Source organism: Lytechinus variegatus, chromosome 7 (genome assembly GCF_018143015.1).
Source record: "Lytechinus variegatus isolate NC3 chromosome 7, Lvar_3.0, whole genome shotgun sequence".
NCBI classification, from domain to species: Eukaryota; Metazoa; Echinodermata; class Echinoidea; order Temnopleuroida; family Toxopneustidae; genus Lytechinus; species Lytechinus variegatus.
The window spans coordinates 14,527,960-14,600,048 of record NC_054746.1 but is presented as its reverse complement, the minus strand read 5'-3'; the positions used below and the strand labels follow the sequence as shown (position 1 = coordinate 14,600,048).

Here is a 72,089-nt window from a genome sequence, read left to right as displayed (position 1 = left end):
ATACTGTGCATTGAGAGTCAGTCAAAACTCACCACTAACATAGACAGGTCTCACCAGGTTGGAAAAATAGTTTCTCATAATCGCAATGTGCAGAACAGAATCTCCCATGGTGTAATAGACATATTCTACTAGGAGAACATTCTGTTACAATCTAAGACACCTTCAGGTCTCTCATGCACTTGGAATGAGAGTAATCCCTGACATAAAGCACACTGTGCTCTTGGAGTCAGACAAAATCCACTAGGCTACTGGCAAACATTACATTGGTGTGCATTGGATGGGCTATCTGTCAAGGCTACACTACATTCTCTGGAAAGGAATTCCAAAGGAATACTCATCAAAGACAAAGGATTTGATTAACAAAGTACCAAAAGAAGAGAACATGTGCATGGGAAGAGCTTTATCATCATCTTTCTCTTCCTGAAATGGACACAAATGAAATAGACCTAACAAACCCTTTACCTTGCAGTAATCTCTACACCAATCTATGTCAATGTTCCCTTTACAAATGCTGTCTCAATTGTAAAGACAAATGTGAATGACCAAAGGCAATTAAGTTGATATATGCATGTACAGAAAATGTAACTCCTTTATCTGATTTCAAGTGAAATTCACTACCCAGACTTCAAAAGAGAATCATACAGTAGCCAACAACACAACAATGTGATATATCGCATACTTTCTTGACAAAATGTTTTCATTAACACAATACTCCTGCGAGACTGGTCAAAAGTACCAAGAAATCTGAACACATAACCACAATCACAGTCACTTCAAGGATCAATAATACAGGTATAGATTTAAAATCATGGTCGCAGTTACCATAGAATTACCGGTACACTCTCTCCATTTTCTCTCAAAGTTTACTCTTTTTTTCTTCAATGTTCAATCGATTTAGAATCTTAAAAACAATTAGTCAGTAATTGATCCAAAAGAGGTGGACTAAAAGGGACTCTCATGTTTAGGACATGATTTATGAGTGAAAAGATTGTTCTATGTATGGGCTATGTACTTGAATTGGTGCACTTCCAGGAAATAGCCCCTTCACTCTCTGCAACATGCAGATATCAGTATGTGAAGCACAGATATAGGCTTTTTAATATTGTATGAATTACATGTATCTTAACTACATGCACCACATGTTAAAGATTGTCACATATGAAATAATTATGAGTTTCTCTGTTAATTTCATGGAAAATAGTTGATTTGCATACTTTTGTTTCCACTAGTAAATTTGCGTATGTACTATTCACATTGAGTAGCAATCACACTGATTAACCTTAATTTAGATAATTAAAATGTAGGGGGGGCTGTTTTTCCTGTATTGTAATGCTGATTGAAATCTAGATGAATTAATGTTACTTCCCTACATGGTACCTATGTACCATCATCTTTTTTCCATGTATTCACTTCTGATTATTTTGCATGTTCTGTTTGTTTTTCCTTTTGTAATTTGCTTGTTTGTTATATTGTAAACATTTGTTTACAGGGCCCCCTGGAAAACAGTACATGACTACTGATGGGGCTACCCTGTATAAATAAAACGAAATAAATAAATAAAATAAATAAATGTATTGATTTTTAAGTTGTAGGCCTAACTATACACCATTTGAACTGCTGGTAGACAGGTGGACCTAGATCTGTCCTAAAGTTTAATTTTTCATGTTCTTAAAAGATCTAGTAATTCTTTGTGGCTCTGCTAGTGCGTGAATTTTCATAATGTAGAAAATTACCAGAGTCATTCAATGAGAGAACACATTTAACTTACCGGAAACTAAGTATTTCTCTGAGAGCATCACTTTAGTGATAGGATTTCGATGAACGGTGAAGGTCTGGAAGAGCTGAGGTCCTTGACCGACTGTTTCTGGGTGCTGGACTATGACTCGGACCTTGCCAGAGCTAGTCCCATATGCTATCTCAATCCAGTTTCCACTCAAACCTACATAAAAAATATAAGTAAACGTCATTGAATTGTTAATTTCATTCTTTTATTTTCAGAGGGTGAGATAGATCTATTGACCCAATGGCTATGTCTTCAAGCTGCACAATAATGGATGATTGAATAATGAACAAAACAAATCAAATAAGAATATTTCATATTGGTTTTGTACAGCACCATAAAAAACATGTTTCAAACATATAATTGAAAAATCTATTTTAAAAAACTTTTGGAGTAGATATATGCATGGGTGGAAATCTGTCCCCAAAGATAGGGGGACCAGGGCCTGGAGAAAAAAGAGTTTTTAACCAAAATGGAAGGTCATTTAGTCCAAAATCATGTTCTTTCGTTAATAAAAGTCTGTTTATTATCATGATGATCATATTGATCTGCATTGACATAGTTATAATGATCAAAAATTAGATCGTGACCATGAGAATGACAGACACCTAATTTGTCCTCAAGACAAATTAAAATCTAGTTATTCATTTAAAGGGGACATATGAAACTCTCCCTGACTTTCCCTTGAGTAATGATGAAGGAAACATGACTTACTGCTTTTTGGTGTCAGGTACACACTGAGAGCTGTGACGGCATCATTGGCAGGGTCCTTGTATAACTCGGTAACCAGTAGATCCTTGTCCTTTATTCTCAATGGAAACTTTTGCATATCTTTATTACGAAAACAAAACATGAAGCAATATCAGTTCAATGCACAATGTTTAACCAAGGACCTAGTCCTGACGAAACAAGAAAAATTATAGTTCCCATTCTATGAAATGCTGGTGTTGATTGTAGAGGAAAACCATCTATTAATCAGTGCTAAAACTGTACAAGGAAAAGGTGGGCTCAGTCACTCATCACACATAGAATCAGAAAAATGGAAAAGATAAGGAAGATGGGATAAATTAGGGAGAAATAATGCAAATGTTGTCTTTATATACACAGGTTCAAAGAGTCAAGCAACAAATACACATGGACACAAGAAAATATATGTTATGGCTCTTTATTAAATCAGATACTGGAATACAAGTGATAATACATTGCTGATGAGGTTATTACTAGACTGGCCACATGTGGCTGCAACTGTGACACATAACATAAAAAAAGATATATTCCATGAAACTAATCTTATCTTTTTGGCAAAGTGGTAGTGGAAGTGTGTGGAAATGTGTAAAATGTTGATTTAAAACTGTCAAATTCTGGGAATCATTCACATTTTGAAACTGTCATCATATATGAGTTACATGACACAGTTAGGCTTTGATACGTATTTCATGTGCTTAAAGGTAAATGCTAGTTTTGGTAACGATATCAAAATGAGTCTGTACAGAATCCAATGAAATGACCACCAAAGTGTCTGTTTGTATAAATAAAACGCATGTGCCAAAGGATTCTGGAAGAAATTGTGTAATTGCTGAGAAATCAGCAAATAAGCACAGGATTCGGGTAGAGCGTCGGGCCCGACGCTCTAAGCAATAATTATACATTGTCCCACGTGCGCTTATCTGTGTTGGGGATCTTCGGTGTGAACATTTTTCAGCGTAGATTTCAAGATTTCACAAAGTTCAGTTAATGTAACTATACCAGATCTAGATCCTCGATGATATACTGACAATTAAGCCTTGTTTTACAGACTTTCTCATGAAATCAGTGTTTACTGCAACTACTGGAATTTCTCTTTAATATCCACATTTTGTGATCAAATAAAACTGGTACATGTAATATTCCTAATTATCTATTTTAAACACATCACTTTTCAGTTTTCCTGTGAAAACGGCAGCCTGTAATGCTGCCATTTTCACAGGAAAACTGAAAAGTGATGTGCACCTGTAGAGTGCACCTGTATATTCTTTTGTACTCCTTTAGAAATTGAAAACTACATAAATTTCATTGTCACTCCATCAGTCTATGAAATAACAAATGTAAGAGATGAATAACATGTTGGAGTGATTACAAAGTAAGAATGTTGAACAAAAGATTCGGATATGAAAATGTAATGGATGAACACATCTGAATGGGAAAGAAATGAATAGAGAAGCAGGTTGAAAGTCAACTGGAAATGATGAAAAGCTAAACATGAAAAATAAGAACAAACTGGAAATGAATAATTGAACTGAATACTGTAAACGCTGTTATTTTCACAGGATTAAATTTCTCGTGCTTGGCATCTTCAAAACATACTCGCAGGTTCTTGAATTCGCATGGCACACTCCATAATCACAAATTCACTTCCTGATTCCCCATGTGTGAATAGTTTTAATTAACATTTATGCAATGAAATTGTATTTTCTGATCATAATTCTAGCTCTAAAGCGGTGTAATTCAGCATTGTTTTGATCCAGTCATGAGCTTTTGTGACATTTAGTGCAACTTTTCTTTGCGGGGAGGACATCGGGGAAGGCAAAACGGAGGCGCTGCTGCGTGCTGGTCTAGTATGGACGTTGTCGTGCTTGTTGGATTTTTCTCTTTTTATTCGAACCAACATTTTGTTGGGGTGGACCTGTCCTTTAAAACATAACTGATTTTCCCCACCTCTCTCGATACACAGACACATAACATATACATACATTCAGTGCACTGATCCCTACCACTCCTCTCTTTATGACACACTCCATATATATGTATACACAGATCAATGCAGTGAATACCTTGAATATTCTTACAGACAAAGTAGTAAATCCTATTTTCACTGGATAAATATACTGTCTGTGTCTCTATTTTGCTTGGACACTTCTAATCAAGTATTTTACACTATGAACTCTCACATCTATACCATTTTTAAGAATCAACATGAAATTAAAAAGAAAAAAATCCCAGAGTTAGTATTTTTCTTTAACTTTGATTACAAAGATTAAAAGGATTAACAAAGTTTCAAGAATATTGAACAGAAAATCTATAACCTCCACCTCTTTCTCACTAACATACAAACGTAAGAAAACAATTACATGTAGAGAAGACACTTAGGAACTAAGTGCGTAGAGACGTAATAATCGTAACATGATATGCACTATAAAAGAAATGTTTATTATTATTATTAAAGAATAAGATATTGTAAAATTGAAAAATGCTCACCTATGTAGTATATAGATCCATTTGTACATCCAAGTAACAGAAAAGACCCTGCTGTGTCATAGCTGGCTATGGGATTGACATCTTGAACCTGCCATGTCTGTGTCAGGGCATGCCACACCCCGACCTTGCCAACGTGACTGGTTGCTACGAGCTGACTACCAATGAAGAATAAGCTATCCACCTTCACACCAAGGTTAAAGGTCCCTATCAAGCAAAACAAAGGCAGTAGATATATTTCATTTGATCAACAAAAGGGGACAGTTTCATAAAGCTCTTTGTAAGTTATGCAGGAAATCTACGCATGTCTGGTGACTATTTCTTGTAAAGAAAGACATATCCCTATGTAGCTGACTTCGCACGCCGAGCGAACACTCACTCCTGAAGACGGACAGTCAACCTGTCCGAACGTCAAGTCTCTCTACTACTTATCATCTCTACTCGCCGACTTAAGCCAGCATCTCCTCATCAGCTCTACTACTCAAGCTGTTCTCACTTACCATTCCTTCTGGTTTACAGTCCTTTTCAGGACTACTTTCAAGACAGAATACTCTACTCTCAAATCTCCACTTTCTCGCCTATCCATTTCTTCTCTTCTTCTATCCACTGTTTCTAGAACACTCCACATGGTGTACCATAAACCACATCACAAATTGGTTTGACATTGTATGAGAAATAATTGGCCGATAATTATGATCTATCCAAAATTTATTGAAGTTTACTGTCATTTTATTTTTCATTTTTAAAACAACCACTTGCCTGATTGGGCAATTGACTTTGAGAAACGCTTGCCCACATGTCATTTCTACTTGCCCTGGACAAGCGGGTTTGTCGCGCCTGCCTTACAAAGAGCTTTAAAAAAAACACTATCCAAAAGGAGCTTCACAGAGATTGCCCAAAAATGGAACTATCAAGAAAACATAACCACAATAAAATTCCTCAATCTGCCAGTCAAGAACATAAATCTACAAATATATCCTGGAAGAAAAAAAAACAGGGTTACCGATTTCCACTTTCTCCTCTCCTTCGTTACTGCTCCACATCCTGATCTGGCTGCCAAACGCCACGGCAACCATCTTCTCCCTGTTCTCAGTATGGGCTGCCCCACCCACCTTGGGGTTAAGAGCGACCCTGTGCACTGTCTGCTCCAGGTGGGGAGACTGGAAGACGAGATGCCATCCCGTGGACTCCTTGATGCGGTAGCAACAGACGAAGTGAGCATAGCCCAGCACGATCCAGTTGTGGTGGCCGCTGACGATGAGCACTCGGCGCGGATCAATGCTTGCATCTATAGTAAAATATAGATAAAGAAACATACATCACAAAAAAAATTCTACTTCAGGTGTATCAGCATATCATTGCTGAGGACATAAAATCTCAAAATTAAAAAGGTTTTAAGGACGGTTTAGAAAAAGCTTTACTTATGTTATTATGAAATTTGTAGCGACATTTGTTGCTTATGAAGATTTAGACTGTTTTAAGCCACTAAGAAGGTGCCATCATTGGTATATTAAAAAATACAGCATTTTCTGAGCTGCCCTCAGAGTTTAAAATTTTGAGATAAGTTCCAGGATTAAACATCCAGGGATAATATCTAAATGAAATTGATCCAAAAAAAATCAGATTTCCATTGACATATCATCTCTCAGTCAATCAGTAGGGACAGTGATTTTCCGTTTCTAAAAATTGCCTTTTCCGTTTCAGAAAATCTCAAATTCCGTTTCAGCATGTCTGGAAACGGAAATTCCGTTTCCCCATAGACTTTGTGTACAAGAAAAATTGACAATTCCGTTTACATAGAAAACCAATACGCAACGAGTAGCGATGTCAAAATGCTAGCGCTGCTCAAAATTTGCATCTACCAATGTACTAACATCGCTTTAAAATCCATTTTAATCGAAGAGATTCGAGCTAAAATAAAAATTAGGGAAACATAATCAACATTAATATATTCTCACCTTTCATATTATTAGCATTATTTTATTGTTAAATGGGATTTTATTGCTGATTTGGGGACTTTTCGGACATCGTTTTGAGCAGTCGACGACTTCCGACTATCCGCCATTTTGGATTTGATGAATCACCGTGATCATTATATTATGACCGAACGCAGAGGGCAGCAACACACGGCCGGATTCTGCCTTCTATGTGGACGTAAGTGTAAACTAATTTGGATACGATCGAGTGATGGAGAGGCTCGAGTGTAGTTACGATGTGTTGATTGTCATGATTGTTGTTGCAAAGTGAGATTGTGTTTTTTCAGTTGATATTAGTATTTTGTAGAGGATTTGAGATTGATTTCTGTTGCTTTTTTGAGAAAAAACGTGTTTTCCGTATTTTCCATTTGAAAAGCCACTTTCCGTTTCAAACAGCCGATTCCGTGAATTCCGTCCGTTTTCCGCGATCGCGGAAAATCACTGTCCCTAAATCAGATTCCATAATTTCAGTAGTTTATAACAATTATTAGTGTAAATCACCCACTAATCAATTCATGAACTATTCCCCTGGAGAGCGTTTCATTCAAAGGTTTGTCAGTGACTTTCACCTACTAATTTACCCTCAGCGAATCAGATGCAAGGATGTGCAATAGTCTGTATGTCTCAAGAAATGCTCTCCTTGGGACCCGATTCATAAAAACTTGTTTTAATAACAAATTTGTTATAACAGTTAAAAGCTACTGAAATCCTCCAATCTGATTGGCTTATAGCAAATTTGTTACACAAATTGTGCATGTGCTATCATACAAGTCATCATGAAATGCTCCCCTGTCCTACCTAGTGGTATATCTAGATCATGCTTGGAATGTCTGATATCAATCGCCGAGGCTGGCCGTTGATCCCGTCCTGAACCCCCTCTGGAGCCGGGTCTTGTTCTGAGCTCCGCCTCGCTAGCGAAGCTATACCTCTGTTGATCTATCAAGTCATGTCTGACAGGGAAAGCTGCATGTCAAAAGAGAAAACAAAATGAAAAATAGACAAAATGGAACATTATAAAGGCCATAATTATAATTTCTTGCTTCAAACAGTCCCAGATAGATTGGGTAAGTCTGTAGGAATATAAGATGAAAACAAGCAAGAACTAGCATTTCAAAGATAATGAACAGTATTTTACTTGTAAAAATCTCTTGATACATAGAAAATGTCTCTAGATGCTTCCCTAGACATCCCATAAAACTGGTAATCAGATTCTGGCTTGCCTGTAAAATTTGATTTTCAGAGAGCTAATTATACATGATAAAGGGAATTGTACATTATCCCAATCCTAGACTCGAATGCCTACTATTTCTGAGAATTTTTTCTCTCCACCACAAAAACAATAATCATCCTGGGTATCATAATTTACCATTTGATTCTGCAATAGAGACTTGGATGGAAACAATTTAATCATAATTTTCAAGAATAAATATTGTTACAGTGGTTGGTGCTGTTATTGTAATCATCTTTTTCTTCTTCTTTGCGTCGTCATCTTAATCATCACCATCATCATCAACATCATATTCATTGTCATTGTCATCCCTATCATCATCATCATCACCTCCGCCACCATCAACATAATCACCACCATCATCATCATCATCATCATCATCATCATCACCACCACCATAATCATCACCACCACCACCACCACCACCATCATCATAATCACCACCATCATCATTATAATCACCACCATCATTATAATCACCACCATCATCATCATCACCATCCCTATCATCATCATTATCATCACCACCACCACCATCACCATAATCACCATTACCATCATCATCACCACCACCACCAACATAATCACCACCATCATCATCATCACCACCATCATCATCACCATCATCATCATCATCACTTACGAGATGGGGGAAGAAAGCCATGAAACAGTACACTGCCGCAAGACGACCGGTCAAGTTCCTCGCATAATGTCAGCTTTTTTACTGTTTGGAATGAGAAAAAAAAATGAAATTAATAATGCTCATATTCAATGAAAATATTGTACCAGTACCAGATGCCCATTCTTCAAAAAATGAGAAGTCTAAGTCCCAATTTATATTTAATGTCCATGTAAAAGATTTATGACTCTTTTGAAAACAAAAATGATCCTTTGAAGATTTTTGCTAAATAGAAAAATAAGGCTATCATTAATATTATGTTGCTTACAAGAGCCTAAGAGAAGAAAGTGGTAACATGAATTAAATAAAACAATCTTGTCACATTCAAGAAATAAGTCTTGCATCTCATTTTATTTATTCATATATTTGAATTAGATTCATTCATTTTACTTTATTGTAATCTTAAAACAAACTCGATTAAAATCCTTAATATATGTAATAACCCTAGAGAAAATCTTATGATTCAGATTAAATGTTAAATTTTTTTTATTAATAACAATGACATAATTTATGGACTACATAAAAAAAGTTATATATATCCATTTAAAAAAGTATTCATCTTTTGTGCACCCTTACAAGTAAATATACAATAAAGATATTCTCTTACCCAATGGTGATATGCCATAGAATTCAGCCTCGTGTTTGAGTGCCTGTATATCAAAGCCTTTGATATTGAGCTCCTTGGTCCTCAAATAATTCAAGATAGGCACAAAGAAGCTGGGGTCTCTATCAATGAATATCTGAAATAAGTAAAATTTAAAAAGGAGGGATAAATAGAGTAATGAAGACAAGGGAGAAGGGGGAAATAGATGGAAGTCATGATTTAATATACTGCACATTCTAATGATGCTACATAAATGTTTAAACTTGTACCTTTATATATCAATCATACTTGTTTTCTTAATTAAAAGTCAAATGCCACAATTCTGCAACCCTTGATAAATGATTCAAAACTTTCAATTCATGGCATGTTACCACAAATGATCAATTCAACCAAAGATCTTATTTTTTTTTAATTCAGAAATACACCATATTTACTATAATGAGATTTAAAAATAATGCTTCCATCTAGATTCTATATCGAAACTACATGTACATTGTAGGCCCAATGATCCCTGACAAGATTTCTTTTTAATTTCTGAGGATAGATTCATGCCGACTTTCACTTCACGGAATGATTAATTTTATTTTCACAAGCATTTTTCACACATATGCAGATTCCAAGTAAAACATTTATTTGCAACTGAAAATGCAACTCTTTTGGAGATCTAAAGAATGTACACATGAATAATGATTTTTTCCTTTAAATTTGTCAAATGAAAATTCTTCAAAAAAAAAGAGATAATTTTGAGACTAATCACTGATGGATTACTTACTGCTCCGGTTTCATCTTTGACTGATGATATTCTTCCACTAAGTAGGCTAAAAATAACAACAAACAAAGACATTAAATTGTAATGACTGACATAAAACATGTTACATAGCAACCCAGTGATTGAAAATGGGGCTCCCTGTAAATAAGAGAGTACATTCACTTCAACCTGAAAAACTACTATTTTGGGGAACTATTTGCACAAATATCTAATTCAAAAATAGACAACAGTCTTTCAACACAGCTGGCAGTACACTAAAATTCGTATTTTTCCTTTACATAATGTCCATGAAACTTAAGGGAATTTGTCATTTTAAGCAAATTATTATTTAGAGCAAGAAGTAGAGTGTATCATTCAAGTTTAATCATGAAGAAGGACAAAAAGAAAAGAAGATGGGAAGCAGATGATGATGAAGAAAGGATAATAACCATGAAAACAAAGGAAGAGTAAGAGGAGAATGGGAGAGAGACAAAATAATTTTAAAAAAGAAGAAAAGGGGAAGAGGAGAAGGAGAAGAAATTAATAAACTACTTATTTAATTAATTAAACAAATCTTGAGACTACTTTCCTTTAACAAAATCCATTTAACAATTCAGTAGTCTCCATTCTCAGGCTGATAATTTACAAACATTTTTACTGTAACCAAGTAAACTTACCTAGAAAAAAATGAATCTGGGATCCAAGTCAAGGTCTGTCGAGATGTAGAGAACCTGTCAAAGACATAAAGGGATTCGATTTTACGGCATTGATTTCTACAGATAACAACATTTGACATTTACATACAAAAACGGAAACTAGTCACCAACATTTTGGGGGATGAAAGAAATTACCTTGATTGCTGAAGCTGGTGATTTTAAAAGCTTGTGTTATTAAAATCCTCTTTCATAGAAATGTGATATCCTTTTGCAATTGTACACTAAAATCACATATACTGACACATGCACACAAAACCTTTGTCTGCTGAAATAAGAATGGCAATATTTGGAACAAAATTTTTGTGTTATTTCTCTTGATCTAAATGATAAATGCTTGATTTTTTTCTGGCACAGTCAGTTTATGATGACAGTTTTTCATCATATGAATTGGGGCAAAACAAAATTTGATTTCTTTCAATTATTATATTCATTCCAAGAATAGAGGGCCTTACAACTTATGTCAAGTAAAAATAATAGTTTTTTAGCATTCTGAACATAGTGTGGAGCGTTGTGGCCCAGTGGATTAGCCTCCGGACTTTGAAACAGAGGGTCGTGGGTTCAAATCCCAGCCATGGCGTAGTTTCCTTCAGCAAGAAATTTATCCACATTGTGCTGCACTCAACCCAGGTGAGTTGAATGGGTACCTGGCAGGAATTTGTTCCTTGAAATGCCACAGCGCTGTAAAAGGCTGCGGGGCTAAAGCCAGGGTAATAATATCCAAGTCCTTTGGAAGCGCATAGAGACGTTATTTATAATGTGTTATGCGCTATACAAGAACTGTCTATTATTATTCTATTATTAGCATTCTGCTGAACACAAATATAATCAAGATTATAATGAAAGACAAATAATAAGTGTTTTTAATCATTTTTAGAGTAATGTGCCGATATTCAACATGGCAAAAATAATTCTCAAGCCAGCAGTCAATTACCCAAAACACACACAAAACCTCTTGTTACCGGTATATACAAGGGCACTATCACTCACCACATGTAAGTCCAAATATCAACTCCAAAGTCCCCTATAAAAAGTAAAATTAAAATGTGGATTCTGTGCCATATTTCCAGAGCACAAGGCGGCTTAGCTCAAATTTAAAAAGCAGGATTGCCGAAAAATGTGCTAAAAATTAAGAAATCTGTGGTTTTGTTCTAAGCTCTAAGGATATAAGGAAACACTTCTTTAGCCAAAGGATTGTCAATCAATGGAGTAAACTCCCACAGTCCACAGTTGAGGCACCAACACTCCTGCAATTTAAGACACAATTATCAAAAGTTGGTTTTTAAATGGGCTCTAAGAGCCTCCTTAACCCTGCCACACTCATCTGTACACCCTCGTTGTGAAGACAGTGAGATGTGGCCATCAAGGTAATTTCAAGGTAATTTCACAGTCAGCAAAATACAAGGGTTGGCACATCACGCTAATTTAGGATCCTCTCTTCAATCAATAAAGAAACTGAAAAAATCTACATTGAATTTGCACAGAAATCAAGTTGACGACATGCTTGCTGCATGCTTTCATTCGACATGGGGTCCGAGTGTGATGTGAATGGCCCCTGCAACTTCTGGGTTGCATATATTGCATGCGGTGTGGCCCAATTCAGCGGCGCTCGCACGCATCGACTTTTGAACAAGCGACGCGCTATGTCAAATGAAGGGTGGGGGCTGTTGCATTGTGGTTGCAAAACATGGCGATACATTTCAAGATTTTATGAAATATTAAGATATGTGAAAATAAACATTGCAATTAAAATAGAAAAATTTATCCAACAAATATTGATGGCTTTATGATACTAATTTCATTTTGTGAAAAGACATTTTAGACTTAACAAAAAATATTGGCTTTGCAGAAAAGCTAATAAAAAATTAAAATATAGCATGCCAAATTGTGGGCAGATTATTATATATAATTTTATGATTTTGCATATACTCTACACAGAGAATGTTACCGATTTAGGCACTTAAGTTAGTTTAAAATTAAAGTAACCTTAGCCCCGAAAAAATGGATTGTCTGGTGCAAGACAATAATTCATTTATTTTTTTCAGGAATCAGGGGCTAGTTTAATAAACTATTGCCTAAAAATCGTTATCATTCTCTGTAAGAGTCTATGCAACATCCTAAAATTATTCGTGATAACCTGCCCACAAGTTGGCGTGTTATTTGGCCCACATTGACATCCACTTCACTTGTGTTGGGATTGTATAAATTTTAACTTTACATGCTTTAACTTAAACTTAACGACATGTAATACATACATGTGGGACCGAAGCAAAAATAAGTAGATACTCACCGCGTACCACCAACATTCAATTTGATGAGATCACCCGACCCCAACATCCCATTCATGGCTGCTCGATCTCGTCTGGGAATGTCGAAGTTTCGTCCCGAATCGACTTTTATCTCAAACTTATTTTTGTTTTGTACACTAAATTACGTCAGTTTCCAATCTGATTCATAATGACAACTTCACTTGTCTTTCTTGGGCGTGGATCACTAACGTAGATGGCAGCATAAACCAAAAGATTCGGTCTTTGTTATGTTGGTTGTTCAGCTGAACTCTGTTGTCTTTACTCACCAAATACTTATTAAAAAAATAAAAATAAAAAATACAAAATCCTCGAAACAGACGGCTGCCAGCTGTCTAATGGCAGCATAGCAGCTAGCACAACCAGAGTTCAGAGAAGAGTAGTTCAACCATAGAGATATGTAAAAAACAACAAAAGAAAATGGATAAACTTTTTTAAAATAAGGGGCCCATAGAGGTACATGCCGTATAGAGCCCCTTAAGGAGCAAAGTTTCTATTTAAAAAAAAAAAATAGCTGCAAGTGAGCAAAAATGATACTTTTTCAAATTCAAATATCTAAGTTTGTGATAGATTTTTACATAATCAAATAATATTCCGAAACTCGTATATCTTAGTCCTTTTTCCTTTCCTTTCCGTTTTCCTGAAACTTTTGGGATGTCCGTGGGCCTTACTGGCCCATCTGTAGGCCAGTGGTGATAGACCGAGTTGATTGATACTAAACCAAATATAGCTTCACGTGAAAATAGATAAAATTGTAAATGGGCTAACTGGTGATAAGATCAAATGGTGAGTAGATGAACTGGTTGTAGATGATAATTATATAGGATTAGAATGAGAACCTAAAAGACGAAGTGGAGTAGTAAAAAATGCAATTTTTTATGCTGGTTCTTCTCAATGACTAGTAAGAAATCTGGTATCGATTGATTTGGTTTAATCCGTCTAAAGAGAGGTCAAAGTAACAGTAAATGCTGAATTCGTAAATTGCCAATTCGTCTACTCCCACTCGTCCACTCAGCGCATGGCCTACTTTCATTCAGTCTAATGTCACATTCCGTCCATCAACATTTCGTCTAACAAACATTTGGTCCAATAACCATTTGATGCAATCATCACTTCGTCTAATCACAATTTCGTCTGTGACCATTTCGTCTCATAACCAGTTTGATAATGATACTACATGTATAACGACCTATACCCCTTCCATGTTCCTCTTTTCACTTTTTACTTGCAGTTACACCATCCCTCCCTCTTTCATTTGCCTCTACTTTTTCCTTATTTGTTTTTATTATAATTTTATTTCAGTATTATTGTTATTATTATGATTATTATTATTAGGCCTATTATCATTGCAATTATTATTAAATTTACTCAGTCTCTCAATTTTGTAGTTGCTTAATCGCTTTACTCTGATATTCTGTAGATTACTTGTTTCAATCCCGATTCCATTCGTCTGCAATATTGTATAAATAAGTGTTAAAAGTCAGTGAACCCCACTAAAAACGCATTCCTTCATGCCGAGTGTTGAATGGAGAGAGCAACACTAAAATTTTCAGCGAGCGAAGAGAAACCAACTTGATTGAATGTAATATTTTATCACCTGACTTAAATATCTTAAACAAAGCAAAACTTATAAACACTGTTCATTTTCTGGTGGGTTCACTAACTTTTTAGAACCACGGTATATAGTTTTGTAAGTCAGGTTATAGGGGCTTGCCTTTCAGTGCCGCAGCTTTTCTTGGCAAGTTCCTTCGTTCTGTTCCATGCATTTACTTTTTATATCTAAAATAATTGAAGCTCACTTCAGTTCCTGTTTACTATTTCTTTGATATTTTTATGTAATATCATTGAACTGTTTGTGTTATTTTGAATAAATTTTGTATTGTTCATTAGATTGTATTTGGTTTATTTTGTTGAACGGAAAAGAATGAAATGCAGTTTAAATCTAATCTAATCTAATCACTGTTGGGAAAGATGGGGGTATTTGAAGCAGAGATGAGAAAGAGAGAGAGAAAAGAAAAACTCTTAAGAGTTTTAAAAGAGTTGTGACAAAGCCGAAGCAAAGCTGCAGGGAAGTAGGGAGAGGGGGCGACCACCTCTTGTGATTTTGTCAAGAGTAAAAAAAGGAAACGCCGGGTGGGGGTAATATAAATCAATAAGTGGAGTGATGCATGGGGTATATGTTTCAAATTATCTGGTGGATTATTAAACATGTTACAAATACCTTTTTTCCTTTCCATGATGATCTCGAAAATACAAAAGCTTACCTAACTTAACAGACATCACCCGAATTTTGATAAAAGCAATTGTTTAAACCTTAAATAATAAGTGTATCTTAATCTATAGGCAGTTCCATTTGTATCACGTCAGCGCTACAGAGGGTGGGGGCAGAGACGAACGCCCCATATTTGTTTTTAAGTGCTGAAACATACAGCGAGGAAAGAAACAATTCGAGAGGAACAAAATAAGGGGAAACGTAAACGAGCTAAATGCTTAGCCTGATTGGGTGGTTACACTTCGTAATTCCGAAGCTTCGTAATTCCGAAGGTTCTTTATTCCGAAGGTTCGTAATTCCGAAACACGTAAACTGCCTATACCTCGATGTTCGTTAATCCGAAAACGAAAAAGGGTTCGTTAATCCGAACATTTGTGGCGTTATTCCGACGGTTCGTTATTCCGAAGGTTCGATAATCCGAAAACGAAATAAGGTTCGTTGTTCCGAAGGTTCGATAATCCGAAAACGAAATAGGGTTCGTTGTTCCGAAGGTTCGTTAATCCGAAAACGAAATAAGGTTCGTAATTCCGAAGGTTCGTTAATCCGAAAACGAAATAAGGTTCGTAATTCCGAAGGTTCGTTAATCCGAAAAAGAAATAAGGTTCGTAATTCCGAAGGTTCGTTAATCCGAAAATAAAATAAGGTTCGTAATTCCGAAGGTTCGTTAATCCGAAAACGAAATAAGGTTCGTTAATCCGAAAACAAAATAAGGTTCGTTAATCCGAAAACAAAATAAGGTTCGTTAATCCGAAAAATGAAAACCGGGAAAGCAGAGGCAGAGGCAAGGGGGGGGGGGGGTGGTGGACACTTGCCGTTCAATTGTTATGAGGATGGGAAGGCAAGGGCGGCCAAACGAATTTTCGTTTGGGGGTAAAGCCAAAAAATGAAACTCATACGTCAAAATGGGCACTTTGGTGATATTTTCACCTTAAGACTATCAACAAAAAAAAATTTGAAATGACTTCTTATTATGGCAAAATGTATATTTAGCCTTTATTTTTCAGGAGAGAGTATAATGAGCGAGCGGCTTGGTGAAAAAAAAATCAAAGGTGAAGTTATAAAACTCGTTTTGGGGGTCAATTATTCTTTAAATGGCATTATTGCGAGGTGTTGCGAGCGTGAATCACAAGCTAAAACTTTAGGGAATTTCAATCAAAATGGAAATAAGTTTTTAAAAATCCGAGCAGATTTCTGCTGTCACTAAAAAGATGTACATCTAACTAAAGAATTAACACGAGCGCAAAACGCGAGCTTAAACATACTGACCAGAAAAGGAATCTTAAAGAAAGAATTTAGTGACCTCTTTAGGATACATATTTCACCAATCGAATAACTGAGAGTGCGAAGCGCAAGCTGAAAATTTGCAATATTCCAGCCTGAAAACTTTACTTTAAAAAAAGTATTTTATTTCGAAAACATGAAAAACAGCATATTTATTTTTGAAAAAGGATCTTTCCCATTTTTGGAAAAATATGCATTTCCCTGTTTTTTATTTCATTTTTGGGGTGCAAGTGCGCCCTGCCTCCCTCCCGGCGGATCCAACTTTTGTCATATGGGGGGGGGGCAATTTTTTTTTCAGCCATATTTTCCTCGATCGGCAGCTTAAAGTTGATTTTTGTTTGTTTTTTGAAAGGGTAGTCCTAACAGTCAATAATTAGCTTTTTACTTATAAAATAAAGTAAATATGTAATAACATGATAAACCTTTTTAAATAATGCGAGCGCGAGCTATATTTTTTTTTTAATGATGGGCAATATGTTTGTGATCTTCAAAACGAGATGCCTATGTAACTAGATAATAACTGCGAGCAAGAAGCGCGAACAGAAATTTTAAATATAAGCTCTGACCTGATTTAAAGAGGACATTTTAAGAACCTTTTGCAGTTAGCCATGAAGACGATGCGTGTTTCAATCAGTGGCGGCGGAACGTATAAGTTGAGAAAAAAATTTCAAGTGATCTCTGTTTGGTTATATATTTACGTTTCATTTCTGCGAGCGTAGCGAGCAAGCGGTTTGGGGGAAAATGTAGAATTCGCCTATTTGGTCAATTGCTGTTAAAAGGGCATTACGTGCTCAAACTTTTGGAAATTTCATGTAGGCCTAAAATTATAAAAATGATATTATTTACCCAGGGAAGCCACTTCAGTTCTGAAAACTGTTCTCCCAGCTATTATTATTATTATCCGTGTTTGTTACCAAAATGAATAATTTTCATTTTCGGAAATACGAACCTTATTCAATTTTCGGATTAACGAACCTTATTCAATTTTCGGATTAACGAACCTTATTTCGTTTTCGGATTAACGAACCTTCGGAATTACGAACCTTATTTTATTTTCGGATTAACGAACCTTCGGAATTACGAACCTTATTTCGTTTTCGGATTAACGAACCTTCGGAATTACGAACCTTATTTCGTTTTCGGATTAACGAACCTTCGGAATTACGAACCTTATTTCGTTTTCGGATTGACGAACCTTCGGAATTACGAACCTTATTTCGTTTTCGGATTGACGAACCTTCGGAATTACGAACCTTCGGAAATACGAACCTTCGGAAATACGAACCTTCGGAATAACCGAACCTTCGGAATTACGAAGCTTCGGAATTACGAATGTATGCTGATTGGGTTACTATAAAATTACAATGCCGGAATACTTTTTAAATTCGTATCATAGTATCCTATATTGTGCAAACGTGTGGTAAGAGATGGGGATAGTAAACAGGGCCCCATGGGAACGATTTTTTTTACTGGGGGTTCTGAAGGAAATTTGACAAGCAAAAAATAAAAAATAAAATAAAAACTACTAAAAAAATAATAGGTTGCACTACAAAATTAGGGTGGTTTCGATCCCGAGAAATTTGACAAAAATTAATGTCGTTACATTACATTTTGTTACATTTCTGCCATTTATCATACATACCAGATTTTCAGGGAGTGTTGTCCTTGGAAAATTACACACAAGCACCCCCGCTTCGTGGGGCCCTGCATGATGAATAAATCATGGTGATTCAAGTTAAATACTAGACACTGGCGTAAATCCGTGTTGATGGGTGGGGGGATGACTGAAATATTTTGGCATTTTTTTGCAATCATGTTTTTAGATATGCAAGGAATTGTCATTAATATGTCCATAGTGGCGTACCGTGGGTCACGGCACTGTGGGGGCACCGGCAAAACTTTTGAATCACTGAGTGAGCGCGCGAAGGGCGAGTTGAATTTTTTTATATTCACACCTTAAAAGGGACATTATAATCAAATTTGTGTAATCATGATAGGTACCTGTCTTGCTAAACAATGCTAGCGCGAAGCGCGAGCTGAAATTTTCGTATATTTTGACCCCGAACAGCGAGATTTTAAGGAATATATTTTAGGAATCCATTAAGAGTATGCATATCTTACCATAGTAATCTAATGCGAGTGCCAAGCGCTTGCTGATTTTATGAGAATTACATCTGAATACATGAAACACTTTTTGTAGTCATTGCAATCATGATTATCATACGCATCTCACGAATCAAATATTGCGAGCGCGAAGCGCGAGCTGAAAATTTAGATAATTCAGACCTGAAGTGGGGCATTTTAAGGTTTCTCTGTAGGAATTAACTAGTACCATACACGTATTTCCTTAACCAAATGCTGCGAGCGCGAAGCGCGGGTTGAACATTTTTGATATTCAGATCAGAAGAAGGGACATTTTAAGGACTGATATTAGGAATTCACGAAATGCAGACATATCTCACCAATCGACTAATGCGAACGTAATCACGGACAGGAAATGTTTATATACGAAGACTTTAACATGGGGCAATCACTTTTTGAGTCATGTAAAAGAAGCATAATTATGTTACTGCATAAAAAAATGATAACTCAAGTGCTAGGAAATATCTTTGGTTTATATTGACTTGAAAACAGGATGTTTCAGTACAACAGGATTATATATCTCGTTAACAGACAATGCGAGCACCAGAAACAATGAAGACGTAGGCCCTGGGAAAATTATGTTTCATAAAGTTATGATAAAAATGTTTCTTATGTAACATAATTATAATATAACATCATAATGAATAATATTTTCTTCTTTCCCAATATGTTTCTCTTCCTTTCTCCCTCATTTCTCCTTCCCCCCCTTTTTTTTTGGGGGGGGGGTGGAGGGATGTGCCCCCATGCCCCCCTCTAGTTACGCCACTGTATGTCCATATGGCAAATACCCCTCCGATATTATTATATTTTTACCCCATGACGGTTTAATGGTTTTATTAGAGATTACATTCAAATTTTTTTTGACATTCCATTTTAATCCCTTCCCCCAAAACCCCAACACTGATAAATTGGAAGAAACCGGTGTTTCTCTTCAATGTTATAATACGGACTAAGTATTTCGTTTGGAAATGGTGAACTGGCTCTTTATTTGTATTTTATGATTCAATAATATTGTTTTATTTGTTAAGCGGTATTTTAGGAAGAATTTTCACCAATAAAACAATTATCTCTTGTGATTTTTTTTAATTTCTTCCGTGAAAAGTGTGGGGGGGATGTTTGTACAGGCCAACCCCCCCTCCTCGAAAAGTGTGGGGATCTATTCCCCCACCCCCCGGGATTGACACCAGTGATAATAGATCATTAAAGCGATTGTGAATCAATTAGAACTGGGAAATATTGGTGCATGAAAGTTTGTCAACCCCGGCTGTTTCCGCTAGAAAAAAATCATCATGAACCTCCGATAATTATCAATCTATTCATTATGAAAAAGAAATAGTTCTCCTGGCGCTGTCCCTGTGTAAACATTAGCTGTCAAATAATAGCAAAATTTAACAAAACATTTCCCTTGTTCTCTCACCGAGCTTATACAATTTACATCAATATTCGGAATTTCGAAAAACGAGTTATATCGTGAGATTTTTGGCGCGCTGATCGAACTGTGCTCGTAGAGCGCGCAACTGCAACTATAATCACAGATTCTACCTATATCGAATCAGTTCTTTGATTCAAACGACACCAGTGGTATACCATTCGCCGCTCCCGGTTGGCATCGGTCGTCATCTATTTGATTTCAGGGATTTGATTTCAGGGAATAACCATGGACTCGTATTTGGGGCTCGTTTTATTGTCTTCTATTAACAATATCTGAGGATATTTTCCGAGTTGGCCTATAAAATAACCCATGCACTTCCAGTCTCATTTATGTAGAGCAGTTTAACAGGAAGAGATGACAGCATTGATCTACTAGGTTTACTCTTTATTTGCAGAGCGCAACCACCCTTTTTGTCTGTTTGTGTCCATTCTTATTTGTTTTCAAGTTCTTCTTTTGTCTGGATCCGACTGAAAACTCTTTGCCAAACAATTTCTTTTGCATGCAGTTATTTAGAGCATATGCACACGATCTGTATACCGAGTCTATATTTTACGTAGAATATAACCATCCTTACAAGCGCAAAATATACCTGCAATTAACAGCAATCGGTATCATGCATGCCGAGGCCAGAGACAATAGAGTTTTGGAAGACATTTAATGGACAAACAAGTCGATGAAAGTGTTTTCATGTAATTGTTCTTCCCAACTTTTTTTTATTCATGTTATCCTTTATTCAGTTGTGAAATCAATGATTTGGTAAAGGATGATTTAAAACACTCTGTATGATAAAAGAACACTTTACTTCATTTTAATTTCTGCGCAGTGACACTTTTAGATCTTCCACAATATAGATCTATCCATTCGGAAACTTCACCTTGCAGTCCATTTGTGGATCATTGATCTTGGAATTTCAATTGTTCCAAGAACTATTTTTTTTAAAGCCGTACGCCTCCATTTCTTTTTTCAATATATATGACTGGCACAAGGATATTTCGTATGTTTCTTGGATTCCGTCGGAACTAACACGAAAAAAAAATAACAATGGGAAGTGCAGGACGTCTCATCTTCTTTGCTCTCCTCTACATTCTGTACATTTGTCTCGGGGCCGGGGTGTTCATGGCCCTGGAGAAGCCGTATGAGCAGAAACTGGCTGAAGACATCATCCGCAGGAGAGACAGGTTCCTCGATGCCCACAACGAGTGCATGACTTCCGAGGAGCTCGACCAGTTCGTCAACGACATCGAGGAGGCGTTCCAGTTCGGCGTCACCTACGCGGTCGCCGTCAACTCAACGGCCAACACCATGTGGGATTTCGGAGGATCGTTTTTCTTTACCACAACACTTCTGACAACCATAGGTGAGTTTAAAACATTGCTTCATCTACTAAAAAGGTAGAAAACCTGGGTCTTGCAATGTTGTTTGTTTTTTATTAAGGTTGTACACTGTTAAAAAAAACCTGATTTTACAGAAAAATAAAAGAAGATTTTGCAGAAAGCAATACCAGAATCATTCTTTAAATTCATGAAACAGGAATTTTTCTGCAATTTAACAGAACAGGTCTGTTAGAAAAAGGGGAAAAGAGTGTTTTATTTAAGGAAATTTGTAAGATTACACACACCAAATACCAATTTCCTGTAAGATTACGCAATCTGGTAAGATTACAGGTGTTCTCGAGACTCTGCTGCAGGAACTTCTTTTAGTTAAGGATAAATTTTCTAACAGTGTAAGAAAGGGGAAAGTTTCAAATAATATCGGGGAAATCTTAATATTGAATTAGGTGAAGCTTTCATCTTCGGCACTGTCCCCTCCCTAACTTTCAAAGCGTTCCGCGAACACAGACGACCTGATGATCATCTTTCTCTTCGTTGAAAACTAACAAACACTAAATTTATGGGTTCCGTTGTTAATATGCGTGATTTCATTTAAAGGATACTGCACAACTCTAAAGTGGGAGGCTAAAATATTAATAGATTTTCTCTAACTTTTGAGACTGTCTTAACTTATTTAGTGTATAGGATCGTTCGTTATGCGAGATTTTCAACAACAAAAATATGTGGTTATGTAATAAGCAGAGCTGATGGTTCATAACCTACAACAAAGGTCCATGGACCAATTAATAAAAGTTTAGCTCACATTTCGGTATAGAACTATAATATAAATGAGACTGTTTTCCACGAAACCATTGTCCGTGTAAGTCTTGCATAATACATACTGAGCTAAACTTGTATTCATTGGTCCTCATGGAACCATCATCTCTGCTTATTACATAATTACATAACGAAAGATTGCGCCTATACACTAAATAAGTAGACAGTCTCAAAAGTTAGTGAAAAATATCTTCGATATTTTACCCATTACGAGATAATCCCACTTTAGAGTTGTGCAGTATCTTTATATAAAATGAAATGAAACTTTTTTAGACTTAACTTATTTAGTGTATAGGCACATTGGCACAATCTTTCGTTATGTAATTATGTAAGCAGAGCTGATGGTTCCATGAGGACCAATGAATAAAATTTTAGCTCATCATGTATTATGCAAGACTTACACAGACAATGGTTTCGTGGAAAACAGTCTCATTCTTTTTATAGTTCTATACCGAAATGTGAGCTGAACTTTTAGTTGGTCCTTGGACCTTTATTGTAGGTTACGAACCATCAGCTCTGCTTATCACATATTTTTGTTGTCGATATACTAAATAAGTTAAGACAGTCTCAAAAGTTAGAGAAAAATCTCTTCAATATTTTACCCTATTACGAGATATTCCCACTTCAGAGTTGTGCAGTATATTTTTATGAAATGAAATCACGCATATCAACAACGGAACCCATAAATTCCATGTTTGTCAGTTTTCAACGAAAAGAAAAATAATCATCAGGTCGTCTTTGTTACCATAAACCCTGGTGTTACATTTTAGTACTCGATTGGCAGCCGACTGCTGACGCGTGATACTTTCAACAATAATTCACGCTTTGGGTGATAATAATGAAGCATGAGTAAGAAAAGGGCCAAATAGATCCGTAATAGTTTGATATTGCATGTAGCCGGTGTGTAAAGTTTTCTGCACTTTGAACATGTTGAACCGAAATGAATAATACCAACCATTCTTACCCTGACTGTCTGGTCGTTATAATAATATGCAACATTTATAGCAGCGCTTAATACAAATTTCTAAGCACTGCATACTATTACCCCGGCTGGTAGTGAAACATGAAACAGTTTCCTAAATCAGAGAACTGTGATCAAATTTAACTTATTAATACTAATTTTTCTAGACTATTAGAACTATATAAATTCCTGTAACCATATATATTTGCCGCGAAACTACTATTTACTTTGTAATTTTCCTTCATAGATGTCAAAGGCCAATTCTACCCAATATAAATTTGATCTGAATAAACTGAGAAATATTTTCTAATAGCATTGATTTTTAATCAATAATCAAAGACCACCTGTTTAATGTCTAGATATCAGTTGTGGGTTGGTTTAATTGGAGGTGCATATCTTAGTTGCGTTTTGTTTCTTTAATATTTGTTTTGAATAAATTAAGACTACTTTTTCCTCCCATGAGGTAATTTAATTGAAAACTGAGCGGTTAGAAACATCTGTATTAAGCGCCTACAAATGTTATTACTATTATTATTGTTATTACTATTATCAATATTATTATTACTAATCAAAGTCATATGTAAAACAAGACATTTACTAAATATTTTCATCTCGTACAGTGCTGATATCCAACTGGAAGAGCCGAAGAAAATACACACTCATTCTTGTTTTCGTTTTTAACTATCAGGCAGTTCAGACATTTTCATTTTTTGTATATTGAAAAAAAAATCTGATCTAACCTGATTCAATATATAGGATTCATAGTATCATCTACCTTTTTTTGAGCAAAATGACAATACCTTAATTCCTTCTTGATGCAAATTCTTTCTGGATTAAGACATTATTTAATCAATCCCTTCTGAATAGGTTTGTTTTAAGCGTGTCATTGTCATCAAATATAAAACTTCACAAAAGTAGGGAAATGTTCGATATTTTTATCAACCGCATTTTACATTTTTTTAAATATTTTTTTAATATAAGATGATAAATGTAATAACATGAAAAGTTTCCATTCTTAGTTGCATAAACTAAATTCAATGTTCTATTTAGATGCATTTACTTGAATGTAATAGGCGTAAGTAAAAGTTTGTTTAACAATGAATATAATTGCCAATATATATTTCAGCTCTGGAAACATAATGAGTAGAAATTGTGAATTTCAAACAGCGTCACTTGAGCATGTTAAGAATGCATTATTACCGGTTCTCATGATGGAAATTAAGTCAATCTACATGTTTATTCAATACATTAAAAGAAGTTGTTTACAAAAGTACTTTCGTAATGTATAAAACCTTTACCAACGCACGTGCAAAGGAATAATGCGAATAGGCTCTCTACGTAATTACTTGCGTTACACGATGCACTTTCCGTGCTATAGGGAACTGAAATCGTGATATAGTTTGCATAATATTTACACTTTTCCCCACGATACTATTTCTAATAAGAGTACTATAAGTTCATAACGACCTTAAATCTTCCCATCCCCACCCTGTCTTCGTTAACATACATTGCCTGTTTCCATAGAAACCAGTAATGAGGCAAATAACTTACCCGATGGTTAATTTCTAGATGAAATATGGCGAAGGATATTACGTAACTTCATAATCATGCATTGTATACTCAAATCGAGGATGAGTGGACAGTTGGTGTTAATTGGATGCAGATAGTCTTAAGAGATGTCCGTGAATTGCTCGAAGATAATGCCCTACTTGGCGTGTACGAATGAAACAGAGCACGAATCTAGTCTCATTTGACTAGCACTATTCACTCAATCACTTCCATACACAAAATACACCAATACTCTACCTTTATCAAAATATAACCACACAAGAATTTAGAACAATGATTTCAGAGACCCATTCCAGTAAATGGACGTGCCTGTCACCACAAACCAGGTTATTCTCTTAACCACATTTACAGAAATAACAAATTCTGCTTCGTTAGAGCAGTATATTTCTAAATTCATAGAAGCCTTCAAGTTTTTGGAAGGGATTTTACATGAAGGTATACAGATTGCACTAAAATTTCCGAAATTACATTCTGCAAGAGAAAATAAATTGCGTCAGGCTAAATGCTTTCCGCGCCAATAAATTATTTTCAAAGCACACACCTTAATACCATATGGTTCTTTTTAATGTTTTTGGAGGCCTTATTAATGAGAAATTGTTTTCAAAACAAATATTGATGAAGTATTATTATGACGTTAGGCGACTGACAGCGTGCTGGCTTATAATAGATATGGTACAATATTATATGCCAAGTTTAATTAACGCATGGATTATTGTACATCTTTTCTTTGCCACGCTGTTTTCTCCAATCAGATCATTATTATTGATTTTTGCTGTCGCTTACCATAAACTATCCATCATCCTTGTAAAAGTTTTCTCTCTCTCTCTCCCTTAGTGGCTCTGGTTATCTCTCGAACTCTCACACGCATACATACCTCCTCACTCACCCACGCACATCCTCCTCACACTGCGTCCCACCCTGTCGCAGGTATAAATTATATAGGCCTATATTAGCACTTCATTCTTTAGAGTGTACATACACACACACCCTCACACACACACACACACACACCGAATTCACAATCCTTTTCGCTCTCCCACATAGCACATCCACAGTCCTCTTATTTTCTCCCTGCACACTAATACAAAAGACTACATGTATAATACAGGCACATAGTCAACTCACAAACTCACCGTTATTATGATCTTGCTCCCCATTTCTCCCCAACGCCACCATGCGAAACCCACACACCCACTCGTAGCTTCATCCACCCTTACACCTACACACCCACCCACATACACACCCACGCACAGTCTCTTTCTCTTTCTTTCCTTCTTCACACTCGACACCTTCCACACACGCACCCACAGCCTAAACACACTTTTCCCCCAGCAGGTTCATGATTAATTTATCATCACAACACACACCCTTACACACACCCACAAAACTTCGCTCGCTCTTATTCCGTATCTTCAAGACCTCGTGATTTTTTTCTGCCTTATCTCTTTGATAAGCCTTTGGACGTAAAAGGAAACACATACCAAGAAAATATTAATATAAACAGTGTCACTCACATGCAAAATAGGGGTAAACCGGATCATAATTATGGACGACGCTTTATTGTCTTCACATCTTCGCTGCTACACTGGACAATGCTGGAGCTGTCTCTATACTACCTGTCAATAATGATGCTAAATCCTTGATGATGTATTAATCATGAACTTGTATCGCTTTAGCAAGCAAGCTGTTCAAACACGAAAGGAATTGTTTTGAGACATTAAAAGTGTTAAATGAACTCTGTTACAGTGATATTTCCCAAGCATCCCCATTAACATCTACATCTCTCACGCACTCGTCCACGTGCGCGTACACCTAGTCATACATTGAATTAAAACACAGGTTCACTCTTAAAAAGGATTGGTCATTTTTACCAATTTTATCGGTCGGACACATATCAATCAAAATTTTGGTCGATTTAAACCAATAATTTGGTTGCTTTTGACCAATTTTATCGGTCGGACACATAATTATTAACCAACAGATTGGTCATTTTGACCAATCCTTTTTTAGAGTGTTGTATCAGTGACTGGCATGTACATCAAAAATCTGATATGTAAAATAGAGAATCTGGTTAAATTAAATCAAGCTTTATCAGATAAAAAAAAACCTAGTGGAGAAAGCAAAGTGCTTCATAATGTGCCCTTCAGTGTGTTCACAGTGTGGAACACGATGTGATATCATTTGCACACCTTTAAATTTGAGCATTTCAACAGTGCGAATCGTTTTTTTTTTCCAGTGGTTTTTCAACCTAACTCCATTATGTCGAAACACTTAGAAAACCTACACTGTGGAGGTGCCCACTGTGTTTGATTACCTCCATAGTATTTTATTTGTGCAATTTGACAGTGCTAATCATTTTTTTTTTTTCTATATTCCACTTGACTCCATTATGCCAACATACTGTGAACATCCATATTGTTGAGGTGCCTACGGTATTTGATTAGCTCCACAGTATCTAATTTGGGCATTTTAATAGTTCAAATAATTTTTTCTATATTCCACCTGACTCCATCATGTCAAAACACTTAGAATACTTACACTGTGGAAGTGCCCACTGTGTTTGATTACCTCCATAGTATTTTATTTGGGCAATTTGACAGTGCTAATGATTTTTTTTTCTATATTCCACTTGACTTCGTTATGCCAACACACTGTGAACACCATTAGTATACATCTCTGTGGAACACCCACACTGTGGAGGTGCGCACTGTGTTTAATTTAATATCTCTGCTGTAGTTTAATCTGGGCATTTAAGCAGAATGAATCATCTTTCTTATATTCCACTTATGTCAACACACTGTGAAGACCCACAATGTAGAGGTGTCCATAGTGTCCGATTGTCTCCACACCGTTTAACCTAACATGTCAATCTTTACATATTCCACGATGTAAATATTTTGTCTGTTTAAATTCTCCAAATCCTACAGTCTCCTGATAGAATTACAAAGAGTCTGTTCCTGAAATCCGTCTCCTCAGACCATGTCGGTTTTGAGCACAGTGAGCTGTAACGTTGGTTGTAAGATACCTTTGACAATATAGATTCATTTCATAATTCAGGTGTCATTTATTATTCACATACAGAACAGGTGGACTTCTAATCCACCCTGCCAATGCAACTGTAAAGATTGCATGACTATCTTATAAAACAGACTTTAAAACATGTTCTTCAATATCGATAAATGAAAATACTTTTTTTCTATTCATTGGGATAAGGCCATTTTCTGTTTACACAATAGCATAAAATATAATATGAATCATGCATAAAATTTTTGTCATTTCTGATCTTAAACAAACACTTTGTTTCCTTAGAAAATCAGTGGATCTGGTAAGGAGAAGATCTGTTGACAAGCTTGTCTTAGGCCCCTTTCGATAAAAACATACTTTCATCAAATTTCATTTTTTCTTAAATGAGTATTGGCATTGATTATTTTCATGTTATTGATCCATTTTGAATGATAATAAGAATCTTCATGATTATGTTCTGAGGACTTACTGTTCCTATAGATGACCTATAGACATGGTAGAAGTATCATTTTCTCTTTTTCATGAAAAAAATCGGTCAACATACATGTACCTGTGCACCTTGCTCTGCACACTCCCCTACCCCATTTTTTAAAGTAAAAGTTTGAAGATTTGCGTAATTTTTCAGTGAGGATAATTTGATGAGGTGTTTTTTTCAATCGACCCCAAAATCTTTATTTTACTAATCTTCAATCTTTTGTGCCAATCAATCCACCATGGCATTCTTCGCAACTAGTCACTGAATCGTTTGAAAATCCATCCCTTTCAAATCAGTTAACCTCGTACATTATTTGTCTGTACATTATTTTCAGAGTTCCCATTTTTGTAAAAGTCACGAAACAGCACGAAAGAAAGTAAAATTATTTTATTTCGTTATTTCTTTTTAAATATTTGAGTTACATAAAAAAAATCATTTACGTCCCTTGAACATTCCTTATAAAATATTATATTTGTTTTTTTTAAATCTACATTTAGCAAGTTGATCCTTACTTTGACATTTCAAATTGTTTAATTAGATACGTATCCCGTTCATGGTAACAAAAAGTGCTTAAAATGTCAAACTTCAGGTCAGAATGTCAGAAGTTGTGCTGAAAGTAGGATTCTATGATATAAACAGGCTGTTCCCGGTTTAGGGAATGTTGCCAATGCAAAAGGAACTGCTATTGGAAAGTCAAAGTCCGATCTCACTGAAAGTCGCCCCAATTTAATCTGAAACCCCCAGCATATAATGGATAATAATAAGAAAGTTTGGTAAAATTTCTCGGGTGAGTGCAGCGAACAGTAGTCTGATGCCGTGAAATCTTCTTTTGGAATTTTTGATCAAATTCACTTTTCCCAAGACAGCATCGATATAAAAGATGTTTCCCAATAATTATATATATTAATTCACTTAAACTATGACTAAGCATTTCAACATAATTCATGTAAACTAAGGTCACTCCTCGCGCTCACATTTTTTGAACTTAGGATTGATTAGATACTTCAAGTTCTTACTAAAAATAGAGCTAAAATTACTTTGATTTTACTTTACAATACCACTCCACGAACATGACCATGTTTTTTGCTCTCGATCAGCCGCCGAAGAAGAGGATGAAATCCACCTCTCCCCAATATCCCCGATTCATACCGTACCACATCAACATTTCGTCCAAAGGGCCTGGTTTGATCTTGTCACCACTTATATTATTGATCAAATACATTATAGTCCAAAAGTGCGAAATTATTCACAGCGAGGGGATATTTAAGTAACCAAGGCTGATCACACTATGTAAGAGTACATCCGGATCAAGGCAAGTATACTTCTGATGTCAAGAGGAAATGGGACCGGAATACTAGCTGGAATACTAATCAAGAATGATTCTAGTAATCTTAGATTTGTATAAAGAGTACCAATATGCTCGCGGTCTTTTTATTGATATTAGTTATATTCAGACCTGTAATAATGGCAACAACAACAACAATAATAATGATCATCATCAAAATGATAATTGGCTAAAAGCGCACAGGTCCATCTTGGGGTGGTCTTAGCGCTTCAAGTTCATAGTTGATAATGTTGATGATTCTGATTCACTGGGTAATAAAATAGAATGCTGGTAGTAGATTGTTTAGTCTGAAGACACATTCTGATTATTTTTAACCAACGAGAGGGTCTTGAAAAAAAGATCCAGCTTGATAAATCAAGGGTAGCATTATAATAGCCACTTGCTGTGCTATATAGTCTAGCAACACTGCGTCATCCTGTATTGGTTCCAACATGGTACCACTCTGTCCACGTACATCAGTAATACGTGTGTGCGTGAATGTGGGTGCCTGGATTGTGGGTGTTTATGTCATTTCATTTCATTTATTTTTTCCATTTCCAACAATCATTTACATTTACAATAGTTTTGTTACATACATCTTGATATAATTATAATCAATAAAACAAAGAAACTTATTATGTATAATACTCAAGACAGGTCGGAAACGGAGGAGGCTGCTAAAAAGCGAAGCTTGTAGGATGCAGCCTCCTATAACATACGTATGAAGAATATAAACAAAACACAAACACAACATGGTAGAAATTTGAACGTAAAACTATCTGAATGAATAGTTTAAAAGAATAAAAAGAAAGAAATAGAAATGAGAGAAAATAGTAAGATCAGTGGTCTCCAGATTCTTGCCCCAACACTCACAGCGAATTTACGGATCAACAGGAAAACGAAAAATATCATATTTCACAGCTCGTAGTGCTGAGTATATATGAAAAATATAATGTATGAGTGATGAAGAGTTAAAAAAAACTAACGAGTATCTTGGAGAAACTTTTTCAACTTAAATTTAAAAGAATTTAGGCTTGGGGAATCTTTGATAGTATTATCAAGAGTGCCCCAAAGTCGAGGGCCTTCGAAAGTGAAGATGGATTTGGCAAGAATTGTCCGGGGTAGAGGAAAATGAAATTCCTCGGATTGACGTGTAGGATATTTATGAATAGTTTTGTTTTTATTAAATGAAGAATCAAAGATTGATGGTAGCATATTATTATTTAATTGATACATAAATTGACCCAAGTTATATTGATATAATGTTTTTACTTTTAAGATTTTATTTTCAATAAACAATTGGTCTGTGTGGGATCTCCAGGACATATTAAAAATAACGCGCAATGCCTTTTTCTGTAAAAGTAATATTCGTTCTAGATATGATGTATGTGTATTTCCCCAGACAATTATCCCGTAGTTTAGATAGGGTAAAATTAATGTTGAATAAAGCATTTTTAGGGAGGAAATTGGAAGAAAAAACTTGACCTTATTTATAACACCAATATTGCGTGAAATTGTACGGCATATAAAATCAATGTGTGTTTTCCAAGATAAATTGTTGTCTACTATCAGACCTAAAAATTTTGTTGTAGTGACCACTTCAATGTCAGCGTTGTCCAATTTAATATCGTATGGTAATTTATCTAAAGAATTGCTGAAAAGCATACATTTCGTTTTTTTACATTGATTGACAATTTATTAGATCTTATCCATTGTACTAGCTTCTCCAGTTCAATGTTCAATATATTGACTAAAATATCGGGATTAGGATGAGAATAAAGTACATTTGAATCATCTGCAAAAAGAATATAAGATAACATAGTCGAAGAATTGTGAATGTCATTTATATAGATCGAAAATAAAAGTGGGCCCAGTATGCTGCCTTGAGGAACACCCCAATTAACCTTTAGTGGAGAAGAATTTTGTTCGTTTATGTTAACAAACTGTTTACGGTTTATTAGGTAATTCCTGAACCACTCCAAGGCCTTTCCTCGGATTCCGTAATTTTCAAGTTTGTATAGTAGTATTTCATGATTTATAGTGTCAAAGGCCTTGGAGAGGTCCAGAAAAACACCTACTGTATGTTCAAAGTTATCAATAGCTTTTGTGATTTTTTCAACAAATGAAAGAGTGGCATGAGAAGTACTATGCTTTTGGCGGAATCCAAATTGAAAATCAGAAATTATGTTATATTTATTCAAAAATTCTAATAGTCTTGTATATATCACTCTTTCTAGAATCTTTGATAGAGTAGGCAATAAAGATATCGGTCTATAGTTACATACATTATTCTTATCTCCTTTTTTGTACACTGGTATTACCTTAGATATTTTCATATTGTCGGGCACGACGCCATTAATTAAGGATAGATTAAATATGTGTACTAAAGGATCAACAATATATTCAATGACATTTTTTAATAAAATATTATCAATACCATCATGACCACAACTCTTTTTGTTTTTTAAGTTATTCACTGTATCTATTATTTCATTCCTATGTACTGGTATTAAAAAAAGAGAATTAGGATTTGGTCGGTGAGTGAAATCGGTAAATTTCTTTTGTGTTAATGGTATATTGTCGGCTAGATTTTTTCCGATCTGTGAAAAATATTGATTGAATATGTCAGCTATCCGGGCAGAATCATGAATTTCGATATCATTGTGTTTTATTGTTTTTATGTTCGATTTTACGCTATACTTATTCAAGGCATTGTTTATAGTTTGCCATGTTTTTCTTATATCATGCTTGAAATGAATTAATTGGTTTGTGAAGTATTTTCGTTTTTCGCTGCGCAAAATTTTTGTGAGGGTATTTTTATACATGGTGTATTTGCGATGCGACTTCTCTGAACGATTTATTTTGTCGGCATAGTATAAGTTGTTTTTACGATTTATTGACCGTAATATTGATTTCGATATCCAAGGAAGTCTTGGACTCTTTTTATAATTGTAGCATTTATTGACTAGTGGTACGTGTCTATCTAAGTGTGTGGTTAAATTTTTAATGAATATATTATATGCAGTATTGGTATCTTGCGAACCGAACACCTCAGACCAGTCGGTGTCTTCTAGACCTTCTTTCAACCTCGCTATATTATTTGGCGTTACTTTTCGGAACTTATGCTGCGGGGAATGATTTTTTGTTAACCTAAACGGGACTCTTGAAAATATCGGAAAATGGTCTGAGATATCAGATAAAATAATTCCCGACTCGGGTAAAGGAGTAACATTACAAAAAATATTATCAATAAGGGTTGCAGATTGGTTAGTAACCCGGGTTGGTTTTGTAATTAATGGTAAAAAAGATGAGGATATCATTATGTCCAAAAATTCTTGTGAGGCATTATGGTTAGTATTAGATATGTCTATGTTGAAATCTCCTGCTATATAACAATCTTTATTTATAAAAACTGGATTTCGTAGAAAATCTTGTAAGTATTCTAAAAAAATATGTGAGTTGGAGTTGGGAGGTCTATAAAATACCGCTATAATAATGTTTTTAGATTTTTGGATTTGAATTTCAATAACGATAGATTCAACAAATTCATTCATTTATGGAATGGTGAAACCTGCGAAATTCATTTATGGAATGGTGAAACCTGCGAAATTCATTTATGGAATGGTGAAACCTGCGAATGTTAATGCAGATGGTTGTTTCCATTTGTTAAGGATATATATATATATAGAGAGAGAGAGAGAGGAATATCGGTTGTTATGAGCTTAGAAAGTCAATATTCCCTAAATTCTTTTACGAGTAGGCTTACACAGTAAAATTAAGAAAGAAATGTTGCAGAAAATAATAGTAGACATAGTATTCTTAGAGTTTTGTCTCTTAAAAGAATCCCTACGGTTTCAATTATGGCCAATATGCACTCTTATTCTAATCCGCTTTTAATCAATTAGATTTTGCCAAATGAAATTAGTTTGCAATCCACTTTTTTGTTATCACAGCTAAAATAAAGACCATTAGCAAATCGAATTATAGTTGAATAAAAATATAGACCTCGCTTGGTATGTATGCTTGCATACGTATATACGGCACTAATAGCAGTATTGGCAAGTGAGCCTCATGCATCGTGCATGGAAAAAGACAACGCTCAGGGACCTGTATAGAAATTATATACATGTATTATAAAAATATTCTTTAAAAATAGCATATATAAGATTGTGTATAGGGCATAGTAATAGTAGTTTTCTGTGCCACTCATAATGATGTTCACAGTGCATAAATACAACGGGTCATAATGCTAACAAGCCCGTGAAAGAGTTGACTTTAGCTACCATTGTACAAGACACTGTGTAAAATGTCCATAAAATTATTGTTTACTTTTTTCCCTTAAAATTCATGTAGCACAATTTTATCATACAGAATTGAATACAGCTTACACTCTGGTGGAAACCGGTCCACATAGAGGACCACACCAATTATTTTACTCCGGTGTTAAATTGACAAACACATATAGGTGTTATTATAACACCTTTGGTTGTTACAATTACACTCTTTGGTGTTATGTTCATTCTCTAGGGTGTAATTTTAACACCTCAGGGTATGGTCCTCTATAGATATCAACTGGTGTCAGTTTTAACACCACAGTTTTTACAGTGAAATGATCGCTCCTCTACATTTTCAATGGTCCCTGGTGCAAATCACAACGATAATTTTTGGTACTGTTGGAACTGGTTGTTGGTATACTGAGCTAATACAATCGACACAAGAAACATGAATAAAATTATGCAATTCGAGCGGTCTATCTCGCGTGATGAGCTATCACTCTAAAAACACTGATCAAAATTTTACCCAATATTGGGAAGAAAGGGAACGTGCCTTTTTGGTGTTTGGTGCATGGAAGCGCCGTGGTGTAATGGTTCTGACTCTCGCCTTGCAATCAGAGGGTCGTGTGTTCGAATCCCACCATGGCCTAGCGTCCTTTGGCAAGGCGTCAATCCACAATTTGCCACTCTCTACGCAGGTGCTAAATGGGTACATGGTATAGGATGCGAAAGTCTATGTAATATGCCTAGCAATTGAGTCCTGGAACTCTTGTTGGAATGCTCTCGAGGGAGTGGAGAAGGTGCATACATTGTATGCGGGCATGCAAGGATCCGATGACCGGGGTAATAATATAATCTGTAAAGCGCTGAGAGACGTTGTTCCGATGTGTTAAGCGCTATATAAATGCGGAATATTATTATTATTATTGTTTGTTGGGTATTTTTTTACCCCATATTGGGCTATTTCAACGCACGACGAAGCATTGCGTAAAATTTACAATTTACCCAACCAACATGCATGTTCCCATTTTACCCAATATTGGGTAAACCTTTTGTTAGAGTGAAACGTATTCATTTATTCATTTACCTGTCAAAATATTTTACTATCATCAAATTCTTTGTTATGATACATGCTATTAAAGTCAACCGAAGTCGATCCAAATACTAAATGGATTTGAACTTATTCATATCATGAATATATTTGATGATTATAAAGGTTTCTTGAATTATTGAGCAAATACAATGATAAAAAAATTTGTTTATTCTATTCTTCTGATAATGTCTGTGTTTTTTTTTATTTATTAATGTACTAAGGTCCTTGAACGCGTTGAATAAGCCAGGTCGTAGTTCCTTTCTGCTCATGATCAAAAGATTCTACGCATGATCAGAAGAAGGTCATTTGTACTAAAGTGACACGGTGCTTTAAAATCTAATGAGATAAGCACCAACTCTGATGTCTTGATCGTTCATATATTCTTTTGAATTGTCGTTTTCATTTACATCCACAAAAAATAACAATGCTTCCACGAACGACTGGTATTTCACAGTTTGTCAAATTGTGCAACATGCTAAGATATGCATTCAAAGTAGGAATGCAACAAATACCTTCATTAAGTGTTCATTGGTGTGCTATTCTAGTCACCTGGTCATCTATTCAATTTCTTCATCCTGCTATGTAAGGCAAGCTTACGTAATATCTTGCTTTGAAATCTGCCTGTCATGATGAAAGAAATGGAAGGTCATTTGACCAAAATTACCCATGAAGTAACTACGAACTGGTCTATAGTCTGTTTTCTTCTTGATTTCATTGCCCGTTAAAATGGATTCACGCAAATATGGTAATCAAAGTCTGAATATATTCTAATAAGTAATTAATTAGTAGAGCACTGAAAGATCCTTTATAACAAACAAACAACTTGAACCCCTCGAAAAACAAACAAACAAATAGCAGAACTCCGGGGGGGGGGGTTCTTGATTATGCATGAAAAAGCAAGGAAGCATGGGTATATTGTCCTGCCTGGTGGGCAGAGAACGTTGCATGAATGCGGCGGGGGGGGGGGTGTTAAATAAGGGAACGAACTTTTAAGTCGGAATGCATCATATGTAATTAACTTACAGTCACACCAACAGAATCAATAATTCTAAACCGATAGATGGTATGTCGTTAGAAATAATGTAATATCATCAATCGATTTTACGGATGTAACTGACCTTTCCCCTTGTATCAAAATGTTTTCCGTTCTTGGCATTTCTGATGATAGAATAGCTATATAATCAAGGAAATTTACTGGTCATTATGCGAACCTTAGAAATTATTTAAAGGACAAGTCCACCCCAACAAAAACTTGATTTGAATAAAAAGAGAAAAATTCAACAAGCACAACACTGAAAATTTCATCAAAATCGGATATGAAATAAGAAAGTTATGGCATTTTAAAGTTTCGCTTATTTTCAACAAAATAGTTATATGAACGAGCAAGTTACATCCGAATGAGAGAGTTGATGACATCACTCACTCACTATTTCTTTTGTATTTTATTACATGAAATATGAAATATTTTTATTTTCTCATCATTGTCATGTAAAATGAAGTTTCATTCCTCCCTAAACACGTGGAATTCCATTATTTTAACATTTTGTGCTTCAGGCAAGGAGGTCCTAATTGTCAAATTCGTAAAAATTAAAGTATTGTATAATTCAAACAATAAAAAACAAAAGAAATAGCGAGTTAGTGACATCATCGACTCTCTCATTTGGGTGTAACTGGCTCGTTCATATATCTATTTTGTTGAAAATAAGCGAAACTTTGAAATGTCATGACTTTCTTATTTTACATCCGATTTTGATGAAATTTTCAGCATTGTGCTTGTCTGATTTTTCTCTATTGATTCAAATCACATTTTTCTGAGGTGGACTTGACCTTTAATGTTCAATGACCTGTATTTGACTTGGAATGCACATAGGAACGAGGAAATAGAAAAAAATTACAAATTGTTTAAGACAAAAGTTAATTTAATAATCAGTATCATCCGCTCCGATAAATCATCTCTTTTCAAATTTTGTAGGGGATATATTCACTTTAAACAATATCGTTTAAAAGTGCTCCATGAAGGTAATTACGTGTCCAACCAGCATTGGGCATTTCTTTTGGGCACTTTATGTTTCCAGTGTGATGAAATTTTGTTCCCACTCTAAAGTAATTGATGCTTGTTTTTAACCTTACTGGACAATATGCTTCCCGCATTGGGTAAAATACTGCCCCAAATTGGGATGACACAATAACCCTCGTGGTGGAAATTTTTTTTACCCATTTATGTTTTACAGTGAAGGGGGAATTTGGTATGTTCGGTCGTTTATGCTATAACTATGTCTTGGTCCCCTTAAACGTAACGCACAATTTTTATCTCTAGATGGTTTATATTTCCTCTTCATCACAATGAATTCAAATAAAGAAAAACATGTTTATCACTTAATCATTACTATCTGTGCGATGCAGGTATTAGGCAGTTATCGCAACACAGCGCACGACGGATTTTTGAACATATAAAATGTATTGTCAAACGCCCTTCATGACAAAACACAACCAAGAAGTCTTTGTCGAAAAATTTATGAATCAAAAGAGCAGTTTCGTCTCTGACTTTGGAAACACGACATGATTGCAAGTTTTCGTCAGCTCCGAAACTTAGGACGAAACTGCGGACCCGTGTCACCAATTATCGACAAAGACCTCCCAGCTGTTCTTTGTCATTTGGCGGGCATTATCAATAAATTTAGTGTGTTCTTCATCCCGTCCTACGCCACATAGAGAAAACTCCCTATTATCATTTGACGAGTATTCGGTTAATGCCCTGGAGCTTGAGAATTTAGAATTCATCGACGGGAAGGCAAATTTAATTACATAATTCTCTTTTCCCTGGTAATGAAATTATCGGTTGTAATTAAATGGCGGGATGCATTTACTAAAATGATTTGTGCATTCACAGACCAAGGGCATCATCGTTCTCTTCAATCAACATTCGTTAGACTGAATTGTCTAACGAGAATATCGTTGTTAAACAAGCAGGAGGCCGCTAACACTCCTTTACACAGACCTGATGCCTTATGGATTTTATTATTTATTTATTATATTAAAATTCCGATCTCTAACTTGCATTTCGAATATATTTATTGAACTCGGTGAGGTACAAATAATTACGGAAAGTGGCACAGAGTTGCTTGTGTCACAACGTTTCAGATCAAGAAAAATCATCTTATACTTGGAATGTATTTGTGGAATTAATTACACAGTTAAAGAGAAATAAGACATTAATGATAAAAAAATACATATTACTCGAAAGAATATTTCATAGATAGTTGGATAAATGAATTTAGCAGTTCAATTCAAGGTTAAGTTAACATTAGTCTCAGCCAAAAGGTAGTGTATACATTGATAGACCCATTATTGGAGCGTCGTGGCCCAGTGGATTAGTCTTCGGACTTTGAAAGAGAGGGTCGTGGGTTCGAATCCCAGCCATGGCGTAATTTCCTTCAGCAAGAAACTGATCCACAGTGTGCTGCACTCAACCCAGGTGAGGTAAATGGGTACCGGTATGAAGTAATTCCTTAAAAAGCTGTGTGCGCTATGAACGCCTAGCTTAGCCGGGTAATATAGGAGCGCCTTGAGCACCTAACAAGGTGGATATGTGCGCAATATAAATACCCTATATGATTATTATTATTTCAAACATTAAAAGCTATGTTTATTTATCATTACTTATCAATAATAAAAACCAACCGAAACAAAAAAGCGCTTATGCGACTCAATCTTGAACATAATTCTTAATTTCTGTATTTTTCTACAGGTTACGGGCATGTGTCACCGCTGACAGTCGATGGTAAACTTTTCTGTCTATTTTTTGCTCTGTTTGGTATTCCTTTTACGTTCTTCTTTCTCGGTACAATCACCTACGCCGTCAGCAAACCGTCGCAGATACTGCTTGACTTCCTAACTGAAAAATTCGGTAAGCCTTCTCAACCCACAGTTATATTGTATACTGACATCTGCCACCTTTCCATTTATTGATATTGATTGTTTGCTCATTTTTTTTTCATTCCGTAACGATACATGATCGTGTTTTAAACTATTTGGTCAATTGTCATTAATATTTTGATCAATAAAGAAGGAAAGAAAAAAAACTATTTGGTAAATATTCATTAAGTTATCTTAACTCGATCTCAGACCTCGCTTTTAACATTCCATCAACTGAGATAAAGACAACCAGTAAGTGCATTATAAAATGAAAGTGTGATTGTTCATCTGAACTCAATTTCAATGTTGACACTATTTCCAATTCGTCTAATGCCAATTCGTCCAATTGTCAACTCGTCTACTACCATTTTAAGAATATGTACCAACTCCCCTTTCAGAGCTCCCTCACGACCTTTATTTTTCAATCTCAATACCCTTAATATATATGATATTCATAAAATTCAGATAGAATCTGTGATGTTTCGTACTATTCATAACATAATTCTTTTAATATATCACGTATGTTTTTAATAAACAGTTCCGTTCATTGTCACAATACTCGCTCAAGTAATAATTTTCATTATCCCAAGGTTAAAACACAAATTCTCCTAAATTCATTAAGACATTATGGCCCACGTATTTGGAATAATCTCCCCGGTGGAATTGAGTACTCAACAAAAAATACGTCATTTAAATCTAAGTTCAAAAGAATGTTTATAAATGAATATGCAAAATAATTTGTTTCATTTCTCCTTGCTTAAATCTCATACATTTACCGCCCCACCCTCCCTGTGTGTGTGCTGGTGTTTGTTGATGCTGTGTGTGCATTTTTTTTCTTTTTATTCAATATTAATGTCATTCAATGTACTGGGAACTACTACTCACAAGTTTTTATAAACTTTTCTGTAGTTTCCAATTTTCTCTGATACTATTTGTCATTCCTGTACATATTGTATATATGTATCATTTTTTTAATGCTGAGAAAATAAATAAATTGAACTGAACTGAACCATTTGGTCTATCATCAGTTCGTCTACTTTGCACTATATGAATGCCTATTATTATTATTATTATTATTATTACTCACCGCATGGTCTATTTCATTTAATTTAATGCCATTACGTCTAATAACCAGTTGGTCCAATACCCATTTGGTCCATATTCCATTTTGTCCAATTAAAGTAAATTGTTCATTGTGCAAAATGAATAAAAAGAAAATGGGTATTAGACGAAGTGGTTATTAGACGAAATGGTAATAGACGGAATGGTGATTAGACGAAGTAATAATTGGACCACATGGTTATTTGGACCAAATGGCTGTTAGACAAAATGTTGATGGACGGAACGGCATTAGACTAAATGAAGGTAGACCATGTGGAGAGTGGGCGAGTTGGCAGTGGACGAATTGGCAATTTACCTTTATACAATGCGTATCAAAAAACATTTTCACTTTGAAAAAGCCCTAGGAATTAAAAGATATACAACATTTTTTTCACATATAATCTTGGGTTTGGGTCTCATCTATCCAATTATATTTTGACAGAATGTTACAATTAAGTGAGCACTGTCCATTTTTGTAAAGCTCGCAGAAAACTGTTTGCGCAGAAATGCTCGTTTTCACGCTGTGTCGAGGAGAAAGGGCGAAATCAAACTTACCCTGCGATACATTTCTCATAATTTCCCTTCCACTTTTAGTCAATAAAACGGATACATTCAAGCATTTTGTAACAATTTCGCCACCGAAATTGAAATTTCAACACTTAGTAAGCACAACCTTTACCCTTTGTGTGCCAGCTGGATCTGGGGACATAACTGAATCTGAACAAAATCAGACATCTCCAGATTTTTTCCACTAAGTTTTTGGATTTACATTTCATTTTTCATTTAATACTTGTTTATCCACACTTTTCACAAGCTTGACTATGATAAACAAAACCAAAATCAAGCCTGAAGCCATTTCATGTAAATCACAGCTCAGTGTAAAACTTTTACTCGCATAACTATTTCAGAATCCTGCGCAAATCATTTTTCACAATAACTTTTCAAAAGTAAGTGGTGCTCAGTCAAGCGGAAATATTTTTCGACAGTTACATCGTCATTTGCTTAAATGGACCTGTACCAATGTTAACATGTGGAAAAATCTTCATGATATTAATGTATAATAAGTGTAATCCTTTTTTTGATACGCACTGTATATTAGTCAGGGTCCCGTTACACAAAGCTTAGCAATCATCGAAGAAGAATATCTTTAAAAAAAAATAAAGTTGATTTCATCAAGGAGCTATAATATAGCTCCATGATTGCATTGACTATACAATGTACAATCAATCGTATGATTAATTGCTAACTTTTGTGTTACGGAACCCATATCTCAGGATTTAAAAAAAATATTTGTGTGTGTGTGCAAAAGTACAAACTTCTGTGAAATGTGTCAAAATGTCAATAGAAAATTGATTGAGAAGTTAGGGTGTCCAGCTAATGTAATTTTTTATGAACAACTCTAGTTATACTCGAGTGTCCCATAATTTTTTTCCCATAGTATTAATTACAGGGATGAAATTATACGTGTAGGACTCCAAAGTCTGCCTGCATATATTAGGTTTTTTTAAGCCGACATGGCCGTAATAATAAGCGCGGTGTAGAAACATATGGCGTTTTCATCAGTTCGTATTAGTTACGCTTGAAAAACCCATAGAATATAATTATACACACATGGGATACATTCGAGTCAATAATATGTATATTTTCTGAATATGCTAGTGTTTCAATGTGAAGGTCGTGGAATCTATAAATCCATAGTCGTTCGAATACTTTTATGATAAACCCAAAGTAAAATCGAAGGAAGCATTTTTTTACTGTTTGGATGAGATATGTTACTATATTACACGGAAGGAACATTTCCCATAACTATGCGTTTCGTGAGCCAAGTAGTCTGCAGTGCAAATCCTTCAATCGAGTTAAGGGTCTGAATATGAAGCCTATAATGATTTGTGTACTGGAGGCCCTCTCGCTCAATCGAAATATATTATATGTTCTAGTCTTTGCATAGAGACCCACTTGTTGATCAAAGTTTCAATCAGGGTCTGTGTCTGCAGACTATGAGCCAAGTGCGTTGTAAAAACGAGTTAATGCAAATAGGAGCAAAGAATAAGGACCACTTCCATTTCAAGCTACATACCATTGCAAAGTCATTGAATGAGCATGATATCCACCTATTAATTTATGTAACAAACAAAAAGGGTTTTATTAAGTTTAGAGCTTCTACAGACTGAGTGGTTGAATGAATATACATACAACAGGGGTTTGAGTGGTCACAAATAAAAAGATCTGAAAAAAGCTGAAGAGTGTTGAAAACGCCTGATATAGAAGGAGCTCCCATCGAATCCCAAATAAGCTGAAATTAAGATGAAAAAAAATCTAAAATCAGCTAAAAATCTGAATTCTCACACCCCTGATACAATCATGGAGCAGTTTTGATTGATTATGCGCTATGTATATTATTATTATTATCATCATCATCATGTACATAATGTTATATATATGGAGAAAGTTATTTACTTGACTGCAGTAGATAGGTAACTACTACAGTCATTTAAATTCCCTGTATTTATGATTATCATAGCGAGACAGACTTTCTAGCTTGGGAAACATAAAAGTAACTGCACTGCGTATCAATTCACCCTTGATTAAATGCTCGATGCTGCATCCACGAAGACTTTCATATAACTAAATATGACCATTTCCCGTTGTTGAAGGTGAATGGCACATGCCATATCATAAAGGGATAAATTCGCTCCTGTGACCAGTAAATTGAATTTTACTCAACTGCAGACACAGATAAACGAGAAATGCGAATGACTAATACACTCATCGAATGATTTATTGCCCACTTTCACCACCATAAACATAAAAATGGGTCATAAAGCAAAGTCACTGCAAAGTTAATGTTAATTTATTATAATGGGTTACCCTTTGACCATCCGCTTCCAGAGTTCTGATTGTAATAAAACAATGATTTCCTAATTATCATCGCATCTATATCAGTGACATTATTAATAATGGCTACAGCATCCTCTTCTGTTTATTGATCTTGCGGGGGCGGGGATGGGGGCGTTGGAAAGATACTCGAAGATCCGACATAGCAATATGAAATGGAGACTCCTGTTTATTTGGAGTCTTGGAGACAATGTTAAATCAAATTAAAAATGACTTTTATGACAATGTGATTGGACACATAAAGGGGGAGGACATGCCCAAAGTGAAGATGTCACCATCAATTTTAGGGGTTCCACCAAAATTGTTGGACAAGCAAAAAAAAGTTATCAACAACAAATTTATCGTCCCCCACTTCATATTTAGGGGGCCCCCGCCCCCGCCCCCCCCCCCGCTTCCGTCGCCTATGGATGTCAGGTTCCCAATATTTCATCCTTCCTCTTTTAATGATACTTTTTTGTGATAGCATACTTTTTAACTATTTTGGCTCCGTATATTTCCATCATATTTAGAGCATCTGTAAACTACCAGTGTAAGAATATTATTCAAACTTAGCTTCAGTCAATACAAAATTTGATTTATTCCTTTTTTGGATCATCGTAGTCATCGCTTTATGAGGATCGTAGCATTAATATATATGCACAAGTATACATTTTAAAGTCAAATAACGTAAGGGATTTTAAATAAGGTTTATCAAGACAAATGTTTTGGAAATATTCTACACACTCTAATAAATAATGGGTGACAGTGCTCCATGAGGGTAATTATGTGTCCAGTCATGTAGGGTCCATGCTGGTCCTACGAACATTGGGCATTTCTTTTGGGCATTTTGATTTATCCATGGTGATGAAAATTTTGACCATTCTGAAGTAGAATTGCTGCTTATATTTTAGCCTTACTGGACTTATGCTTCTCGTATTTGGGTAAAATACAGCCCGAAATTAGTTGGACACATAAATACCCTAGTGGTGGTAAATTTTTACCAATATTTTTTACAGTGCAGAGCAAGAGAAGTAAATTGATATCAGGACACCGTCTTACAAAGAGTTGTAATTTATCTGACCAGCCCCAACTAACTATGGAAAGCCAACAACCCCATCATCTAAAATGCATATGTCTGTTCAGAGTGTTATCTAAATAATTATGATCGAGATATTGTGTACATTCATTCTTGTATCGTTGCCTTGACAACTCAATGTGCTCCTCTGTTTTACGGAGGACAATATGTGCAAATTTTCTGTATTATGAATTATGACATTGATGGTTGAACTTGAACTTAATAGGATCTATCAAAACACTTTTAAGATGGGGCCCTGGGGCCCGTTGCAGAAAGAGTTGCAATCGATCGCAACTCTAAAAATCATGCGCAACTTGATTTTCAACCAATCAACAGCGCGCATTTGGGACTTGCGTTTGATTTTTTGACTTGCGTTTAAACGCAACTCTTTCTGCAACAGGCCCCTGGTGGGTGTTTCATAAAGCTGTTCGTAAGTTAAGAGCGACTTTAAGAACGACTGGTGATCCTTTCTAGTGGCAAATAGTATATTATTGGTGATGTTTTAGCGCGTATGAAAGGTTCACCAGTCGTTCTTAAAGTCGCTCTTAACTTACGAACAGCTTTATGAAACGGCCCCCAGATCTGTACGAAATAATATTAATTATCATCCACCATCTTCATCGGACCAATCTATGGTTCTCCCCCACCCCCCCAAAAAAATATGCCTCAGTTTGTAATTAAGATTAGATAAGATAAGATTTATTTTATTTATACATGGTTAAAAAGCCCAAACAGTTCACAGACTGATTTCCATTGGGGCCGTGTGGAACATACAATCGACAAAGTAAACATTTTAAAATCAGTGTTTAACGAACAATATATATGGAACAAAGGCATCAATGAAAAGTCTGATCAGTTAAAAGTCTGATTTGATGAATGAAAACCCTTTTTTTTCGTTTCATCCCTCACTTATCCCATTCCTCTCCTTTACATTCCTCTGCAGATCATAAAGGATCGGGTGTCGGCGTTCGGGTGTGTCATCTTTTCATCCTCTTCGTCCTCATCCTCGCCCTATTCTTTCTCATTCCTGCCGCCATTTTTACCGCTTTAGAAAAGAGATGGAATTACTTTGAAAGTTTTTACTTCATCTTTGTGTCCCTCACCACCGTGGGCCTGGGAGACTTTGTTCCCGCTACCGCTATCCGTGAAGGGAGCGTCTACGAGAGCACACGATCCATCTACTTTATAAGTGTATCACGTAAGTATAGCCGCCCCATTTTGTCTGTTATGGTAATTTGGTGGATGTATTATTATTATTATCATTAATATGATAACATTAAAATGATAATAATGATTATAATAATAATAACAATAATAATAATGATAATTATAATAATAATGATAATATTAATAAATAATAATTATGATCATAAATAAATGATTATTATTTTTATTATTATCTTCAATAATAATAATCGTTATTATTAATAATATTTATAATAATAATTATTATCACTAGTATTATTATGACTATCATTATCATTATTATTATTATTATTTCTATCATCATTATTGATATCATTATCTTTATTGTTATTATTATCATTGGAACTACTATAAATATTATTATTATCACTGTCATTGTTATCATCATTATTACTATTTTATAGTCATTATTTTCTATATGATCAATATTATTGTATCATATTTTCAAAGAAAAATGTCTGAATAATGTAGGGCATTTATGATTCAAGGAACATTTTTTATGCGTTTGTGTCTGTAGCGTGGAATAAAGTGTTGTTAAGTTGCATCCTTCCCCTGGTAATTGGACTACCTGTATTCTTATGAAATACAATACTATAAAACAACAAGTGAGAAATATGATATAAACTTGACTTAGTTTTATTCACTTTCGTGATCATGATTTCCATCTAGAAAAGAAAATGGTAAAACTCATGTAGTAAGTATTTATTACACGGACATATGTGTAGCAGATGTTGCACACGTGCTTAAAAAAGGCAACATTGAACGTGGTTAAACTGAGTTTTAAAAACGCATTACTTTATTCACTATTCATTCAATATTCACTTGTTACCATGTAGTTCTGAGGAACTTGGGTGAGAAATACAAAGCCATCTTCAAATATAACCCTTTGACTCCTGAATCATGTAATTTTAATTGGCTTTGTACAGGGACCACCTGATTCCATAGCCAAAGAGTTAAGGTAGCTGCTGTAAGTCACTACATCAAACGTCACAGATCTTGAATAAAGATATTAATAGTGTATGAATCACCGAGTGATCTGAGCGCATCCCCACAATTTTTAATTAACATCCCACGCAACTTGGCCCATAATTGTTAAATATCCAGGACTTTGACTTGCAGAAAGAGTTGCGTTTAAACGCACGTCCAAAAATCAATCGCAAGTCCAAAATGCGCGCTGTTGATTGGTTGAAAATCAAGTTGCGCATGATTTTTAGAGTTGCGTTTGATTGCAACTCTTTCTGCAACAGGCCCATAATTCTTAAATATCCAGGACTTTGACATGAAAAATGGGGAGTGGGAGGTAGCATGTCTAATCTTAGTATTCCTTTGTAAGTTGCGCCAAATTGGATGTGACGTCAAATTGGGTGTGGTTACAAAGGGACTCTCAGCGTTTTACGCCTCCGCATACATGATAAACCGTTTTAACATTCAATAATATTTTTATCGTGTCAAGAATTATAATCTCAATACTGAATACATTTTTTTTCATTCTGTTAACCAATGAAGAGTTCAATAAATGTTGCGAGCGAGGTGCCGTGGCCTAGTAATCAAGTTGCCTGACTACCTCATAGCAACCTGGATTCGATACTCGTCGTGGCACCTAAACAATACTTTCTATCTACATTTATGTTTTATCGTGCATCAAAATGTAAAAGAAAATCATTAACAAGTGCATTTGTTATTTTGTTATTTAACTTACCTTTTCCCCCCCTATGAAATGTACCATATAGCTAAGTCCCGAATGAATTCTGCCTGACTTTTGACCACATTTTTAGAATCAGGTCATATATTCTCTTCAAATATTCCATCTCATTATATCTTTTGGTCCAGCCAGTGTGTTTGAAGTGCACTTGATATAGCGTTACAATGACGACCACTCGTTAGGCTTCAGAACCTATAAGGGATTACCTATATTCTCGTTATTAGGCAATTCATATGGCTGCTCGCCTATAATTATGAAATCATCTGTGTGCTATTTGAAGATTTTATGTCGATTGGATCTTATTAGTGAGAGCGCGACTGTCTAATGTTGGGTATTATAAAACAACAACATCAACTCCTACTACTACTACTACTACTACTACTACTACTACTACTACTACTACTACTACTACTACTACTACTACTACTACTACTACTACTACTATACTACTACTACCACCACCAATGTACTACTACTACTTCTTCTTCTACTACTACTACTAATACTACTACTACTACTACTACTACTACTACTAATACTACTACTTTCCCCATGTGCCGTTATACGTAGCTAATCAGTTAAATGTAAAATAATGTCCTGTAAAATATAACATACAACCAATCGTCACTAGCACGACGACACCACATAGCACCACCACTACTAACCACCTAACGCTGCCTATCAGTAGTGAAATGAGCAAAAAAAAAATAAGGAGGCAAATGATTGTGTGTGGAGCAAAAAATCTATAAATCTGCGAACGAGCGAAGCGAGTGGGCAACAATTTGTACCCTTTTATATGAAAATCCAATTTGGTGACAGATTTTGACAAAATATTCAGAAAATATGATATTTTCAAATTCAAATTTGGTTTCATTTTCAACCGAACAAAATAACATGGTAGTAAAAATGAAACTCTCTACAAACAATATAAATTGAGATAGGCTGATGTTTTTTCCATAAATATAATAAATTATTCTATAAAATCAAATTATCATTTGCATTATAAAGATCTGATAAAATGAAGGGATCCACTAAAAATCAAATGTTTGTCGTGTGTTAACTCCCATTTCACCTCTTTTCTTTCGTCTTAACCATTTTCCTCTTGGTCGTGAAAACTTTGAGGGGTCCATCACCCCAATTAAGTCCCCCATCTGTACACTATTACCACCACCACCACCACCACTACTTCTACTAATACTGCTACTTCTACTACTACTACTACTACTACTACTGCTACTACTACTACTACTACTACTGCTTTTACTACAACTGCTACATCGGAATGACGAAGCGCTTTACAAATATATTATCCGGTCATCGGTTTCTGGCATTCCTGCACATAATGTATACATTTCCTCCACTCCCTGGGGAGCATTCCAACAAGAGTTCCAAGACTCAGTTACTAGGCATACTATATAGGCTTTCGCATCCTACCGGGTATCCAATTTAAACCTGGGTGGAGAGTGGCAAAAAGTGGATTGACGCCATTGGCGGCGGAGCAGAGGATTATCTTTTGTGTTTGGGGGACGCAACAATAGCCACCCCCCAAAAAAAACACAAAAGATAATCCTCTGCTCCGCCGCCAATAATTGACGCTTTGTTTACGAGTCGAGAGTCAGAACCGCTACACCACGACGCTTCTATATACTTCTTCTTCTACAAAACTACTACTACTTCTACACTACTACTACTACTACTACTACTACTACTACTACTACTACTACTACTACTACTACTACATCTACTACTACCACTACTACTACTACTACTACTACTACTACTACTACTACTACTACTACTACTACTACTACTACCACCACAACTACTACTACATCTACTACTACTACTACTACTACCATTATCACTACAAATTCTACTATCGCTGGTTGTACTGAAACAAACATCACCATTACTATGCCATCACCACCATAACCATTTCCCCTTGTTTGTTTTGATTGTCGATGTTAACTTGTCACGCCTCTTGGTCTATGGATGTTCCCGTGCTGAGATGACAACCGAAGCATATTCAAAATGAAAGAGAAAAGAAAGCGACAGCCATTTATCCCAAACGATTATGCCAAAAATAATACAGGAGAGAACATTCATTTCCTCATCACATGATTATAACACACCTTCACATTTGAACGTGGGGATTTGAACTGAATACTTTCATTTTAAATAAGACCCATGATGTAAGAGGTTTGATATTCTTATCAGTCATGTGCCATCGAACATTCACATGTTATTGAGTATCTAATTGACCAATGTTGGAGATATATGGGCGTAAGCCTTCCCTGGGCTTACCGCATCGTTGATATTACGGAAATGATAAAAATGTGTCGACTGAAAGAGCATTTCATAATCATCCTATATTACCACAACATCTTCAGTAAATCTTGAAACGGGGGGAGGGGGGGGGGGGGTCGCGACGAGCAATATCGTTACCTTCCCCTCTACCACTGCACAGCTTTGCACGCGTTGTTTTTGGGAACCATGATGGTGAAAGTCTGCTGTTTCTGAATTTAGTATACACAAAACATCATTTGTCTGTATTGTATTCATAATATAATATAAAACCATGTATTATATACACTCCAGCCCTGTCATGAAGGTCTTAACCTGACATATTTCACAAATAATCGCAAATATAAGGATTGATGTAAAAAAAAAATGTTCTTCAAATTTACACATGAAATGAATGCATCATGATATATATATACACACACACCCTCACCCCCCATATATATATCATGTATATATATATATATATATATATATATATATATAATGTTGGGTGTAAGGGTGTGTGTGTGAGAAAGAGTGCTAGAGAGAGTGTTTGTGTCTCTAATGCTCTATAAACAAAAAGTACTGATTGCAAAAACTGGGAGGCCCCGTAAATCAGTAAATCATGTAAAAGTAATCGTTCACATTTTAAAAACTGAAGTCAAGTAATTTCATTGTGCTTTGAAAACAGTTAATGAAACAGTATATAACAGCGTTAAAGAACGCACGCACATAGACCTATGGATGCATTATTATGTCTACAACAGTGAGGTTTATCATGTACATGAATGGAAATCAGAACAGTAAATACAGAATCTATGCGCTATGGGATTAGTGCATCTTGAAAGTGTATTACAAAACCATTAAATCTTAATTGGTATAATGGACACGATCTCTCGGGTGTTTACACAGGGCACATATTAGTGCAAGTTGTGGCCTTGGTACCGCTTTCGACCAGTGTCGTGGTTGTTCCTGTATTTGCCCATCTATTACAACGCTTAGCTAATTACTGCTTTTCTTCATTCATGGAGGTGATTGGATTCAAAGGTCACGTGACGTGATTTTTTGTAATGGCGTATAGCCCCACATGTTGCTATCTTGATTAGATGACGAAGTGTTACTACATAGGCAATATCCTGTTACTTCACCCCCTCGGGTTTCATCTGTTATCTATGTTTTTCTGTTTTGCTGACATTCTTTTTCTTCCGCCCCCCCAAAAAAAATCATTGAAAAGAATCATTGGAGCATTTTCTTTCTAGTATCTCCAATTTTCTGCCTATTCACCCCCCACGAAAAAAAATCACTGTATGTGACTGTCTGCCATGATACACTTCAAGTGTTTTTAGGCACAGTTATATACCGCCTACGATGGCCGTACAGCGAGTCGAAAACAGTCGTTTGTATCATTTTTGTACCAGATTCCTGTATGTGGTTCGTATATAAATCCGTTAAACGACTGTTTTCGACTCACGGGGCACGCGAACAGTACAGTAGGGGAAATGTGAAGCCTCTGTGATTCGTCTGTCAATTTTATACCTAGACATTGTTAAATGCTGGATTGTAGTAGGTTGTTTGTTTGTATTTATTTCCATATAAAACAAATTATATACATAATCAAATTACAAAAAGAAAAAGAAAAAAATCGTAAAATGAAAATATGGAGGATTGCCCATTTCAGCGCTATTAACATAATGCCGCTGTTCTTCCATGGGGTTAAACATGTATGTAGCCATTTTCTATCACCACTTGACATTGAAAAGAGTTCTTGACATTGGCAGAAACGCGAAATTAATTCTGAAAGTCAGATAACCTTCCATGGGATATGATTTCTGCTGGTGGTTGGTTTTGTTCCTCTCTTACATTTCAAATTTGTAGAAAAGCGAGACATTCATTAATGCACTTTGTAACAAGATTATGTAGGACAAAGGCCTAGTCTAAGAGATAAAGAGAGGGAGAGAGACGGAGAGAGAAGAGGGAGTGGTTGGGATATGAGAGAGCAAAAAGAAAAGAGGAAAGAAGATTATCATTTAGCCAACACCTACAAACAATCAGTAAGATTTTTTTTTACTGTTGACAAATAAATACAAATTGATAAATTTACAAAAATATCAGCATATTTCAAAGATTATAACAGGCAAACTTACTTATCATGCCTACAATCCCCTGAATGAATCATCGCAATATTTAGAGGGGCTGCCATACGTAGATGCACAATTGCAGGGTCTCCAAAAATCGATTATTTTTTTTATACAAGTACATAAAAAATATACACTCTATCCAATATAATTTGTGTGTTGAATTCACGATGGAAATATTACAAACACACGAGAAATCGATTGCCATTTAGATCAAATAAAAAAAGTAACTAATATCGATTTCACACAGACTTTAAATTTGAGTTCCTTTTCGCAAATATTTCCATTTAGAAAATCAATAGAAACCATATTTGTTACAGACGCATGCTTTGAAACACACTGGTGAATAGGTTGACATAAATAATAAAATTGTCAGATTAATATTTTATAAATATTTTTAATTGTTGTAATAATGCAGGTTTATGAGGTTCAAAAGTTCCAGAAATTTGATTTACTTTATAGGAAAACGTCAGATTACAGTCCCTTTCTATTTACACAATGAAATAAAAACAAGTGCCGTAAAGCCTCCGAATGACACATTTCGATTGACAAGACGTCACAGCTTGAATATAATTAAACCATCTGGCCCGTACTCTGAAGCAAGAGTTAAAATCACGTTCTGTTCTAATGTTGTGGTTTAACTGTGGCTAGCAAATCGTAAATCGTAACATACATTTTCAACAGAACATGACAATTTATAAATTCATATATGACACTATAATTATCCATAACTGTCTGGGAATGGTGGCTGTAAAACAGTTTTCTTCACCACCAACCACAGGGAAATAAGAAAGTAAAACATACGGAGCATACGACGTAAACAAATATTTTGACATTTTGAGCGTCATACCATATCTTTACTTACACCATGGCTTAAGTTAGTCTTGACTTCAGAAAACAGGCCTAAATGTTATATATATATATATATGTGTGTGTGTGTGTGTGTGTGTGTATATATATATATATATATATATATATATATGTATATGTATATACATATATATATATATATATATATATATATGTATATATATATATATATATATATATATATGTATATATATATATATATATATATATATATGTGTGTGTGTGTGTGTGTGTGGGTGTGTGAGTCGCAAACGATACACACGTCTAGCTGAGGCCTTTGATCTTATCACTTTATAGTAAAATTCCAATAATATTGAACTAATAGCCATTGTTAATCTGCCAGTATATTTCTAATTTGACGCTTTATATTAGCAGAGACATTAATGGTCTCTGGCGTACGGGTAATTTATCAGTGGTGTAGACACTAAACAGCATTAATGTATATAATCGGACATCCTCGAGATTATACATGTATATCGGGCTTAAAAATAAAGATGCTGCATGTAGGCCTATATACGTACGCATTGATAAACATACATGGTATAGGGGATGTAGGCCACCGATCTAGTTGTGACGTTTGCAATCTTTGTGTCTTCCATTCTTTCTAACTGGTTGAATAATCAGAATGTTACATATTTTCTTAATATCTATTATTTCATACGAAAGCATGAAATAGTCGAAATATCAATACCCCACTCTTCCAATTTAATGACATACGTACACCCTCCCTCCTCTGTTCTTGTGCTAATGGTTAAGGTAGCTTGGTTTCTCATTATTACCAGTTCCCAGATTTTTTTTAATGGCAGGTAGTAGTACAGTATTTCCTTCCAACAATTACCCACACATATGCAATTTATTCTCGAATAATAACACGGATCTTTATAGCTGACATACCATTTAAAGAGAGACTGCGTCTGTGTATATGTGCGTGTGTGAGTGGTGATTATGAGGGGTGGGGATGGGGTTTATGACGTGTAGGCCTATAAAGGACGGATTTTGTGAGCCCCTTTTCAAAGATTCACTAATCTGGTTATAGGTAATAACAAGCGGGGGTGGGGTGGAGAATGGGGATAGGGGCACATGTATGGATATGTGTAAAAGATGGATACAACACCGGGTTCGCAGACATCCCCTTGTCCCCCTGTCATTGGTAAACATCTGGTTATACTCCAGTAAACTACCATATGTTCGCTCTATACCAAGGTCAATGGGACGGTGACAATTATGGGTAAAAACACACCTACTCGACCGCCCATACAGCTGTCGTATGTATTATATATATATATATATATATATATATATATATATCAGGAATGCGAAACAAATTCACGAGTAATGCAGTTTTTGTAATGCCAACAATTAAGTTCTTTTATAAAAGAATAAAAGAACTTAATTGTTGGCATTACAAAAACTGCATTACTCGTGAATTTGTTTCGCATTCCTGATATATATATATATATCAGGGACAGTCTTACAAAGAGTACCGATTGATCCGATAAATCACAATTATGGAAAGCCAGCAACGTCAACATCTTAAATAAATCTTTGTTTAAAATCTTTTCTAGAAATGATGTATATGCATAATTATACATTCACTGTTTTGTTGTTAATTCAGTATGCTTCCGATTGTTTTCAAAAGACATTGAGCAAATTTCCTAGGGAAAAAATATGACATTGATGGATTTCTATATACTTATGATTGATCGGATCAATCTTAACTCTTTGTAAGACGGGGCCCATTTCAGCACTAGACTGAAACTATAGCACGGCTTGAGTTTCATGTCGCATGATTAACGGTCTCCACTGTTATTGTATGGTTCACAACTTACAAATTAAAGGAGCTCCTTAAATAATCTAAGTAGTTTTTGTTATTGATTTCATACAATTCCCATTTATTGAAACTTGGGATTTAAAGCAAGTATTTTCATATCGGCACAAGATAAGTGGGCAATTATCAACCTGACATGATTATAAATGGAATTTAAAACTGCAAAAATGAAAATGTAGTAATCAGAGGGAAATGAGTCATCACGGTTTTGTTAAGGATTTTATATACGTTTTTAAGAGGAATGTGTCCTAATGGAAAATGATATCATACGGGAAGTAATGGGTTCACATTGAAAGTTAAACGGGCATCTGAGAAAAAGAATCTATATGAGGTAAATTGAGTTTTATCAGAAGAGAACGATTATACAACGGGGAATGAGCATTTATCAGGCTTCAGCAGTGGCATAAATTAAAAAGGCACCCTTTATCAAAAGGTGAAAAGTGCACTATTACAAATTGTCGACCGTTCTCTCTTGCCACCCCCCCACCTACCTCTAGCGCCGCCTCATGAGGAATAAAAACATGAGTAGCGCTTAATGAAATTACACAATTTACGTAATATGACATAATTCATTGTTCAATCATATTTTGACATGTAAATGAATATACTCCAAACGGACGGTATTTTCCATAGGGGGCATTTATTCATCATACCCATGCACCATCAGTAGGACGCCAGATTGCACGCCATGCATGCGGGCTTCCGTCACCTTACAGACGCCCACAACAACCCACTCAATGCAAGCTGTTATACAAAAATAGAAATACACACACAAAAATATTCAACAAGACAGGCTTGACGATTCACACAACTTACGTTTAAATTTCATTGAGCTACTTTTCAATCTTTAATAATAAAAAAAAACCAATATACAGTTTTCTTTTGTAGGCCGCTCATAGGGCCACGTTGCATATAAAGTCATATCAATTTTGACATCCAATGGTAACTACCATGGTAGCCATGTTCAACAGCCAATCAGAACCAATGATTTCAGGACAATCATTATAAGATGCAAAAGTAACTAATAAAAGTAACTTTTACGCAACCACTATTCGCGATTATACATGATAATAATAATTTCAACAACAATAACAATTATAGCTGGATTTGAGGGCTTTTTGTCTGCGGATAACAAAGCGCTTGTTATTACTACCCCGGATTTCACTGGAGTTACCATCACCGGCGCTCAGTGCGTGCAAGGAATTAATCCTAATGGGTACCAATTTGCCTCACCCGGGTCTAGTGCAGCACAGTGTGGATAAATTTCTTGCTGAAGGAAAACACGCCATGATGACTGTCTAAAATTGTAATATTACCTTGAATAAAGTATCAAAGTGACTTTGGGAATAGATTAAAACGATTGATCAATATATAACATGTTACCATCTATAGTAGATATCAGACCCTTTACTCTAAAAAATGGAATGTTAAATCAACAATTGAGAGGTTGGAGGGGTGATAAGCTCTCATTAGTGTAACACTTTCCACCTCGAATCGTTCGACTCAACATTTAAATTGTTGGATTAAGCTTTATGCAAGGTTGGATATGACATTTGGAAAAATGTGTCACTCTAACCTTTCAATAAAATATTAATTATACATTTCATTATTTACAGTGTTGATACAGGCAAAAAAAAACACACTAATCCCCAAAATAACACAATCAGTCTAGTGGGCGTTAAAAAAACTTACGTTCAGTACCAAATCAAACATATAAGTACTAAATCAAGTGTAAGTCCTTTGATTATTGCAAACTTGTAGTGATTTGGATTCAATTCCAACTCTATTTCCCTTGCAACAGACAGTTACTATACGCTTGGCTTTGGAACTTACACATGATTTGCAAATCGAACGTAAACTTTTTGCAAACATTTTATAGAAAAGTTTGTGGAGATCTCATTTCATTTCATTTTTTGGTTTCTGCAACACTTTTTCATAAACACATGAGCAATGAAAATACAATAATAATAATATACGTATAACTGACAAGCAAAACATTGAACATAATTGCATTTTCTATTAATATATATCGATTGTTAGAAGGTTGCAGGGGTTACCACTATAAGCTAAACTTGACTGCGTGGCAGCCCCACCATTGTACATTTATAATCTTGCCAGACATCTCGATTTATCCTTTCTTACTTGATTTTATTCATTATAACAACCCACTCATTATGTTGATGAATGTATATTGGATAATTTCAAGTTCCAAGACATTTGATTTTTGCTATGTTACTACAATACGACTGCCATCTGCCCGTAACAGAGTAGAGGTTCGAGTCGTAGTCACCACCTGCTGGTCACGTCTTTCAGATAATGCACTCTAAAAATTAAAATATTTAATCAACAATTGCAAGGTGAGATGAATGACAACATTTTCCAAATGTCTATCCACCCTTGCATAAAGCTGAATCAAACAATTTAAATGTATCTAACAATTAAAACTGCACGTAAATATGCAACATTCAGAAAAGGTTGTCACTTCAATCTTTCAATTAACATTTTAGTCTTTGGAGTATAACGTTAAAGGTATAGTTCCCAGACGTATAACAGTCATATCTGATTGACACGCGCCTGTGAAAAATCAACTGCACATACACACACTCTCACCACTCGCCCTCACACACACACACCCACACTTTACGAAACCTATATCGCCGAACTCCTCCTTGGGCCATCGGTGATGAACGTGATGGGTGCCTTGGGAATAGTGAAAGTCAGAATGTCGTCAGGCTTACCAATGATGATAGCGACCATCTACTCGCACAGTGTGAATTCGAAAACGATTACGCTCCATTAAGTGTCAAGACACGGGGGCTTCAAACACTGCCGAGGGTACAATAATCACCCAAATATTCAATAACTATGAATTCATTGATCGGAAAAATCAGAATTAGAACAAATCATAAAGTACCATTTAGAAGTTGGGTTGTTTTTTGTTTTAGCATTTGTTATTTGGATTAAGTCTCGGTCTATGGGTTTGCATCCTGCAATGAAGGCAAGGGAAATAAATCATAACTAGTAATATGGAGATTTGGTTGGAGATGTGACTAAATAAAAGAAGCGAAGTTTGCAGTAGTGTAAGTCACATAGTATTACCAGGGTGGACTGGAGAGATTATATAGACTGACGCTGAAGGAGTTGTTTCAGTGATGAAACTGGGAATGCATTCTTAATACCATGCAATTTTAATTGAAAGGTTTATTTTCAGATTAACTAAATGTGACTTTGAAAAGTACAAGAGATTATGTGAATATGGAATTGGTCCTGAATTTCCAAGTTATCAAAAGGGCATTGGAAAGCCGTGACCGACCATTAATTACGGAGAATAACATGGGTATTACATGATAATGACATGCACGAGTAATCCCAAAATGTTTTATTTTTATTATTATCATTACTATTGTTATTATTATTATCATTTAAACTAAATGTTTGATATCAATCATTCACCTATATGATTACATAATTTGCTTATTAATGATTAGTGTTGTTATATTTATTCTTTTTTATTTTCCCCATCATAATAGAGTACCGAAGTGATATTGTCACAAAAAACATATTATGGTAGAGCATAACGAAAACTCCCACTCTAAAAATTTGGTGAGAATCGGTCCATGGGGGCCAGAGATATGACCCCATGAATACATAATTAGCCCCATTGAAGTCAATATATCATTGGCCTGGTTCTAAAAGTTAGGAATCAGGTCAATAACATTGACTTCAATGGGGGCTAAGTATGTATTAATGAGTTCATATTGTGAGGTACACGGACCGATTCCCACCATATTTGGGTTTTGTGGGTTTTTCATCGTGCTCTACCAAAAATATGGTATAAAAACGCTTAAATGCAAAAAGTGAAAATTGATGACGTCACACTTCGGTTTCTAATACATTTAATGGCTGAAATTATCTTATTTACATACAATGTGGGATATCATACCCCTCCCACACACACATACAAACACATACACACAATATGAGTAAAAGATGCAGAATGGATTCGAGTTTTCACCGTATGAGACTTCTATCATCCATCATCATCACCGCCTGTAAATGAAATTTATGCTTGGTTGGTTGGTCTGAGTCTCCTCGGTGTTATTGTTTTCCAGATCTCTTGCAAAATTTGATGGATTGGATGTAATTATGGATGGTATCTATAGAAATAATTTAAAATTTGCGAGAAGGTATATTGTTTTGATAATCCCACTTCATTATAATTTTCATTGATAACATTTGCCCCATGAAAGAATTTTTACTACGATTTTCTTCTCGCTTTTCATTTTTTTTTCTTCGGGAAAATGCTTCCGGAAGTGGAAATGACTTTTGACCTATTTGTGTTAATTTGTCGAACAATGTTTGCCTCATCCCCTGGCAAAATGTTCCAGGTACGTCACTAAACAGAATGGAAATTCTGACATTTCTCACAAAACAAAACCATAAAAATATTTGCATTGACGGAGCTATTCGGCATCTTCAATAAACACATCACAACATCATTAAGAAACTAGAATTGCAATCGTTTCAGAACGATGTGCATGCATTGACGCTTCTGATTTAATAGAGGGCAAGAAACAGGAGGAGATCAAGAGAAAACTCTAGATGATATACATTCTCAAAATATTAGAGGGCGCTATTTCTTAAAGGAATGATCACTGATGCGTAAAACACAGTTGGAGTATGTGAAATGATACAATTGGCAAACCCTGAAAACATGAGACCAAAATAAATTCAAACAAGGAAGTTATGGCAATTTAACTATTTCAAGACTTTGCAATAGAAGGCGCTATTTCTAAAGGTTATGGTCCCTAATTATGGACAGTATGTCTACCAAATCAGAATGAATTTGGATGAGAAACGGAGGCAGGAGAGGACTAACAAAAATTACATGTTAATCAAATTGGATTTTGGCAGATTTTGCTTTTCATAGGAAATTACATTCTCGAGTAAAACAAATTTCGTCCATTTTTAGACCATGTGGCCGCTGAAGAAAGAGAGAGAGAGAGAAAGACGCAGAGAGAGTAATAGAAATAAGCATACAAATTCGCTGACAATTCATCAACGTAACCCAGTGTTAAGTACATATCAGAACGATGTGCATGCATAAACTGAGTTTATCGCCTTATTGGACAAATGGCGTGCCATAGGACGTTCAGTTCGTTTTTGCGCGAAACCGATGCAATAGACACTGTGTACAATTCTGTTGTTGATAATGTGTACATAGTGAGCAGTATACCATGTGTTCAGATTGACTTATCTTGAAATATTCTGTTGTAACCTATGTCGTATTTGGTATCACTGGAAAGAGTATTCCAATGCGGTGACATTGATACCACTTTTATTTGTGCGCAGGCAATAGACCGGAAGTAAATGCCATATAAAGAAAGACATTAAAAATGAAGGTTTTGCACAATAATTTGAAGCTGACGTCAGATTTTTGTCAGTTTCTGTTACAAAAGGTTGACGAACAGTTGAAGTATATATCAATACTCATATCAGCCAAGTTAGAAAGAATAAGCTTCAATAATAAGGAAATAAGAGCAAGTTGAAGTTGTGCTGGCATTAAAGTGCATTTTGGGGTATTTTGCTGATTTTCAGGAGCATTTTTCAGATATTTCGTCAGTTGTAAGGTATATATTTTTTTTGATGGCATGAAAGATCATATCTTGAAGACCCTAAATTCAAAAAAGGGTACGGATTTGGCCATGCATGACGCAATGAGGAGCATTCAAAGGTAAGCGTTTTTGAAACTTTAGAGGGCGCTATTTCGATGACGGAAGGTCAATGATGCGTGAAAACTCAGTAGCTTGTATGTTATGATACCGTAATCAATTCCTGAAATAATGAGTTCAAAATGAATCAAAACAAGAAAGTTAGGGCCATTTTACGAATTTTTGACTTTACATTTCAATAAATATGACGTTTTTGAAGGAAGGCTATTTCGGATTTGAATTTAGGACATGAAGATGGCATTTTGAAGGTCAAGTTATACGTCGCAGATGATAGAGAAACTCTTGGACTATCTATAGCAATTTGTTAGAAGTCTGTAGCATGCAGGATAATTGAGATATGAAAGAATGAAGAATGGTATGCAAATGGACTTGAAATGGACAAAATGGCGCCTGGATGGTCATGCATGAGTGATTTTGGAAAATGGAAGACGAGAGGCACAACTAGGGATGCTGGACAACATGTCTACCAAATTTGGATGAATTTGGATGAGGGACGGAGTCAGGGTAGAGCTAACAAAATCATGTATTAAACAAATGGGATTTTGGTGGAAGAAGAAGAAGAAGATTACGGAATAGGAATATGGAACAAGAACAATGCATTGTCGCCATTGGGCGTCAATGCAAAAATACACCCCCAAACCACGTGCATTGTCGAGATTTGACGATCGGGCTTTCATTGCAATTCTGTGTATCTAAAATTTCAAAGATTGTTTAACTCATTTGCCATCTCTCTCACTTTTCTTTATCCTTTCTGGTCCAGTCTACCTCCTCCTCGGTTTGGGCATGATGCTGCTCCTGGTGGATACCGTCATCAAGATCCCTCAGATCCAGCGGCTTTGGGAGATGACAACTCCCGCCTCCTCGGCCGCCCCATCGGTCTCCTCCTCCAGGAGCTCCTCCCCGGCTGCGCTCCATCGGGATCTGCTGGCGAAGAACCCGTTCGGGAGCAAGAGGAAGTCAGAGGAGGAGCGGGAGCTTACCAAAGATGCGGCCCCTATCGGCAGGAGCTACGACGCCATTCGGGATAAGAAGGAAGACTCATGAAATGAGGAGGCGATGATGTTGATTCACCCCGATGAACACCGGTAGAATTTCATCAATGGCATTATTTTACTGAAGAACAGACACAGAGTTTTAAGGCCTTAATGTAAAACACATGTTAACAGCTCGTGAGAGAAAGAGAGAGAGAGAGGGTGACAGATGGTGTTAGGGTGTGGGTGAAAGAGTGGAGTGTGTGCGTATCAGATTGCATGACAAAAAAGAATTGTGTGTCTGGGTCGGATTTGATGGTAGAAAGAGAGAGAGAGAGTGTGTGAGTGAAAGAATTAAAGGAAGAGAGCGAGGGATGGTTGATGTGTGTGTGAGGGTGTGTGTGCGTGCGTGCCAGTGTGGGGTGCAAGTGTGTAATGTGTAGTGTTTTTGCACGTGGAATTGGATGATGGATGTTTGTTGGTAAGTTTAATATACGTTTTTATTATAGGAGGGAGAGCTAATCAAAACAAAATGTTCAATATCTTCATCACGTTTGCTGTCTTATGAGACAATGAGATATGTTTCACATGCACCTTTTTGCAAGGTATTTACTCATCTCTTTCGAAATCGTCGTTACAAAGTCACAAGTTAATCAAACTTATCGTTTGTTTTTGTTGATGTCGATGTCATTTACATTAAGATCACGTTCGTGAATGCGAACTCAAACGAGTGTTGCCTCATCACTGCCACCATCATCGCCCATACATGTTGTCGATCTGTAAACCAATCTATTTTAGATCATCTTTGGAAGAGAATGATATGTTGGATTTTTTATTTTATTTTATTTTTGTTAGAGGGGCGCACTTTATAAAGAGCTATGGCTATTTTAACTTTGCTATTATGCAACTACCGCGGATTGTGATTGGCTGCTGAGTCATGTTACCGCGACAGTTTGTTGTAACGGCAAAGTTACTATAGTTCTGTCTTTTTTATGAAACGAACCCTGGGTGTGGTATTCTGATGGTTAGGTTAAATTTGGGTTAATATTAGACAATACTTTTATGTAATGCCATTTGTCAACTTATTCATCAATTAATTTTTTTCTTATCCTTCCTTTAAAAAAATTTGTAAAAACATCAATTGCATCCTGAAATGGGAAAAATAGGAAAATACAAAAATACAATTAATTTCAATCAATTAATTATTACATTTTAATTATCACAAATATGGAAGAGATATTATGAAGCCAGTATTCCTAAGTATGGTTTAAAACTCTAGTTTAGACTTGGGTTAAACCTAGGTTTAATTATCAGAATCCAACCCTGGATGTTTAGTTGACATAGTTGTAATTATGGTGTTTGCAAGTATTTAAAGTCTGTTTAATACAATCATTTAGATATATAAATTGATTTGCTCAACACACTGATAAGGAATATGATTATATTTGGAATCCTTTTAACATATTACTTCACGTTGAGTGTTTAAGCACGTTCAAGTCCTAGGTCACCTCGTCGTATGTTCGTATCGCATAAAATTGTAAGGTAATTTTGTCATTATGGCAACTACAAGCCAATGACAGAATCAACATTTCAATTGAAGCTATTCCATACTGGCAAAGTTACCATGCATGGTTATGAAACGCAACACTGGCTATGAGATCTTCATTAAGTGATGATTCATGAAAATAAAACATTTGAATACTACCGAACGTTATTTCATAGTTTAATGAAAATATACACGTCGAAGTATTCTTTTTCTATTTACTCTTTATAAATCTTAATTGAAATTATTACTGTTTATATTTTTATTCAAATTTATTTACGCAGTAATCATGCTTGAAATATAGAGAGAAAATATTGTACAAATTGTTTATTCGGTCACACTTGTAGCCGTATTTCCTTAATTGTTTTTAAATGTAGAGAGAAAATATTGTTCAAAATTATTTGTTTGGTCACACTTAATGGCATATTTCGTTAAGTATGTCACATTCATGATTTTTAAATGTACAAAGAAAATATTGTACAAAATTGTTTTAGTATGTCATTCCATTAAGTTGATAATTTTTTATTTAGTGGGGGTGTCTATTTATGTTCACGATAAATACCTTTCTAAATATGATGGTTGCGGTTGTAAAGTTTATCTTTTGGTGACAAGACATTTGCTCCGGCGACAATTACTCTGGACTTTATTGCAGTAGGGCTTTATATTAGGTTTAGGGTTTGGTTTATGATAGGGTGTAGTGTTAAATTGAGGGCTGAAGTTGGTCATTCCATTAATGTGTTGAATTTACAGCAGAGCAAATGCAATGGAACTGGTGTTGATCTGGAGCTGTCGTGGGAGACATATGTACCATATAAGTTGCCACTGAAAACAAAGAGAAAACAAAAGAATGAGAAAGGAAAAACTCGACGACTTACTATATATATATATATATATATTATGTATATATAAATGGCGCTTTTATGCAGCATTTTGTAAGAGCCTTTGGGTTCTGTAGGCTTGTTGGTCGCCTTCTTGAGTATTGACTTGTTGGCGGGGACTTCATTTCTTCAACATGCTTAAAGGTCAAGTCCACCTCAGAAAAATGTTGATTTGAATCAATAGAGAAAAATCAGACAAGCAAAATGCTAAAATTTTTATCAAAATCGGATGTAAAATAAGAAAGTTAATGACATGTCAAAGTTTCGCTTATTTTTAACAAAATATTTATATGAACGAGCCAGCTACATCCAAATGAGAGAGTCAATGATGTCACTCACTCACTGTTTCTTTTGTGTTTTATTGTTTGAATTATACAATATTTCAATTTTCATGAATTTTATGATTAGGACCTCCTTGCCTGAAGCACAAAATGTTAAAATAATAAATTCCCACGTGTTCAGGGAGGAATGAAACTTCATTTTACATGACAATGACGAGAAAAATCAAAATATTTCATATATCATATAATAAAATACAAAAGAAATAGTGAGTGAGTAATGTCATCAGTTCCCTCATTTGCATACCGACCGAGATGTGCATATAACTGTTTTGTGAAATGAAGCGAAACTTTAAAATGTCATAACTTTCTTATTTTACATCCGATTTTGATGAAATTTTCAGTGTTATGCTTGTTTTATTTTTCTCTTTTTATTCAAATCAAGTTTTTGTTGGGGTGGACTTGTCCTTTAAGGGAAGGGGTGTGGTTGATCAACTAAAGACAAAAGGACCTTGTTTGTAAGATTATGGAAAATAAATGTGGATTTAAAGTCTATACATAGCCCATAGGCAATCTAAGGTTTCATTAATGCCTATTTTGTTTTAAGTCAACTCGAGAGTTTTAATAAACTTCTGGATAATCAGCCTTTATAATGAACTGACATCTTATAAGGTTTCATCCACTCAAGGCTGAAATCACAACATAACATCTGAACAAAAGGGGCGGTTGAATGCAGAAAGTAATTCGAGATCAATTGCAAATATGTATTGCTTTATTGATAAATAAATTTTTATCAGTCGATGTATACTTGTATTCTGTGCTGCGTGAAAAATATAGACATTACAATTTTTCAAGATCAAATTCCTATTTCAATTACCAATTTCCAATTCAAATGTCCAATGGCCACTGGGTCTTGGTTTTTAACATTGATTTACAAGACTATGATTGCAATTCCCAGGCTCGGATACGAAGAGGAAGAGGAGGGTGGGGCGCATCTTGAACCCCCCACCACCACCACCAAAAAAGGTTAATGATTTCATCTTGAGACCAACTGTCCTTTATTGTGACTGATTACTTTTTTTGGTCAAATTTGTGGGACAAGATGTAAACCCCCTTGAGAACAAATGGTCATGGATATTGATAATTGCCTTCTGAAACTTCAATGGGATAAAATGGAAAATGGGATTTTATCACCGCAAGTGTCTATTTTCATAAGAGTATTTTATTGGGATTATTAATATTTAAAAAAAAAGTTTTGCAGTCATTCAAGAACGTTCGTATATCGATTCCCGGTATATTCAGGCTTGTGGGTCGTATATATTTCAAGACAAAGCGTCAAAAAATGTATTAAATCTTTGACCAAAATATCCAGATTCTTATACAATGTTAAATTAATGCTATTGTATGTTTTCTGTCTGATTATTGTACTAACCTCTTCTTCAACTGGTTTCTTCGTCCTTCCTTTTCTCTTTCCATCTCCTCTTTCTCATTCATGTTCTTTTTCATAATCATGATTATTCTTACCATCATCTTCTTCATCATCATCCTGATTATTACAACTGTTTTCTTGATATTTTTTTATTGTCATTATGCCCTAAAACGATTGCTAGAGAGAAAATTTATTACTGGAAAATACGAAAATAATCGCCATTAAGAATTTATTTTTAGGCCACATGAAAATAAATCATTATTGCTTCTGGATATTTCGTAATTTGCAACTATTTCATTGTTTTACCTGACTTATGAAGATACCTTTTCTTATTTAATTTCTTAATGTGCTAGGGCCGCCCTCGCCATCCTGTACGTAGGTGTGAAATCCCTTGAAAATACAAATTAGATCACAACTCGAACAAAGCCATCAGAAAAAACAAGAAATGTAGCATACAATCGGGAACAATAGAGGTGTTCAATAATGACAACAGCTTTTCTAATTATAGCGTCTGTCTAATTAGTGAATCTTCGAAAGTATAGATATTGCCCTTGAGTCACATGCTATGTGTATTGTTACTGTTATGATTGACATCTATTCTAGTCAGTAGCAAAGGATCTAGGTCGAGAAGTCATAAGGCTTAAAGGCCACGAGAATGGTGTTATACATTCTCAGTAACGTAATGAGCTAAATATTTTGAGGAGTCAGACATGGTGGCAAAAGGAAGCAAGTGACACATCAGTCAAGAAATGATCGTTCTGTATCAAAAGATATTGAAGAAAATAATGCTGTTAAATTGCATTGACGCCTATGTAAATGACGAACACACATTGCTCATTTACAACAAATGATACTTTTGTAACTTGCTTCCTTTTGCCAAAGTTTACCAGAGCCTCTTTAAAAAGATATCAACAAGTAGAGCTTAGTAAGTAAAACATTTTGGTATAACTCGAACATATTTTCCTTTTTCACTCTTATAACATTCCAAAATAATTTATTATATGTTATACACTCTGCATCCTTCCTTTCTTTCTTACAATTCTACCAGTATGTTTATCTGTATTTCATTGATTAATTATCAAATGATGGGATTGCAAATCTTTAGTTTTAAAACAGTTCAGTCTTGTTTATGATAATAAACCAACAGTTTATGGGAAATTTACTATCAGCCAACATGATTTTTAACTCTTATTGCAAATTTGTTTTTATACCAATTATTCTGAAACGGGCCCCCCAATTTCTTTACTGACCTTCATGTGGATTAAGGGAATGCAATCTATAACAAGAAGAGTTTTGTAATTGAAGGTATTTTTCTTGTGAAAAAATATAAGTACGTAAATATATATTTTAGGAATGAAAAACAATGGCGCGGCGTTAATGCTACCCCCCCCCTTCAAATAACAATACAAAAAATCATGTTACTTTGTTATTTACGATATATATCAAACTGATGCTACAAAGGGTTAAAATGATATGTGCACCTTTATGTCAAATTAATATTTTGATAGTCGTGCTTGTATGCCTTATTTTGATGTTTTGCTAGTGTATGGTGAATATTTTGTAGATAAGATGTGCAATATGACGTGTGTTATGTAATACACTTTTATTTGTTTTATTTAGTTAGTTTTCATGATATATATTCACGTATATTTGGAATTTTTCATGTGGAGACGGAAAAGGTTGAGAAAAAAACCCCGGAGTGTATAATGTTTTGAAATACACTGCATGGATTAAAGATGTGATATGACACTACACACAGTTTTCCTATTTCTTTTTTGTGATGTGAGGAGAAAAGTGAATTGAATATTTGGATGATAATTAAGAGGAGTAATGAGAGCGGGGGCGGGGCTAGAGTAGTTTGATATAGGAGGGTGGGTGGGGTAAGACGACCTTATCTACATATATCTTTTTAATTGGACATACATGGGGGTGTGGCAGTTCACATTCATTCATTCATTTAATGGTTTTATTATTTCCAGTAAAACAATCATACACACACTGCAGCTAATTACAAGTTGAAATGTGTGCATTTACAGAGGTAAAAACATTTCACATCATGCACAATCATGCAGTATGAAACTAATAGGGTGATTCCACACTATAATAAAAAAATATCATACATTTCAACATGCTTTCAATAAGTCATAAGTAGTGAAATATTTTACCATGATACCTAAATTTTATTAAAAACAAAAGTGAAGTCAGAAAACTAAAAGCTTTTTTTTTTTGGGGGGGGACAATGGAATTTTCCATTTTCAATAATTTTGCTGATTAAATAGTCAAGTACAAACACTGCCTGAAACCATTATGATTATTGGCAAAGCACGAGAAGATTGAAAATATTGCAGGTCAATGGAATAATGTATCATTGATGGTTCCAAATGATATCTGCATTTTCATGATCCATAATAGGGGCAGCCCTGATTTTTCCGAACATATTTTTGGCAATGTCCCGTACGACACATGAAAATGTAAAGTTTTTCCTTCACTTTTATTTTTGATGATGCAATTTTACAATATGAGTTTATCTATCTTTGACCCATGGGTGATCGATTTATCTATAAGGATCTAATTACTGCCCTTCATTTTTAATAATTGTCCTATTAAAAGTTGTCCCGTACGACACACAATATATGCTTCATTCATTGCAGGATTTGGATTCAGAAACTATAAATAGTAGCCCTATTTTAATGTAAGTAACTGATTTGACATTAAGTAACTAAATAGATATTTTTTTATCTCCATAGAACATGAATAGGTGATTCTAACCATTTTAATTGACTTCATAGGCATATTCTGTTGTGAATCCCTTCAGCTAAGCTGGTGATTTTCATTGGTCAGAGCTGGTTAATTTCTTTGTCATTGAGCATGAAACGAAAACCTTTATAATTTCCTTTGCATGCTATTGTGAAATTTATTATAAGATGTAAAATAATATATATTTACATATCAATCATCTATTTGGACCTCCCTTGATTTCACAATTTTTTTTGTATGCAGTATTGAAGCTCCTTACTTTTCTTAAGTTGTTCACAAAAAAATCTGGAAAATAAGACAAACCATCTGGTTTCATGAAATGCAGAAAAGTTTTTAAAAGTAAAATCGCATTTTTTTTAGAAAAAAAATTGTGGAAATACAAATGTGACAGTTGTGACATATATCACGTACATAAATTTTATATGAAAAATCCCAACATTTTAGCTCCATAATTTACACAAACACAGTTTAAATGGTGTATTGGAAATCATTACTTTATTCACTAAAGTATAACTTCACACAAAACTTTCTTCAGCTCTTAAAATGGTGTGAACCATTGTACATTTCCCATCATGAAAAAATGATGATATATTGCTCCAAATTGTATATATAACGGATAGAATGAGGTTACTTTTGCCCTGAATGACTACTTAAGGCTTTTCATTAAAAGCAAGAATTTGGGCAATGCTCCCTTTCTGATTGATAAAAAGTGCATTGTTATATACATGCTGTCCATTACAACACGTAAGTGCTTTTTAAAACAAACAAGTGTCCCATACGACATGTTGTTTATGATATATTGACAGAAATATTCAGCCAATAGCGGTTTCTAACATAATAAATGTCTTTAAGTTGATCGGATAATCATTATCATCAGCCAAATAAAATGACTAAAGAAGTCAAAAAGACATAAAGTAAGAAAGTTTGGCTTCAATTTAGAGATGTCCCGTACGACACACTTTGAGTGTCCCGTACGTATACGCCACAATGTTCTCGAAAATTTTAATTTGCTTTATTTATTCATGAATGTTTATTTTGCTTTCTTTCATTTGTTCTTGGGTAATTGAATATCAATTTGAGTTCAGCTATGTATCTGTCCAACTCACATACTCTAGAGTACAAACTTAAAGGACAAGTCCACCCCAACAAAAACTTGATTTGAATAAAAAGAGAAAAATTCAACAAGCATAACATTGAAAATTTCATCAAAATCGGATGTAAAATAAGAAAGTTATGACATTTTAAAGTTTCGCTTCATTTCACAAAACAGTTATATGCACATCTCAGTCGGTATGCAAATGAGGAAACTAATGACATCACTCACTATTTCTTTTGTATTTTATTATATGAAATATGAAATATTTTGATTTTCTCTTCATTGTCATGTGAAATGAAGTTTCATTCCTCCCTGAGCACGTGGAATTCCATTATATTAACATTTTGTGCTTCAGGCAAGGAGGTCTTAATCATCAAATTTGTAAAAATTGAAATATTGTATAATTCAAACAATAAAAAACAAAAGAAATAGTGAGTGAGTGACATCATCGACTCTCTCATTTGGATGTAACTGGCTCGTTCATATAACTATTTTGTTAAAAATAAGCGAAACTTTGAAATGTCATAACTTTTTATTTTACATCCGATTTTGATGAATTTTTCAGCATTGTGCTTGTCTGATTTTTCTCTATTGATTCAAATCAACATTTTTTCTGAAGTGGACTTGACCTTTAAGGTTTCCAATAAAGCCACCTTTTCTGTATCACGTACGACATATTACTATTTTAAATCTGTATTATACAGCATCTGAATCCAAGTCATTTTAAATCTTGGTTTTCCTTACACTCTGGTAGTACTTGATGATCACCTTTAGTCACTGGAATATTTTTCGTTTTTCTTGTAGAAATACTGTTAATGATATCTGAATGTCCCGTACGACACGTATGGAATCACCCAATAATGATAAAACTAATCATCTTTCGTTTTGATAGCCTTTTGATGGTTTTCCCCATCTCTCTGTCTCTCTTTTATTTGTTACTATTTTAAAAATAAATTTCCCTCTTTTTCTTCATCTTTTACCCCGGCTTCTTGTAATTACATGGGAGACTAAAATCTAAAAAGCCCCTTGCCCCTGAATGCGAAACAGAATAAAGACAATATTTTGGAGAGAGGATATGTTGAACGATAGAAGGAGCGAAAATGAAGAGGAGGCGGAGAGAAAGAGAGAGAATATTGGATGTTATACGTACATATATAGAGAAAGGAAAAAAGAGATGTTATGGCATTTATTTTCAAAAATCTTTTTCATAATTACGTCAACTTGATATTCTCAGACATTGCAGGTAGAAAATGGACACGCGCCCAGCCATCCATGCCTTTTGTGGACGCAGCGTGAACTCTGCAAAAAGATGGGTAATTTTTCTTTTATGTATGGTTGGGGCACCATATATCCTCATCCTGTGGCATTCATTTGGGATGGTGGGACGCTTTGTATCATATTTCATACGATCACTATTAATTACTACCACGGATGACTCAGAGGGGACATACGTCACTCTCGTGATTTTTATTTTCTGAGTAATCTGTATTGGGTTATCTATATAGGCATGGAGCGTATAATTATTTTTTTTACGGATTAAAAAGAAATCATATTGATTTTTTTTGTTTGGGGGGGGTTGTTCATGTTATTTATCTTTTTGTTTATTCATTATTATCATTTTTTGGGGGGTGTAGGCATGTATAAAATCGATGATGGAAAAATATAGTGCCCCTTTTTTCGTGCTCTGTTGGTCCTAGAACAACATCGTCGAGGGGCAGACATTCTGAATTGTAAATTAATAACAATATTGATAATAATAATAACCGGGGTAGAAAATAACATATCGGGATATAATGTACTCAATCTCCACTCTCTCTTCCTTTCATTAATTACATTTTTTTCCTGTAACTATGTTTTGCAGAGTTTCTTTTCCATTATGCAAAATAAAATAAACTCGCATATTTCTCAGAAAAAATCTATCGACAAATACAAGCGCACATGGACAGTATTTAGGCCTAAATATACGAAGTTATTGTTCATTTGTAACATCTGACGATAATAGAAATGAGTGACCAAGCGTAAGCTGCTTGCTGCGATGACACACAGATGTATGCAGCCAAGGGAAGCGGCGAAACATCTGTCTGGATATGACAAGTCCTATAATGATTCAATAAGGAGCGATTTACAGTCTTTCTGAAGAAAATATAAGAGGGGAAGACTTGGCAAATAGCAAACCTTTCAGATCACCATATCAAAATAAGAAATCCGCTCGCGCTTCGCGCTCGCATTGCCCGCTTTATGAAATAAGATAGACATCATAATATAATCATAAGTATTACATGGCGTTTAAATATGTCTCGTTCACACTTCACACTTTCATTGCTTTGTTTTGCAAGAAAAGGGTTATACATCATGTACATGAATATAAAAAAAGTTGCAGAACCATGAGAGAGCACTGGGAATAAAAATAAGGAGAAAGGAGACCAATAACGAGGTTAAATATTGGAAGGGGAAATTATTCTCTTGAAATGAATAAAAAGGGAGAAATGAAATGAATAACGTCAGATTTTCAGAAACGAATTACATGCTTTACTAGGTTCAAATCTTCAGTAGATAGCAAAGGCAATAATACGATTTAGAACGATCAAAGGGCGACTATGAAACGAAAATCTGAATGGGGTACTTTTTAAGTGCTTGACAGAAATACCGCACTGTCACTGTGTCCCTTGTCACCCCCCCCCCCACACACACACACACTTAACCCCGAACGCCGTCCCTGTCTGATGAAAATTCTGAATATACAAATCATGTCACTAATTGAAAACGGCTTATCAATGAGGTAATAATTTCCAGATATCTCACATTGGAAACTTCTCAAGAGGTGTCAAACCAGTCTTCTCGATATAGTCAGATGAATAACATGGACTAACGATTTCATATTTTTATGACGATATACTGTACAAAAGAAAAAGATTAATCATCGTCACTGTTATAATCTCTGCATTGATTTGGTCAAATTTCAAGCATTTTGCCCGTTTTATTATACTTTCATTCAATTGGCCCAAATCTTTGGCTAGAAGGCCCAATCAATCATAACTCATAAAAATATCAGAAAAGTGTATTGTTAATCGTTCCGAGAAAAATCGCTCCAAACAGTGCGATCTTGTTACTTGTTACTTGTCGCAATAATCCCAAAACGCAGCTCCTTGGAAGCTAT

General features: G+C 35.2%; 2 protein-coding genes across 2 annotated transcripts in view; one reads left to right on the top strand and one right to left on the bottom strand.

Annotated features, from left to right (window-relative positions):
• LOC121418521 (BTB/POZ domain-containing protein KCTD3-like) overlaps window positions 1-13,457 on the bottom strand; it is a 21,255-nt gene extending 7,798 nt beyond the window's left edge. Inside the window, exons 1-10 of the mRNA XM_041612432.1 lie at window positions 13,250-13,457; window positions 10,924-10,977; window positions 10,271-10,316; window positions 9,502-9,634; window positions 8,859-8,939; window positions 7,786-7,950; window positions 6,015-6,299; window positions 5,015-5,218; window positions 2,495-2,611; window positions 1,769-1,939 (exon numbers count right to left, since the gene is read on the bottom strand). Coding sequence (XP_041468366.1) covers window positions 1,769-1,939; window positions 2,495-2,611; window positions 5,015-5,218; window positions 6,015-6,299; window positions 7,786-7,950; window positions 8,859-8,939; window positions 9,502-9,634; window positions 10,271-10,316; window positions 10,924-10,977; window positions 13,250-13,305 — 1,312 coding nt within the window. The 5' untranslated portion in view covers window positions 13,306-13,457. The remainder of the gene's footprint in view (window positions 1-1,768; window positions 1,940-2,494; window positions 2,612-5,014; window positions 5,219-6,014; window positions 6,300-7,785; window positions 7,951-8,858; window positions 8,940-9,501; window positions 9,635-10,270; window positions 10,317-10,923; window positions 10,978-13,249) is intronic.
• Window positions 13,458-20,475: 7,018 nt separating this feature from the next.
• Window positions 20,476-63,344, top strand: LOC121418519 (potassium channel subfamily K member 1-like). The gene is made up of 4 exons (XM_041612431.1): window positions 20,476-21,749; window positions 39,008-39,166; window positions 45,168-45,422; window positions 60,741-63,344. The coding sequence occupies exons 1-4, from the start codon at window positions 21,434-21,436 to the stop codon at window positions 61,022-61,024; spliced, it is 1,014 nt and encodes a 337-aa protein (XP_041468365.1). The 5' UTR covers window positions 20,476-21,433; the 3' UTR covers window positions 61,025-63,344.
• Window positions 63,345-72,089: the final 8,745 nt, after the last annotated feature.

What these genes read in the sequence shown, in the direction of transcription:
- LOC121418519 (XM_041612431.1), top strand. Translation starts at nt 21,434, where the DNA reads ATGGGAAGTGCAGGACGTCTCATCTTCTTTGCTCTCCTCTACATTCTG. An exon ending in AACACTTCTGACAACCATAG is followed by an intron (nt 21,750 to 39,007) that starts GTGAGTTTAAAA and finishes ATTTTTCTACAG; the next exon opens with GTTACGGGCATGTGTCACCG. An exon ending in CTTCCTAACTGAAAAATTCG is followed by an intron (nt 39,167 to 45,167) that starts GTAAGCCTTCTC and finishes ATTCCTCTGCAG; the next exon opens with ATCATAAAGGATCGGGTGTC.